This window comes from Rattus norvegicus, chromosome X, assembly GCF_021556685.1.
Source record: "Rattus norvegicus strain SHRSP/BbbUtx chromosome X, alternate assembly SHRSP_T2T, whole genome shotgun sequence".
Lineage (NCBI taxonomy): Eukaryota > Metazoa > Chordata > Mammalia > Rodentia > Muridae > Rattus > Rattus norvegicus.
This window is the reverse complement of record NC_141554.1, coordinates 136,380,251-136,440,638: the sequence shown is the minus strand read 5'-3', so window position 1 is coordinate 136,440,638 and position 60,388 is coordinate 136,380,251. Positions and strand designations below refer to the sequence as shown.

At 41.6% G+C, this 60,388-nt stretch overlaps 2 protein-coding genes and 1 long non-coding RNA gene across 7 annotated transcripts; 2 read left to right on the top strand and 1 right to left on the bottom strand.

Annotated features, from left to right (window-relative positions):
• Positions 1-3,961: 3,961 nt before the first annotated feature.
• Rab33a (RAB33A, member RAS oncogene family) lies at positions 3,962-15,595 on the bottom strand. Of its 2 annotated transcripts, none has more exons than XM_087600198.1 (2): positions 14,946-15,595; positions 3,962-4,544 (listed from the first exon to the last, which is right to left on the bottom strand). In XM_087600198.1, the coding sequence occupies exons 1-2, from the start codon at positions 15,218-15,220 to the stop codon at positions 4,436-4,438; spliced, it is 384 nt and encodes a 127-aa protein (XP_087456324.1). In that variant the 5' UTR covers positions 15,221-15,595; the 3' UTR covers positions 3,962-4,435. The 2 variants fall into 2 exon arrangements, with proteins under 2 accessions (XP_087456324.1, NP_001101727.1); NM_001108257.1 differs by having other exon boundaries at positions 3,963-4,544; positions 14,963-15,375.
• Positions 15,596-20,982: 5,387 nt separating this feature from the next.
• Positions 20,983-60,123, top strand: Aifm1 (apoptosis inducing factor, mitochondria associated 1). 4 transcript variants are annotated; one of them, NM_031356.2, is made up of 16 exons: positions 20,983-21,288; positions 30,452-30,594; positions 36,181-36,280; positions 38,064-38,188; positions 38,314-38,444; positions 40,804-40,894; positions 48,510-48,594; positions 49,189-49,265; positions 50,046-50,154; positions 51,401-51,508; positions 51,841-51,929; positions 52,491-52,631; positions 54,512-54,654; positions 57,184-57,308; positions 59,334-59,530; positions 59,876-60,123. In NM_031356.2, the coding sequence occupies exons 1-16, from the start codon at positions 21,186-21,188 to the stop codon at positions 59,945-59,947; spliced, it is 1,839 nt and encodes a 612-aa protein (NP_112646.1). In that variant the 5' UTR covers positions 20,983-21,185; the 3' UTR covers positions 59,948-60,123. The 4 variants fall into 4 exon arrangements, with proteins under 4 accessions (NP_112646.1, XP_087456990.1, XP_087456992.1 ...); XM_087600864.1 differs by lacking the exon at positions 30,452-30,594 and adding an exon at positions 31,699-31,829 and having other exon boundaries at positions 21,090-21,288; XM_087600866.1 differs by lacking the exon at positions 30,452-30,594 and having other exon boundaries at positions 21,090-21,288.
• LOC147998372 (uncharacterized) lies at positions 22,529-25,751 on the top strand. The gene is made up of 2 exons (XR_015647044.1): positions 22,529-23,878; positions 25,708-25,751. It is a non-coding gene; the product is annotated as an uncharacterized LOC147998372 (long non-coding RNA).
• Positions 60,124-60,388: the final 265 nt, after the last annotated feature.

Sequence of the window (60,388 nt, the reverse complement as noted above, 5' to 3'; positions counted from 1 at the left end):
CACACAACAACATGTGGAAAATACAATATACAAATACCTATCCGAAAATTACATTCCATTTATGTTATCTTCCCTGAATTTTCCAAAATTCCTGAACAAAATATTTCCAATGCTGTTTTATAGATGAAGACACTAGGTTAACATCTTGTCTGGAAGTAAGTTCATCAGGAAATACCGACATTGGCATGATACATATTTTCCTTACCTCATTTTAGTAAAATCAGATCGTTTTCTTCCTACTACTAAAGTTTTTGAGAGGTTGGGGGCAGGGAGGTTGGGTGTTCGGTTTTGTTTGATTTTTTTTTTGTGGTAGTGCTAGAAATGGAACTGAGGACTTCATGCATGCTAGGCTAGTGCTCTACCACTCACCTACACCCCACATGAAGTGGTATTGTGCGCCTGTCATCCTAGTGCTCAAGAGACTGAGGCAGGGGAATTGAGAGTTTCAGCCTAAGCTGTTACATATTGAGCTTCTAGACAGTATGCGCTACAGAGGGACATACTGATTCAAAAAGCCAAAAATAATAGTCTAATAGCTGTCATTAATTCAGTGAGAAACATAAAAGCAGCGAAGTAGAGTTAATCTTAAACAAGTGCCACGTCTAAATAAACCAGACTGGTCAATTGATTATTTCAAGTCAGAAGGACGTGTAACTTCGGAAAAGACCATTTGGCCTGCACTTTCGACATACAGCAAGTTACAATGGTTCTTTCAGGAGGGATGGCCTTCACATACCAAAGCTGGGAAAGGGCCTTGGTCACAAGAGACTGGTCATTAAGGCTACAGTGACCTCGAATAAACATAACCCTTATCTTCCAACAGTGACTACATCCCCACCACGGACCTCTGTAAGGACAACCTTACAATTTACTACCCTAGTTAAGATAACAAATTGTCATGTTATTACTTTATGGATTTATTGTCCTTGACCTAAAAAGTATGAATGCATCATGCTTTGGTCATTTCTTCAGAATCCAATGTTGTGAACATTTCTATGTACATGTAAAACTAATTGAAAAAAATCAATGATCTTGACGAGATCTTGACAAGAACTGATCTTGTCAATCAGTTCTTGTATGAATTGGGTTCATTGATCTTGCCAAGGGACCCCCACACACACAAACTAAGAAGAATAGAACTAACCTCTTTGTCTGATTCCATTCAGTGAGGTCCCTGGAAGATACACAGGACAATATCGGAGATAGCTCCCCTTTATTTGATTTTGGTTTTATATTTTTATTTTTTTATTTTTTTTGGCTTATCAGGACAAGGTTTCTCTGGGTATCCCTGGCTGTCCTGGAACTCACTCTGTAGATCAGGCTGGCCTGGAATTCAGAGCTCTGCTTGCCTCTGCCTCTGCCACCTGAATGCTGGGATTAAATGTGCCGCCCCCACTTAAGTCTCTTGATTTCCATATGGCCTCAAGTTAGCCAGGTTTCTTACCCATGATTCTGCCTAAAGCTTCTTCTAGTCATCTAAGATTAAATGCAAAGTCACAATACTTATTGGGGGAAAGAAATAAGTACCAACCCCAGAATCAGAGCTAGCCCTAAAGTTCATTTCTTGTTCTGGTTCAGCCGTACCATATATGAGCTCCTGGAAAGCCTAGGCTACATAGTGAGATACCGACTCAAAGACAATCAATATGCCTTGTTTCTTTCCCTGGCTTCAGAATCTATCCCCTGCACAGGTGAAGTGCTGCTCTTGTCTCCCTGCTTGTCCACTCCACTACTACACCATGGTGTTCTTAACATAGCAGGTTCACAGGCTTCCCTGGGGAGAGTGAAACCAGAGCGATTTGACAGGGAGTAATCCCAGGACACCTTCAGGCCATTTCCTTTTGTAAGAATATCCTAGCTTCTGTTGTCTAAGTGCCTGAGTTGGGACTAGGATTTATTTGTTCCTGCAGGGTGGGCAAACATAGAACCACTTTGCTGCATTCACTAACTTCACCAGCAGGGGGCGTGTGATAGACATGCAGTCCTCTCCCTAGAGCCAATTTTGTCTCTTGCATCTAGAGTGGCTCTCAGTGTGCAAGTGTTTATACTCAGGATTAGTCTTCCCAAGTCTCTTGAAGCTAAGAGGCTCTTACCTACTAGTTTCAGGCAAAGAGCTCACGGACAATGGGCATGACCAAAATAGTTTCATTTTTGTTGCTTAGAGCCTGAAAGGATCCACTTTACCCAGTTGCGTTCCCTGGAAACCCTGAGTGTCTCCTATTGTTCCCGCAGCTGGCTTCAATGTTGTGGCTCAAGAAAGATAGCGTCTGCTTTTAGAGCTTGTCAGAAAGCTTAGAGAAAGGTACACACAGAGAGGCATGGGAGCACCACAGAATCATCTGTGAACATTTTAAGAATTAGAAATCCTGAACCCCACTTTAGAGCTTCTGGATAGACGGGGTTGGAAATCTGTACTGTAAGTAATTGAGATTCCACAGGAAGCATGAAGCAGCATTTGAGAACCACTAATTCAAGAGAATCCCTAATGAGATATTTCATTGATCCTCACACCGCTGCACAGCCCTTAGGGGCATGGGTAGCCAAAGGATTTGGATTAACCCAAGTGGTTTCACTGCATGAATCATGCTGGGATCCTTGAGAAACTTAAAGGTAGTTCAAGAGTGTAAACTGGCCTTCCCAAAAGGAGCACATACCCTATTTTTATTTAACATAAAAATACATTCATGGACTGAAAAGATTGCTCATTGGGTAAAGATGTTGTTGCCAAGTCTGATGACCTGAGTTCAATTCCTGGAACCCACGTGGTGGAAGGACACAATCAAGTCCTGCAGTCCATCCTGTGACTTCCACACACATACTGTTATGCTTCGTCACACCCTGAACACAATAAATAAATATAATCAAATGAAAAATGATAAATACAGTTATTTTTTCTAGGAGAAGTCGCTGGTGTTGAGTGTACAGTATTCTATATTCTTACAACATAACCTTATACTCACTGCTGTCTAATTATTTTTTATTGGTTTTTCGACCCAAGGTTTCTCGGGGTAACAGCCCTAGCCTGGCCTGGAACTTGCTCTATAAGGTAGCCTAGCCTCGAACTCATAGAGATCTACCCAACTCTGCCTCCTGAGTGCTGGAATTAAGGGTGTTCACACCACTACCCTGCTTAATTGTGTTGTTTATTAAAGATTTATTTTATGTATGTGAGTGTTTTACCTGAATGTGCACAAGAAGCCAGAGGAGATCAGAACTGGGCATGAGTTCCTTGAAACTGGAGTCACAGACCGTCGTGAGCCATGACGTAGATGCTGTGAATTGAAACTGGTCCTCAGCAAGAACAACAAGTGCTTTTAATCATTGCACCATCTCACCAGCCGCCATTGTTGGATTCTTGTTTCTCAGTAATTACATTATTCTGTAATTGGGGCATGGGGCCTTTGGACAGGATGTGTCTTCCTGGAACACATATTCCATGGCATTCTTTGCATAGTATGTATCTGTTAGACTGACAGGGAGCAAACATCTCCTTCTCATGATGAAATGTGTGGGGAATTGAATTTTTGTGAAAGAACTGGGACTGTGACGCAGCCTGTTTTTATTTTAGAAAAGGAAGCAAAACATCAAAGGCTCATACCTCAGAAATGAGGGAAACATTAAATCCATAGCTCCTCTCAAGACTTCAGGGTGGCGCCCATCTTATTAATCTCCAGCACTTGGGAGGCAGAGGCAAGAGGATCTCTGAATTTGGGGCCAGCCACATCTACAAACTGAGTTCCAGGACAGTCAGGATTATGCCAAGAAACCCTGTCTTGGGGGAAAAAAAACAAAGCAAACATGCAAACAGACAAACAAAAGACTTTTGACTGTTTAAAAAAAACCCTCCCCTATGGGTGGGGATGGAGCTCAGGGATAGAGAGCTCTTTATTATCAGATGCAAGGTCCTGGCTTAGACCTTGGAAGAAAGACCTGGAAGAAAGCAAGACTCAAAGCCACGTGATAATCTATACAAATTTTATTTTTGATATTAGTTTGTATGGAAACAAGCAGGTGTGAGCATTATGCAGGCACAGAAAAAAAGGGGAAGAAAAAACTCCAGTGCTCTCGAGTATTTACACCATTTGGTTTCAACAAGGACAGGAAGTTTTACTGTTAGCTTCCTGTGGGAACTCCAGTGTCTGCACCTTTCCTTGCTGCCTCTCAGCATCACGGTACAAGAGGGATTTCTGGGCCTTCAGTCGGCAAGCCAGGCACATGAAGATTGACTCCACATTCTGGCTTTCTTTGGGGTCCTTGGCTGATGTCTCAAATAAGAGCATGTTGTGGGCATCAGCAAATTTCAGGGCTAAGTTGGAGGGTACCTGGATCTGTTCCCTCAAGTCACACTTGTTACCCACAAGCACCTTTGGGACTAGCGGGGGCACAGCATGCCCATTGCATTCCTGGATCCACATTTTTAAGTTGGTGAAGGAGGTCATCTTGGTGACGTCATAGACAAAGACCACTGCATGCACATTGCGGTAATAATGCTCAACCATGCTTTTACGGAAGCGTTCTTGTCCTGCCGTGTCCCACACCTGAACCTGCAACAAAGACCCATATGTAAAGTCAGAAAAGGGAACAAGAGTAGAAGAGAAAAAGCATAGTCTGAGCTGGGCAGTGGTGGCACACCTCTTTAATCCTAGCACGGGGAAGGCAGAGATGGATGAATCTCTGTGAGTTCGAGGCCAGCCTGGTCTACTGAGTTCCAGAACAATCAGGGCTGTTACACACAGAAACCCTGTCTCAAAAAATAAAACAAATACCTATTCTTTAAAGGATTAAAAAATGAGGTTACAAATCCCGATATAACAAGTACTTCTTGACAGATTGACAGTATGGACCCCAGAGAGAAGTTTTATACTTTTCTAAGTGTGTTTGTTTGTTTGTTTGTTTCTGGGTGAAAATACTGAGGTGAAAAGTTTAAAGGATTGTAGTATAAAAATAGTACACAAGAGCTGGAGAGCTGGCTCAGGAGTTAATAGCACTGGTTGAAGAGGTCCCAAGTTTGATTCCTAGAACCTGTAAGGTAACTAACTCACAACTGCCTGTAACTACAGTCCCAAGGGATTGGATGAACTCCTCTGACCTTGACTAGCCCCAGGCATACACAGTGCACTTCACATGTGCAAGCAAAACATTCACACACATAAAATAATGAATCTTTTTAAAATTAATAAAAAATAGTACCCAGATTGGTCAGATTTTCTGGAGGGCAATGTGACAATTTTACCAATAATCTTAAAAATGCTCACAACGCTTAGACCTATAATCCTGCTTTCAGGAATCTAAACAAAAGACATTGGAGAGATGCCCTCAAAGTCTGTGAAAATATCTTCGTCACAGTGTCACTGTTCCTGAAGGCAAACAATGTTCGCTAGAAGAGGAATAGCATGCGCACAGTAATGTTTGCCCCAGTTCACACCTGCGACTACAGCAATTCCTGCAATCCACAAGAGGAAGGCAAAAAGATGGCTGACAGTTCAAGACCAGCCTGGGCTACATGACAAAACTCTGTCTTAAAAGAGCAAAGAGACAAAGTGAGAAAGAGAGAAAACATATAAAAGAACATTTCAGGGTTGGTGTGCTCAATTTTTAACCAGTCCCAAATCTGTTTCATATGATAGAACCTCAATTTCCAAAAACATACAACATAAAAATATTTGTAGAAAAGTTTTAGAATTGTATATATCAGAAAGGTAATGGCTACTTGAAAACAGGACATATTTATTTTCTTTGTTTTCTTTCCTGCCATTGTTTGAGACAGGGTCTTAATGTGTATATACATCAAGCTGGCTTCCAAGTTGCTAGCTATATAGCCCAAGCTAGCCCCAAACTAGTGATCCTCCTGGCTGACCTTTCCGAGGTCTTGGATTATAGGCATGCACCTTCTTTGCATTATGAGAAAAACTGGGTCCAGCTAGCTACAAAGCAAGTTGGAGGCTAGCCTGGGCTATATGACAGCCTGCTTTCCTCCCATCAGAAAAATGAAATTAGTGTTTAAATCCTCACCATTGAGCCTTATTTATTTATTTATTTATTTATTTATTTATCTATTAATATGAATCTCAAATTCACGATTGTCCTGTCTCAGCCCACCTGGTGCTGGAATTACACATTTTAGCCACCATGCCTGTTTTCCAGTTTATTTTTAAATTCACTTCTTTGTTATGTAAAAGATAATTAAATTCGCCCTATTTTTCTTCTGCATCTTGGCTTTTGGGATAAAGGCCAACTTATGAAGAGAGAAATCTGGTATCAGTAGCATATGCAGAGGCATAGTTCCCAGGGGGATTACTCTGAGAGTCAACATATATTCAAGTCCAATTTTGTTTTCTGTTATGTATGCATGTCTGGGGCAACAGACATTCATGATCAGAATGATGATCTCAAGACCCTATAAAATTCTCAGCTAAGAAACAGAATGTTTCTTACTACTGTGACTTTTCACTTGAAGGATATAGTCTTTATGTGGAATTAGCAATCAGTGAGTCTAATCTTTGGAACAGAAATGACTCTTTGCTGACTGAAGATCTTATAAGATCATCATTCTGACCATCAGTTTCAATTGTCCAGGCTCTCCTTCTTCACCCTCTAAGATCTTTTAGTGAAGCTTTCTTTTTATATCTTCTATTTGAATTTTTCTTTGACAGAAGCTCACTTATAGCCTGGCTTGGCCTCAGACCGTCTGTCTCAGCTAAGTGTTGGGCTGCTGCAGGTTGTTACCACCCTCAGCTTCTGTTTGGATTTTCATGGACCCTGGGTCAGGCTCTCCTCTCCCTATCAGTGAACCCCAGTAGTCATTAGGTTTCTGGATGTCTCCACTCCATTGTCCCCCGAGTGCTGCTGTCCCATAGCCACCCTGCCTGCATCCGCCTCTTCCGGAAATTATGGTGGCCCTCTAAGTGCATGTGGTGTCAAATCCAAGTATTTCAGTCTGTCTTAATTTGATCTATTTCAGCCTATGTTGAAGCTACTCGGCCACGTCTTTCTCTGTGCCTTCAGTTCATCCTTCGACAGTGTATCTGGTGGCCTCCACTTCCTCATCCCAATCTCATCCATTCTTGAAGATTCAGCTTGTGCCTCCACCATTGTCCTCAATTTTGGGGATGGGGTGGGGGAAGAGGGCAAAATTTCTGAGACAGGGTCTCTCTATGTAGCCCTGGCTGTCCTGGAACACACTCTGTAAACCAGCTAGCCTTGAACTCAGATTATTAGCCTGCCTCTACCTCCCCAGTGCTGGGATTAAAGGCATATGCCACCATGCCTGCTTCAAACATTTTTTCTTAAATATTTAAAGACTATGTATGTATGTATTTACTTACTTACTTACTTATTTATATTTTATGTGTATGAGTGTTTTGTTTGCATGTATGCCTGTGCACCATGGCACATGCAGTGGCTACAGAGGCCAGAAAAAGAAGGCCAGTTCTCTGGAGCTAGAATCCCAAATGGTTCTCAGTCACCATATAGGTGATGGGAACAAAACCCTGGACCTCTGGAAGAGCAGCCAGTGCTCTTGAATATTGAACCATCTCTTCAGTAACCCCCACGCCCCCGCCGCCCACACACACACACCTGCAAATCTTGTCTAACTTCTGCAATTCTCTTTTCTTAGGAATTGCACTTTGGGTCTACATCATGCCAGAGAATACATATGTGTGCTCTGTGTCCATGAGTGCTGCTGGCCCCTTGCTGACTGAACTTGGCAGTATTTCTCAGCATTGGATTGTACATCATTGAGGCGGTGGTGATCAAAAGCAGTACTGGCCTGAGCCACTAGATCTCCCAGCAGTTGGACAGCTCAGGTATCTGCCAAAGCCATTTCAGAGAAAGCATCTGACTTTCGTTACACACAAAAGCAAAAAATCCTCAAAGGCTTATTTGTTTCTGTAAGAAGAGACAATTTTTTTTTATTCCTTCTACCTCTCTGGTGCTCTGAACAGGAAGAACAAGAGGCAGATGGGGAGAGGGATGGAGGTCAGGGAGAAGAAAACATACCAAGTCCAAGAATATCATTTCCACTTGGCTCCTGGTCTCCACTTCCCACCCCCAGTCTCCAGTAGTCTTAACTCTTGCCTGAGCGAAGCTGAATTCCTAACGGCCCTCAGGCGTGTGGCAGATGCTTTAACACCATGAGCTCAGAATTCTAAAAATACCTCCAGGAACACGGGTGGGAATGTGTGAGGTGTTTGAAGCTGAGTAAGGTTGGCTGTTTGGCTTTTCCTTGGCGTCCTAATTGTGTACGCCACTCAAGTCAGTCGCCAGAACTGTAGGGAGAGCCTCTCTGCTGGAGACCTCCTCTGCCTTTCCAAAGCTACAAAGAAAGCCTTGAAGCTTTCATTCAGAGGCTTGGTAGTTCACGGATAGTTACTTCTCCCTCCCCTGCTCTATAGAAACCACATCCGAAGTTTTGACCCCCCCTCCCCTGCCATGATGAAAGCCTGGAAGCAGGCTACACCCAGCAGAAAATAGAACTAGGCAGTATGGCTTCAATGCCTTTGAAAGGGCCTTACATCAGACAGGCTCACTAGACACATGGAATGGGCTCTCTGTGTCAGGGGATCCAGGTTTCCCAGTCCCCAACATCCTCACAATCCTTTCATCCTTGCTAGGAAGTGAAACGTAGATGCTCCCTCTCCTCTGTCCTTCCTTCCCAGTAGACATGGTAGAAGCTTGTCCCTTAGCTATGCGTGCCCGATCCTCATCACTCTCAGAGGGCCAGTAGGGTACAGTGGCGTCAAACCAACTGCAGTGCAAATCTCTGTCCAAATCTCCTGCTAGTTGTGGGGATTTTGTTCAGCGTCCCCATCTGGAAAATGACAAGAGCAAGCAATTGCGCAGGCATGCTTTGGTGGCGTTCCTTGGTTATGCATGTCACTGCCTAATACAGATTCCAGAACCCCCAGATGCCCACATCATGGAAGCTCAAATGCCCTCTATAAAATGCTGTACTGTTTACATATTGCCTTATACGCCCCTCTTACATATTTTAAATTATCTTAAAATATTTGATACAATGCAAATGATCAAAAATACTTGATTTAACGTATTGCTTATGGAATATGAAAAATTCTATATGTTTAGGGTAGATGCTTATACTCACATATATAATATACATACATACATATACATACATATACACTACATATATGTATATGTTGTGTGTGTGTGTGTGTGTATGTGTGTGTGTGTGTTTTGTTTTAGAGACAAGATCTCATATAGCCCAGACTGGCCTGCCTTGGACTCCTTATGCAGCCAAAGATGACCTTGAATTTCTGATTTTCCTGCTTCCATTTCCTGAGTGGTAGGATTTCAGGATGTTCCACTGGGTCAGGATTATGTGGCAGTGGGATTGAACTCTGGGCCTCATTCTTGCAAGACAAGCACTTTACTAACAGAGCTATATACCCTCAGTCCCTGCTTTTATTTTCTAAATATTTTATTCTCAGTTAGTTGGGTTCCACAAGGACAGAAGGCCAACTGTATGCAGTCTTTCTTCCTCTCAGGCTTGGACACATGAATCTCCATGACATTACACTGAGTCCACATGGACAGCTGGAAAGACAGCATTCTGACTCCTAGTTAGTAGCTGAGTAAATGAATAATCATTTCTTAGCTGAGCCTCACTCTCCTCATCTCTAGAATGGGAACACGGGCTTCTCTGGTGCTAGGATGACCCAATGAGATGATACATGAGAAACAGCTTTTGTAAAATATGTTGTGCTCAATGAATATTAGTTGTTTTTTTTTTTAGTACTGTGTCTCGGGTCTACTGCTTTTCACTCTGGCAAGCTTGGCACTAGAAGCTGAAACAAGGCAAGGGCAGCCAGTGGGGGGGGGGCAGGGAGAAAGATTCATCAACTTGCCATGACTGGGTTGGGATAGGCTCAGATTAGTGGGGGATAGATGAAGGATGCAGGGGGAGAGGGCACAGTGTGGAGAGCTGCTACAGAGTAACTGTACCTTTTTACCATTTTCTGAGACTTGTCTGCCTGAATGAGCTTCAGCAAGCTCTCCGTCCCCTGCACAAGCTCTGAGCTGACCAAAGTATCTTTTCCTCAGGGGACCTAGCTGGCATCATTCTATAAATGGACCATGGATATCCCTTTGTTGGAAGCCAATTTCAGAAGGCTTAAGTGCAAAAAAGAGAAGCATTTACAACCTTTGGTGGATAGGGAAAATTTAAAAGAAATCTTTTTTAGCAATAAACTGGACTGTGCCATGTTTCCATGTTTATCTACACAAACCTGGCACACTTGGCAATAAAAAGGACAGAGACAAAGACAGACAGACACACATACAGAGAGAGAGAGAGAAAGAGAGAGAGAGAGAGAGAGAGAGAGAGAGAGAGAGAGAGAGAGAGAGAGAGAGAGAGATTAGGGAAGGGAAAGGGGAAAGGGGGAAAAGAAAGGAGAAGAAGAGGGAGAGGAAGAGAGGAGAAGGCAGCAAGGAACACACAGCGATGGATAACTAATCATTAAGCTGACAGAAGATGGAAGCCTAGAAGCCCCCACAGATATGATGTCATTCTGACTGCAGGCAGCTTGTAAGGAACACTGAGCTCAGCCTCCTTGCACTTAGTAACATAGCACAGGAAGGTGTTTTCCCCAGTGATCAGCAGAGAGGAAGAACTCTACAGTCTGGCCCATGCCTGCCTATAGACACAGCCAACTGACAGTGGGGGTTCTAGGCCTGTGGGAGGTACCCAAACTAGGCAAAAGGGCTACTTTCTTTTAATTTTACCAAGAATGGTTCAACAATGCCTATCCACCCCCCCCCCACCCTATTCATTGGTTTCTGATGCTTTTAGGCTGAGACAGACACAATATGGTTTAGCTAAACCTGTAGGTTACACATACATAATGCATAATTAAGAGAAACTCCACCCTTCCTTAGTGAGTTGGAAGATGTCTCCATCTTTCCTAGATTGGTCAGGAAAAGCTGCCAGAATTTCTAGGTGGTGTCCCACCATGTTGCTTGCGCAGACAGCCTTCTGGGTGGGTTAAATGGACTTTAGGACTTATCTACTCTTCTAAACCTGGCAGTGTAAAACCCAGAACGAGCACCGGGATTAGGAGACCTGCATTGTACAGTTGATCTTAGATAAGTCGCTTTCTTTCTCTAAGCTCTAGTTCCCTATCTCTAAAATGGGGACTTTGGATTAGAGGGGATTTGCCCCTGAGATCCTTTCTTTTTTTTTTTAAGATTTATTTTATTTATTATATATATAAGTACACTGTAGCTGTCTTCAGATACACCAGAAGAGGGCATCGGATCTCCTTACAGATGGTTGTGAGCCACCATGTGGTTGCTGGGAATTGAACTCATGACCTCTGGAAGAGCAGTCAGGTGCTCTTAACCGCTGAGCCATCTCTCCAGCCCTTGGTTCTTTTTTCTTTTTTTTCTTTCTTTTTTTTCCCCCCGGAGCTGGGGACCGAACCCAGGGCTTTGCGTTTCCTAGGCAAGCGCTCTATCACTGAGCTAAATCCCCAACCCCCCTGAGGTCCTTTCTATCTCTAGACCCCTGTAATTCTTAGACCTACAGTGAGACAGTCATGGTATGAAACTTAGAGTACTCGGTTGAGTGTCCTGAGTACAAGCAACATAGATTTCTTGTTTAAATTCCTTTTCACTTATTTAGTGGCACTGGGGATATAGTCCAAGGCCTCACATATGCTAAACACACACTCTACCACTGGACTTCACCCCAAACCTGAAGGGGATAACTTGAAGGTTCCTTGCTTGATCCTTGGATCCCTGCCTAGGCACAATAAGACTGGCTGCTTAGTAGTGTGTCACTCCCAATCTAGTAGAGTAGATCTTGCCTTCTAAATATAAAGAACATGGACTCTGGATCTCAATTGAAATTCTACCAATGACAAAAGATCTCTGGACAAGATCTCTGGACAAGGTATTTCATCTGTCTCAAACTCAGTCTCCTTATCTGTCAAAGGAGAATAATAAAAATCCCAATTTTACCCTGGCAAGATGGTTTGGCACTTGGCACCCAACCTAATGACCTCACTTTAATTCCTGAAACTCAGAGGGTGGAAAGAAAGAATGCTCTATGGAACACGTGTGCCTACACACACACACACACACACACACACACACACACACACACACACTCCGTAGATTTTAAAAATTAAAAATATTTTAAATTCTTAATTCCTAGAGTTTTTGTATCAAATAAGACATAAAATGCCGGGGTTGGGGATTTAGCTCCGTGGTAGAGCGCTTGCCTAGCAAGCACAAGGCCCTGGGTTCGGTCCCCAGCTCCGAAAAAAAAAGAACCAAAAAAAAAAAAAGACATAAAATGCCTAGCTTGGGCTTTGTTTAATTAATAATTTTTAAATTTAGTTTCGATTAATTTTTATTATTTTTAATTATGTGTAGGTATGTGCACATGAGTGAACCTATCTGTGGAGGCCAGAGGCATCAGATCCAGCTAGAGCTAGAATAACAGAGTCCTCTGAATGAGATTGTCATATGTACCACTCCGGGGACACAAGGGGGCGAGGCTAGGAGAGGTAATAGTACACTAGTCTAGAAATGAGAAAGAATACTGAGCAGTCTCTACCAGTCCCTGCCAGGGTGTCTACTTATAATCTGACCAACTACTATTGCTGGCTGAACTCTGGGGCTACCTCAGCCTATCACACCGCATTTTTCTCTCCCCCAAAGGGCAACTAACATTGGTAATTATCTTTAAACCATTTTTTGGCACTTTTTTTTCTCGCAGGAAAAGCATGAGGCACAATCTACCTCCTTCTTGATCTCCTGCCAACTGCCAGGATCCTCCATCTTCTCACAGACACTCTGGTCTCTCACCTGCCAGCTTTGGCCTTAGGGAAGCGAGGTCATCATGTCCCAGGTCTTACACTCCACTGACGTTGTTTCTTGACAAATTTGTCCTCAGAGGTTCCTCCTTGAACTGTGTTACAAGGCTTTGTCCTCTTGAAAATATCATCTTTCCCCCAAAGCCCATATTAAGCACTTATCTGCATGGGGTGTTGTGCTGATCTCTGTTTCTAGTGAGTCACACTGTCACGGGCTCTGCCCTCTGGGGGAAAAAAGTCTAGGATATTTGGCAGAGACTTGAAAGTCAGTTTGGTTCAGTACAGGGGTTGGGGTAATGGTTTAAAACCCTCCCCAAGGCCGTTGGGTGATGACTCCACCCACTGTTCACCTCCTACCCCTCATTTCTCCTCCTCCTCCCTCTCTCCACCTTCATCTTTCCTTCTCCCATGCACTTCCTTTTCCCACCACTCAAACTTCAGATGGTTTTAACATGCTGCTCCAACTTTTAAGCCCAGGAAACTCTTTAGCTCACTGTAACACTTGAATTTAAATAAATAATAACATTAAACATGAATGATTTTGAAGTTGTTTCAAAATGCATCCTTTGATTTATTTCTACTTTGGTAACGTCTTAGACTTTCCATTGTCTTATAGCCATATATTAAAGAAACTAGACACTGTCGAGGAGAAAGCTCTCACCTGTGCAAACATTCAACATGAAGAGGCTTGACAAAGAAAAGCCAGATACCCGCATTGGCTTTAAAAGGACATCCCTGTTGCCTCAAATTGGGAAGAGCTAAAACAGAAGTTCAAAAGAATATACTATCTCCCAGACCCTGGGGCTCACTTTGTCTCCCACCTGTCTTCTTAGAGCTCGTTTGCTGAAATCATTTTAAAATGCAATCATTTTAATCACCAAGAAATCTTGCACATTTTGGGGGTGTTTCGTCATTCTCTCCAGTTCACCAGACCTGTCCGTGTCACTCAGAGCACAGGACAGGACATGTGGCTCTCTCAGCTGTTTGACCAGCAAGAACTTTACCTTCATCTCTGCCCCCAACCCCCACCAGGGGTCCTGCTCAAGAAAAGGCTAGCTGTGAGTCTAGAGGACTTAGTGTTTAGCAGCCCTGGCGTCTCCTTAGAAGCTTTCTATGACACACAAAGCTGTCCTTGCCATCCTCTGCTTCCTGCTACCCCTTCCCAACACACTGGCATAGCCTGTCTTCCTGACTTTCTACTTTTACTACCCTAAATGAACGTATAAAAATATTTGTATTTGGGGGCTGGGGATTTAGCTCAGTGGTAGAGCGCTTACCTAGGAAGCGCAAGGCCCTGGGTTCGGTCCCCAGCTCCAAAAAAAAAGAACCAAAAAAAAAAATATTTGTATTTGGCCTATTTAGTAAACTATGGAGAGGAAGTCAAGGCACTTCCCCTGACCCTCAGATAAGTTGTTTCCCAATAGGCCTTCTGAAGACAATGCCAGTAGAATGAGTAATCGGCTCACCCAACCCAGGGAAAGCAGCAAGCATCTGGGAGGGACTGCCCCAAAGAACACGTTTTTTTGGAGGTTATGAAGAGCCGGCAGGTGACTATGTCTCAATTTTTAAAAGGGCTCGTGGCTTTGTGACATAACCATCTTCCACTCCACCTCCATCCCAAGTCAGCTCTAATCTCAAGTGTAAACTGCAATTTAAAATAAAGCAGTGTTCTTGCTCCATGAATTCCCACAGGGCTTAGCCAGGATGACTTTTTTTTTTCAGCCTATTGGCACCCAAGAGGTAGAAAAGACCTCAAAATCTATAAAGTGCTTTGAGATCCATCCCAGAAAACTAAGACTAGAGACGTCTCAGGCCTTCCTGTGTTCAGAAATGTCTCTTGCGCTTAGGGTTGAGGACAATTTCAAACCTGCTTCTCCAGGGCAGAGCTGTCAGTCAGGGGGAAAGGGTAAGAATGCAAGCACTCTGGCTTGCCAGAAAATTTGGGTTAGGTGAGGATGGGCCCCCGAAAGAAGCTAAAGGGGTTATGGATGTGCCCAGGGTCTTGAGCTCGGCAGGTGGCGACACAGCCAAAGCTAGTCATTTATTATCACTAGCGATATACCTCAGGCGGAAACCCCCTCCCAGGTTCCTCCCTGCCCGGACCTGACCAGCTGGATCACCTTGATCTTCTCGCCCTCGATTTCCACGGTCTTCTCCCTGAAGTCCACACCGATAGTGGCCTCAGTCTTGTCTGGGAAAGTACCCCCGCAGAAGCGGAAGGTCAGGCAGGTCTTGCCCACGTTGGAGTCCCCAATCACGATGATTTTGAAAATGCGAATCTGCACGTACTGGTCCATCGATGAGTCGAGCTCCAAGGATGCTAAGCCAGCAGCTGAGGCGGGCTGCAGGCTCCCATGGCCCAGGATGGGCTGCGCCATCTCCCCGGGACAGGACCCGGGTCCCAACCCCACTCGCGGGCTCCACACAAAGAAAGCGGCCACGTTAGTGCGCTTAAAGCGAGAGAGCTTTGTGCGTGCGTGCGTGTGTGTGTGTGTGTGTGTGTGTGTGTGTGTGTGTGTGTGTTCGTGTGCGGGTCTGGAAGTGTGTGTCCGCCCGTGTGTGCGTGCGCCGGCAGCGTGTGTGCGCGCGCGCGTGAAGAGGGTGCTCTCACCCCAGGCACCCCTCCTCCTTCCCTAGTGCACCCTCCTGTCAGCTCAAAGGCACAGACACAAAAGCTTGAGAGCGAAGAAATGGAGAATGGGCCAGCCTTGAGAGATCTCCAGCCTGTGTGTGAGCTCTGGGACTGCAGGCTCAGGCTGTGCCCCGCCTTCGCCTAGACCCTCCCCTTCTGGACCCCAGGGACACACTGGAGGGAGAACGCCTAAGCACAACAGGGAAGGGATGAGGAGAGTGGAAGACACCACCTCAGGATAGCCTTCCCTTCTTGTCCCCAGTTCCGTGGTGGATTTCAGGCTTCCCGCCCCTACTTAGAGCTCATAGGGTCGGTGAGCAGTGAGCACAGCTGAGGAGGACAAAGAGCGCATCACAGGAGAGTTTCCAGTCCACTGGAGCACTAAGGGGTAGGGGATCTGGTCTACCGCTTTCACACCTCCACAGCCACTGACAGCTTCACCGCTGTGGTTCCCTGCCTCCCCCCACCAAGTCTTAGGAAAAAGAGGTATCCAGTCTTACTGAGTAAGCAGGTGCACTCTTTGGTGGCCAAGGAATTGGGGAGGGCACTGTCAGGACACTGGTAAAGGCAGTGGCTTTTGGAGGGCCCCCACGCAGCTGAAAGGAGACAGACACGGGGCACGGGCATGAGTGTGTAGGGGGTGTTACTGTTTCTGTCAAAGACTTGCCAGATGTAGGGGGGCGCGTACCAGGCGCCAACCTCCCCTCATCACACCACGAGCACCCACCCTCTGAATGTTCAGGAGGGCCGCTCCCATTGGTTGTCACAGTCGGTTGTGTTTCACTGGCCAATGGGGAAGGCCAGCCGCGGGAGAGGGCCGTACAGAGGCTGGGGTGGGGTGGGGGGGGACTAGTGGGGACAGTTCCAGCAAAGGGGGACTTTGTTTCTGTAGCTAACTATTACAAGCCCAGGTGAGGGGACCTAGGACATGGCATAAACCCCATAATTCCTGATACTCTGAGCCCTTCACAGATCCATACATTGTTTCAGAATGGTAGAGTCTCTAAGGGAATAGAATCCCAAGAAGGGTTCACCCACCCCCTGCAAGTGAATGCAGAACACAGTGGTTGGGTCTAATTTGCCAGAAGCCTAGATTATGCTTGGAAGATGATAAATGAATACAACTTTTTTACGGTATCAGAGGGCAGCTTCCCAAGGCTTACCAACCATCGCACGACTTGGTCAAGACCTATATTCCTTCTCCCAAAAGTGACTTTCAGGTTTAAAATGTGTATGAAATCAACTTAGGTACAATTTGCATACAATAAAGAGTACCCATTTTATGTTTGTTTTAGGATTTTGCTCATCTCCCTCATTTCATAGGCTAAGGTATCACTAACACATACCATTAGCATCAACCTATGAGCTATTGCTAATGTCATCAAAGCCAGGGGAACGAGTAGCACACATGAGCTGCCATTTTGCTTGTGAGGCTGATCTACAGGAAGAGTCAATTTTTATTAAAACCTTTTCCACTAAGAAAAAAATGTAAAAAAAAAAGGAAAAAGAAAAAAGAAAAAAAATGTAAAACTAACTTTTGTTCACCTGAGGTAATTACAGCCTCCATCTGCTAACCTAGGCCTAATTCTGGAAGCTTCTGTAATCTATATAATCTAATCTAGACCCAGAATGGTTTCAGCCTCTGAGACTTACTTAGGAATAAGGTTACCCTTTCTAGCTTTTTCTGAATTTTGGCTGGCTGGTTCAACTCAGCTGTTCTGACCCAAACTCCACTCTAAACTGGCTGGTTCAAACTGACTTCTCTCAGTTTCTGACTGAATTGCTCTGCTTGGCCTCATACTAACCTTAGCATTCTGTTCTAATCTGGCTCCATCTGCCTGCCTCTGTCTCCTGAGTGCTAGCATTAAAGGTGTGTACCACAGTGCCTGGACCTAAACTTTTCTTTACCTGAAACTTGCTCTATACCAGGCCGACCTTTAACTCAGAAATCAGCTTGCCTCTGTCTTCTGGGATTAAAGGTGTGTCTGTGTATCCCAGCCAAATCACACAGATCCAGAAGGTCTTTAGATGGGATCCCTTGCTAAAAGTAGGCATGTTGCTGGATTAAAATTCCTCTACAGGAAAATAAAATAAAATAGTTCAGGATCTGAATGATGTGTGTATATAAGTATTGTAGAATAATGCTCAGACAAGTTCAAGTTTTTAAAAATACAGCCTTCTACTTAATATTATTCTTGAGTTGGAGATGTATTTATAGCCTTTTATTATACATGTAGGTCACCCATTTCTAAAATCCTTGATTATACTAGTGAACATTAAAACCACCCAGAGGGGTTGGGGATTTAGCTCAGTGGTAGAGCAAGCGCAAGGCCCTGGGTTTGGTCCCCAGCTCCGAAAAAAAGAAAAAAAAAAAAACACCCAGAGATGAGTTAGCTAATCCAATACCATCATTATGTATCCCAACAGCCATCATGGTATAGTACTTTTGTTTTCCAATTGACATTGAAACATTTTTAAGATTTATTTTATGTGTATGACTGTTTTGCTTGCACTTGTGTCTGTGTACTATGTGCATGTTTGGTGCCCTCAGGACATCAGTTATGCATAGCTGGCTATGTAGGTGCCAAGAATTAAACTTAGTCATCGACAAGAACAAACGCTCTTAACCAATTGTTAAAATAGAAATCATTACTTGATCATTTCTTGTGAAAAGTCTGATGCCTCTAGTTACCCATAGAAGAGTAACTATAATAATAAGATAGGAGGGCTAGCTCAGTTGATACAATGCCTGCCCCAGAGAGGTAGAAGCAGGAGGATCAGAGGTTAAAAGTCACCCTTGGCTATACAGTGAATTTGAAGCCAGCTTGGCCTATAGGCCTCAAAAAATGAGGGGAAGTAACTTTTTTTTGTTTTTGTTTTAAAGATTTGTTTATTTTATTTTATAAGAGTACACCATAGCCGTTTTCAGACACACCAGAAGAGGGCATCAGATCCCATTACAGATGGTTGTAATCTGGTGAGCATCCCAGATCCCATTACAGATGGCTGTAATCTGTAAAGATGGTGAGCGTCTGCAGGTGCTGGGAATTGAACTCAGGACCTGTGGAAGAGCAGTCAGTGGTCTTAACCACTGAGCATCTCTCCGGCCCCAGGAAGTAATATTAATGTCACATTCTTCATATTCAGTAGAAAGAGGTTGTTGCCAACTTATGGGTAGAATTTGTGCCAATGTATGTATACCTAAAATATATAATATATACACTTAAAATTATTCAGATGCTTCTGGCAAAAAAATAATTGTCACTGGGTCTATCTTTGTAAGTTTGAAATGTTGATTTCTAGGAACATATTTCACAGTGGGTTTTTATCCTAATGAAATGTTTGTTATCACATGCTTTTTGAGTTGTTTTGATGAATATTTTACTAGGGTAAAATCCAATTTTTAATTAAAATGACAAGAAAAATACCTCATTGTACCTACCACAAAAATTATATATGTTTCGCTCTGATTTTTGTTTTAATTATGCATTGTTAAATTATTTTTGTATATTCAGTTGTTTCACAATTGCACATGACTACCTTAATTTTGATAGCATTTTCCAAAGTTTTTTTACTAGCAGACATAACTGACTTCGTATTAAACTGATTCATGTTTATTATTAACCTTTATTATTAACTTGCTGCTATTGTTAAAGAGATTGGATCGCACACTATGTCAGTCCATGCTGACCCCAAATTGTTGGGCTCAAGGGTCCTCTTGCCTTAGTCCTTCAGTATATTGTGAGTTTCTAGAAATAACAAGAAGCAATATCTATTATGCCTTTACAATATAAAATGTATTTATTTTATTCTGGGATTGATATTTTCAATATTCATTCCCCCAAAGCAGATTTAGATGAAAAATGTCACTCAAAGCCAGGAGGTGGTGGCACAGGCCTTTAATCCGAGCACTTAGGAGGCAGAGGCAGGCAGATTTCTGTGAGTTTGAGGCTAGCCTGGTCTACATAGCAAGTTCCAGGACAGCCACAGCTACACAGAGAAACCCTTTCCCCCAAAGGGGTGGAGGGGGGAGTCACTCATAAGGACTAAAAAGATGGCTCAGTGGTTGTTCTTACAGATGACTGAGAGTTAATTCTCAGCACCTACATAGCCAGCTATGCATAACTGATGTCCTGAGGGCACCAAGCATGAACATAGTACACAGACATGAATGTAAGCAGAACAGTCATGCGCATAAAATAAATTTTAAAAATGTTACTCATTAACCGTGTTTTGAGGCTTTGGCAGGAGGAGCTGTCTTTTTGTTTTTGAGACAGGGTCTACGTAGTCCTGGCTGGCTTCCAACTCACAGAAATTCTCCTGTTATCTGTCCCCCCTAGTATTGTGAGTAAAGGCATGTGCCACCACATCCAGCTTGTTTTTGTTATTGGTTTTTCTTTCTCTCCTTCCCTCCTCTCTTTCTTTCTTTCTTTCTTAATCGAGACAGGGTGTTTTGTAGCCCCAGCTTCCCCACAACTCACTAAATAGCTGAGGATGACCTCGAACTCCTGAGCTCCCATCTCCATTCCTTCAGCTAAACAGTGATCACTTTCCATGCTTTTATATCCACAAAAGCCTCTTCTGTAGCACTCTTCAATAACAAGGCACAAGGCCTCTTCACCATGAAGCCTTGCCTGGCTTGATATAAACCAGACTGGCTTCGCATTTACTTGCTATGCTCTTGAGTCTGCCTCTGCCTCCCCAGTGCTGGGAGTACAGGTGTTATGCCATTACACACAGCTTCCGCAAACTCTTAATCTGCAATTCAAATCATTGAAAAGGGCCGATGTGTTCTGCTCACAGGAGAGCAAAATACCTACTTTCTCTCAGTTCTCTATATTTCCTACAACTTTCTAAGTCTTGTTTAGTATTTCTTTGACAGAAGTATTTCTTTGTCAGGCACAAACTTTTTTTTTTGTCAGCTTTCTCTTCTCAAGCACGAAAGACAAAGTAGCGCGAGACTATCCACAGGGCACATGGTGCAGCAAATGAAAGTGATAACGGAGGTATAACACGGGAAGTACACGCCCCACTCCACCCCACCTCCAAAAAAAAGGGGGGGGGGCTGCTCAAGAAAGTGCCAGTTACTTTTAAAAGATGGAAGTTTATTCAGGATTCGGGAAGTCCAGTGCGATTGGTGATTAGGACTTGGGGAAAGACTAGAATTGGATCTCAGAAAGAGATTCAGAAAGGCTTAAATGCCAGATAGATAGTTGCCTAAAGCACACGAAAACAGAAAGTACGGTTCTGGGGTTGGTTTTTGAGAAGTGCAATCAGCTCCCATTACCTACACAGCGGCAGCACCACCCACTGCCTCCGGGCACAAGTCTCTCTTGAACTGGTTTCCTAAGCCGCTCAACCTAATACAGCGTCACTAACTCGTGGAAACTTGCAAATCCGGAGGCGGGGCCGGGGGCTTTGCAGAGCGCGTGGGCAGCTGGACGCATGCGCCAACCTCCTCGCTGTGGGACCAATTGCAATGCGGCGCTGAGTATTACGCCTGCGCAGTAGGGTTCCAGCCTCAGTACCTTTTCCCCGGCTCTAGCGGGCCGGTTTCTCTATCCAATGTCCACTCGGGGCTGGGAGGAGGAGCCTGCGTAATGTGCGTGTGACGGGAGGGGGAGCGGACCCGAGCCCGTGGTGTTTGACCCCTTCGGCGGTGTGTGAAAAGAAAAGGAAGGAGCCGGAGCTTCCTAGGAGCGGTCGCCGAAATGTTCCGGTGTGGAGGCCTGGCGGGTGCTTTCAAGCAGAAACTGGTGCCCTTGGTGCGGTCGGTGTGCGTCCAGAGGCCGAAACAGAGGAACCGGCTTCCAGGTGACTAGCTGACCCGCCCCAGGCAACCCCTTACCTTACTTCAAAGTCCAATGGCCTAGGTCCCATAGGTTCCCATCCCTCGCAGAGCTCCCCAGGTCCTTCAAAAAAACTTTCTTTCACAGTCGCAAGAATTCCAAATTGGCGGGATATGAACCCAAGAGTTTACAAGCTGAGGAATAGGCACACTTATGCCGGCCTGACCTTCAAGAGCTTTGAACCCCAGAAGTCAGCATGAGGCCTTCTCCTGGAAGGCTTTGCCATTTGGGGATAACAGAACGCTTGGCCAAACCATATTGCCCATCTCTGCTACCTTGCCTTTTTAAAGCATTGAGGTCAGATGAGTGTTGTCATTTAGTGGTTGGGACACAGTCACGAGTTTCTCCTGTAAATCAGATTCTCTGCTCTACCTCCCCAAAACTCCGAGTGAGAGCTGTGTATTTATTTGAATGCCCTACGATGTGGAAACTCAACTGTACACTAGACATCAGGAGAATTAGCTCAAAATCGACTTGAGATTACCAGACAGTTCAATTCCTGGTGGTCTTACACGCTTCAACGAATGTTTTTAGAACACACTCTTATTTGTTCTCTGGGATGTTCATTGTCTCATCAAACTTTAGAGCTGGAAGGATCTTGTGGTAAACACCAACCCACTCATTTTATGGATAATAAATTGAGGAACAGAGAGGTGAAATTACTTGCAGAAGGTCACATAATTAGTAGGTAGCGCTAAAGCTACTCTGCAAGTCTCTAGGCCCCTAATCCTATTGTTACACCCCAACCCTGCTTCCTAAAGTTTGACCTGAAACAGTTATGAATGAATTAGCTTCTCTTTCCACTAATTAGCCCATTGTGTTTCCAATATCCATGAGTTTATCTGAGCATGGTTTGAGTCATCTTCTTTTCTACCTATACAGATTTGTGGGAATGAATGACCCCCCTTCTCCAAGGTGTATTTTTAAATCATTTTTTAAATCATTGTCCTAGAGTAATTACATTTATAATATCAGCTGTTACCCATGAGTCTTTAGGGATAAGAAGTGGAAAACAAGGGGTTGGGGATTTAGCTCAGTGGTAGAGCGCTTGCCTAGCAAGCTCAAGAGGCCCTGGGTTCGGTCCCCAGCTCTGAAAAAAAAAAAAAGAAAGAAAAAGAAAAAGAAAAAAAAACTTCTGGAAGAAGTGGAAAACACTTTGATTGTTAGGACCTTTGCAAATGTGTTTGGATAGTTTGTCCCCTTTGGTATGAGTCAAAAATATTTTCTAATGGGTGTTATCTACTGGGTATGGTGACATATGACTTTAATCCTAGGACTCTGGAGGCAGAGGCAGCAGATCTCAATGAGTTCCAGGCCAGTCTGGTCGTGGCTATATAGTTGAGACCCTGTCTCAAAAATGTAAATGTAATTTTAGTTATCTCTTGGAACTAAAGAATTCCTGCTTTAGAAAAAAAAAGCCACCTCTAGGTTTTCTAAAAACCCAGTGAATAGAAATAAAATTCGTGTGAGTTCTGTGCATGGAAATGGTGGTATTGTATGTAAATTATGGAGAAATATTTAAAAATTTAGATAATCTGAAGATACTACCCTTTCTAATATTATGCACTTATTTTGCTCAGTACATAGCTTTTTACCAGAATTCTGGTGGCTAACCAAATGTTCTCATCGAGTTAAATACTCATTTGATTATAATATTAGACCTGTGGCAAAATACTGAAATGCTTTTCCCCCACTGCATGGCTTTGTTTGAAGGACTCTCCTGTAGAAGATACCATGACTTCCTGACATACCCATCCATCTTTTTGCACACACTTCTTTGTCCATGCACTAGAGTATGACATCACCTGCTTTAAAAATGAGTGGGGGTAGGGATACAATTTCCAAAAGAAATTATGATAATTTCATTGTGGGAATTAGTGTTTTATGGCTCATTTGCCAATTGCCTTTAATCTGATTTCATTTTCACATAGCAGCATCTGCTATATATTTTCACAGAGGTGGGCACGAGACAAGGTTTTTGTACCACTTTGCCCTCTTTTATCCCCTCCCCCCAGTGCTTTGCCAGGTTGTTAGTAATCTTTCTTCTTTGCTTTTATTTTTCTTGTTTTAGTAAACCTTGAGCCTGCATTAAAATTAAGTCATCTATAGCTCTTACCATTGTTAGCTTTCTTTCACTATACATTGCTTTTTTTCTTGAAACCTCAATACCTCCTGTTTGTCCTTATTTGGATTTTCTGCCTCTTTCTAGAAAGGATTAAAAGTAACTAAGTCACAACTCTGTGTCTGCATCTATTACTGGGCAGCAGAAGGGGTTGGTAATAGATATTTTGTGTTCTGTAATGTTTTATTTATTCACCAAACATCTTGCTGCCTATTGTGACCAAAATGATCACTTAGCTCCCTGACCTAAAGTTCAAATATTTAACGATTTTTCTTTATTTGGATCATAGCATCTTTTTTTGAGATGCAGTCTATTATGCTGTTCTTATTGTCCTGGAACTCACTGTGTAGACCAGGCTGGCCTATTGGAGGTCTGCCTGGATCTGCCTTCTCACCTTCTCAGTGCTGGGATTAAAGATGTTCACCAATAGCTTGTCCAGAATCTTTGCATCTTTTTTTTTTTTTTGGAGCTGAGGACCGAACCCAGGGCCTTGCAATTGGAATCTTTGCATCTTTAAAGAAGTAACTGAGCTCCTTGTAGCCTAGAATTCTAGAATGTAGATACTGCCAAATGGCACGTTGGTTTTTAATATTTTGAGAAAAGATCTTGCTATGTATTCCAGTTGTTCCACCTCACTGTGTAGCTAAGTATAATCTTGATCTCATGGTCCTTCTTCTGTCTTAGGCTCTAGAGTTCCTAAATGTAGGTCTGAGCCACTGTGCTTGGTGACATCTTTTTAAAACCTAGATGTTTGACGGGACAACTTTTTCTCTAAGCAGTTAATAAGTTGAATTTTTTTCTAATGTTTTGAGGGAGTTGCTGCATATGTTAACATTTTTCTAGATCATGCTTCTGAAAGTTGCCTAGTTAGGTGAATTGAGTAAAGGATAAACCCCACATTTGATCCAGGATCTACAGGAGGCTCTTGTTTTTCTCTTCTACTGATTTAAGAATTAAGACAAACTGAGCAACTTTGGATTTCTTATGATTTGCATCAAGGATATTTTCTCATAGTCAGAATAACAGTAGGTACTTCCCTGTCCTAAGTCCAAGGACTAGGAGTTTGTCCTATCTATTCTTGTGTCCCAAGCATTCTGTACAATTTTTGATACATACTAAGTTTTCAGTGAAAGGTTTATTTTTTGTTCTTTTTTCTTCTTTTTTGTAATCTAAAACTTTTTTCTTTTGTGCTTTTTGTAAGAATGATTCATATAGTATTATATCATTCTTTCTCCTATTAACAATTTTATTTTTTTTATAGTCTAGTCGTTATCCCCCTCTCAGTCTCCCCTCCCACAGTTCCTCCTCCTATTCCTCTTCCCCGCTGCCTCCAAATAGATGCCCTCCCACCAGACCTCCCCACTTCCTGGGGCCTCAAAGTCTCTCAAGGATTAGGTGCTCCCATTGAGGCCAGACTGGGCAGTCCTCTGCTGTCTATGTATTGCGGGCCATGGACCAGCTAGTGTATGCTGCCTGGTTGGTGGCTCAGTGTCTGAGACATCTCATGGGATAGTTATCATTCTTCTAAAATTCCAGCAAGGCTTGATAATTTTTCAAAGGCTGATAAAATTCAATAGCTGTTAAATTCTTTACAGACAGGCATCTACCTACAGTAGGCACCTTAATAGGCTGTGTTTATTCATGTTGAAAAAATTAATTTGATGTTTAGGAATCAAGTTTTAAGAGCATATAGACTTCTTAATGAGTTGGCATTACTAACTGCCTCAGTGTATGAATGTGTTTCTAGAAAGGGCTGGGAGTATAGATAATAGAAAAATGTGAGGCCTCCGAAAATGAGCTTGCTGGCTAAAGTTTTACTCTAGTGATGCTCTGTGGTACTTAAATTTACCAATTTCTTTCTACTAAGCAACATGAAATTAATGAGATCTGGTTAGAAATCTTTTCAAAGAATTTTTCAATGTTTAGTCAATATCAGAGTTGTGGTTCATACCTGTAATCCCAGTAGGAGGAAGATTGTGAAAATTTTGAGGCTAGCCTATGCTACATAATGAGTTCCAACCATGCCCAGTCTATAATATAAAACAATACCTCAAACAAACAAAACAAATAGAAATAAATGTCCAGTCAAAAGTACTGGGGAGGCTGAGGTCGGGGGATTATGAGTTCAACAAGTCAGGACTACATACCAAATTCTCATCTCAAAAAGAAAACAACAACGAAAGTTTGGCCAAGGGGTTGGGGATTTAGCTCAGTGGTAGAGTGCTTGCCTAGCAAGCGCAAGGCCCTGGGTTCGGTCCCCAGCTCCAAAAAAAAAAAAAAAAAGGAAAAAAAAAGTTTGGCCAATATCAATCAAATTAGAAAAATTTGTTTCTCTTTCATTGTTTAGCACTATATTTTAAACCAGGGCCAGGTGCAGTCTATACCTTTAATGCTAGCACTTTGGATATTAAGACAGACAGATTTCTATGCATTCAGAGCCAGCCTAATCTACATATCAAGTTCTGGGCCAGTCAGTACTACATAATGAGACCCTCACTCTTAAAATATTATTTCCTACTGTATAAAAAGTGTTACAGAAGCACAGATTGAGTTCCTGGGAATTGCATTTTAAATACAAAATAATTTCTGTTGCTGCAGAAAATCAAAAACAAGTAGCTGGTACAGTAATGAGAAGTCAAGAGTGAGCTACCTTCTCAGAAGGCAAGTGGAGAGGCATGTTTCAGTTGTGATCAGTGGTTTCCTTGATCCCCTAAAAATTAAAACTACAGGGAGCAAGGGCATGGGGATAGTTTCATAGATTAAAATGGAGGACAATCCATTTTAATGGTTTCAGAGACTGACTCAGCAGAATTACCATGTTGATGCTAGCTAACCTGGACAACATAGAAAGACCCCTGCCTCACTCTGCCTTAAAAAAAAGGAAAGAAAAAGAAACAAGATATACTTAGTGTTTTTATTTTTATAATTGACTATTCTAAAAATTAAACCATTTTATTTCATGACAACAAAGAGTTCTAAGCCAGATAAGAAACAGGAAGAGTAAAGAAAAAATGTATTTCCTTTCCTAGAGAGTGTAGGTTTAAATTCTCTTATTTATATTTCAGAAATTGAAATAGGACTATATCGTATTTGTGTAACCCATTTCCCAGTCTGAAATTTGATCTGCATTGGAAAGAGGCTACTTAGAATACGGTTTTAGACTTATTTCCCTTACCTTTATGAGTGTTTTGCGTGAAGTATATCTTTGCCCTATATGCATGCTTATTGCCTGTGGTGGTCAGAACAGAATGTCTGAACTGGAGTTACAGATGGTTGGAAGCCTCTATGTGGGAGTTGGGAACCAAAGCCAGGTTCTCTGAAAGAGCAGAAAATGTTCTTAACCACTGAACCATCACTTCAGCTCCTAATTACATTTTTGAAGTACCACAGTGTTATTTCTCCTTGAAATATTAATGGGTTCGAGTCTAGATTGCTACCCTTTCCAGTGCCAGGTCTACTTACTATATACTTCAATCTGTTCTGAGTTTTAAGCTACTTATGCTCCCAAGAACTTTAATACGACACTGCAGACCTGTATTAGGCTTGTTGTCAGTCATGTGTGCCCCTGACACTGTGAAAGGAAAGGGAGAGTGTTGTGTTTTCCTTTCTCTGTAACTTTATATAGGATACTACTACCAAAGCCTTTATTTTTAATTAAACACTACAGGAAATTGGTCCTAGGATTTTGCACAAGCTTGGTAAGTGCCCTGTCTTGGAAGTATGCTCTGGCCCCTTTAAAAGAAAAAAAAGGTCTTACTAAATTGATCTGGCTGGTTTTGAACTCACTCTGTATCCCAAGAAGGCCTTGGATTTATGAATTTATCTCAGTCTCTTGAGTAGCTAAGATTTCAAACCTGATCCACAAGGCCTGGCTCTATTTGTTTGTGTGCCTGTTTGTTTTGTTTTGTTTTTGTTAAAGATTTATTTATTTGTTATATATAAGTACACTGTCACTGTCCTCAGACACACCAGAAGAGGGCATCAGATCTCATTACAGATGGTTGTGAGCCACCATGTGGTTGCTGGGAATTGAACTCAGAACCTCTGGAAGAGCAATCGGGTGCTCTACCGCTGAGCCATCTCTCCAGCCCTGTTTTTTTTTTTTAAAGACCTGGTCTCACCATTTAGCTCTCTGTAATGTGGAATTCACTTTGTAGACCAGGTTAGCCTTGAACTCAACAAAGGGCTCCCTGCCTTTGCCTTTCAAGTGATGGGATGAAAGGCATGTGCCACTATGCCCAGCCTCTCTTTGTCTTTTAAAGCCTAGTCAGGGTAAGAACTCATCTATCAGCCTTTAGAGTGGTGATTTTTCCAAGTAGTGTCCTGTTTACAAGATTAGTATCATCATTCATGAGCTTGTTAGAAATAGAGATAAGTAGTACCCTGTGTGGTGCTGGGGCCTGGAGTCCTAGTACTCCTTAGGCTAAGATAGGAGGATTCCCCTGAGCTGCCTAGGACAACTCTGTCTGAAGAAGTGAGAAAAGGCCAGTGAATGGTGTTACCAGTTACAGATACTTGTTACCAAGCTGAAAGTCTTGCATTCAGTGCTTGTAACCCACAATGGAAAGAGATAACTCACTCCTACAAGTTGTGCTCTGAAATCTTTGTATACTTGTACACACATATTCATTCACACAAACTAAATAAAGTAATTTAAAAAACAATTCACAATATGGTATTAACATAAAATGCAAATTATTAGGCCCTAACCAGAACTACCAGGTCAAAACTCCTAGGGGTAGGGCCTGATCAGTGACCACCTAACAAATATGTCAAGGAATTTTGACATATTTTGAAGGGTTTTTTTCAGAGTTTATTTAGATCATGGGGAGGGGGGTTGAGAAGGGAGTAGAGACAGCAAAAGGCAGAGGGGGAAGGAGAGAAGAAGGGAGGGAGAGAGGGGGAGAAGGGTCAGAAAGAGAGGGAAGAGTAGAGAGACCATCAGCTCTGGAACTACTACTCTAAATCAAAGTGTACATGCTGCTGCTACTACTACCACCACCACCACCACCACCACCCCAAGCAAACGTGATCAGATAGCTCCTACACAAGTGAGGTAGATTCTTTTTGTTGTTAATATGTTTTATTTTTTGAGACACAGTCTCACTCTGTATGTAGTCTGTCCTGTCTTTCAGTTAGGATTATCCAGCCTCACCCTCTCAAGTCCTAGAATTGAAATTACAGGCATGACCCCCCCATGCCGAGAATTCATTTATTCATTTATTTTTATAGGTTTTAGGTATTTTTGAGCCATTTTCACACTGTAAACTAGGCTAGTCTCAAATCTGCAACAGTCCTCCTGCCTCAGCCTCCCTAGTTCTAAGATTACAGGGGTGAGCTACCATACACAGCAGTGTTTATATATTTTAAATGGCCAAGAAAACCTTAGTTATAGACAATATTGTAATATTTAATAATTATTTAAAACATAGATTTTAGTGGCTATAAATAAAGTTTTATTGGGACATAGATCTCTATTTATGGTGCTGCTTTTGTACCCAGCAGTATTGACTGTTACAGAGACCAGACTGTTCACAAAGCTGAAAATAAAATCACCACTCTAAATTAGTAGTAAACACCCATATGGAATGATCTGAGAAGGTTCTAAGGACAGGCCTCATCTGAAAATGTCAGCATCCACTGGGAAAAAGGAAATCTGGAAATGTTTCATATTTTCATGTTCATAGTATGTCATGGTTGTATGATTATTTCTTAGCATTAATTAGTTGTACATAAAAATGACTATTATCTTGAAAGAGAAATGATTGGCCAACACTTCATAATTTTTTCATTCTGGAATATATATTAAATTCTGCAATTGTGAGAGGCTAAGTTCATTATGAAATTTTGTTCTGACTTCCTTCTGATATTTAATGTTTCTTTCTTCTAGGACACACTACTTTTCACACAAGACAGAACTGTGTATTCCAGGGTTGTAATTAAACAAGGTTTGAACCTGGTAGATTGTTTCTGAAATGGGCATCCTAAAATCCCAGCTAGCCTTGGTCAATTTTGTGTATTTTTGCCTTCTGTATATGTTGGTTCTGCATCCATGGATTCATCCAACCATTAAACAAAACTATTTTTAAGCCAGACAGCTTTAATCCCATTACTTGGGAGGCCCTGTTTCAAACAAACAAACAAATCTCGGTACTGAACATGTACAAGCTTTATTTTTTTTTATTTATTTTTTTTTATTTTTTATTTTTTCGGAGCTGGGGATTGAACCCAGGGCCTTGCTCTTGCTAGGCAAGCGCTCTACCGCTGAGCTTTTTTTTTTTTTTTCTGGTTGTTTTCACTAAGCAATATAGTAAAGCAGCTATTCACGTTGTATTCATGCTTACAAGTAATTCAGAGACGGTTTGAAGTATATGTGATAACATGCATGGGTTGTATGCAAATTCCACGCCATATTCTATAAGCATATGTGAATTTTAGTTCCTTCTGGGGATTTGGAATCAAAGCCCTACAGATACTGAGGGATGGCTATCTACCAAATAGGTTATCTTGGTGTTTACTGAATTGTAAAGATTTGTTGAACTGCTCTTTTTTTAAACCAACTTCCTGGGAGCTGTGAATGTCCTTATTGAATAACATTTAAATTGTATTCTTGAGAACTCCAACAGCTAAGGTGGGTATGGTAGTTTAGGCTTAGTATGATTACAAGTTCAATATCAGCTTGGGCTGTGAAGCACAAAGAAGTCTGATAGCCAAAGGTCGTACATAAATATCTGTAGTATTTTTTTTTCTTTTTTTCGGAGCTGGGGACCGAACCCAGGGCCTTGCGCTTGCTAGGCAAGTGCTCTACCACTGAGCTAAATCCCCAACCCCAATATCTGTAGTATTTATGTGCACAGTTTTTATTGCATTTTCTTGGTCATAGAACAGTGAACATCATGCAACCTAAGGTATAATTCTTTATTTCTATAATATATTGATATTTAATCATAAACATGTTTTAACTATTCTATTTGTGTATGTGTGTTAACAAATTGTGTTCCTTTAGGCAACTTGTTCCAGCAATGGCGTGTTCCTCTAGAACTCCAGATGGCAAGACAAATGGCTAGCTCTGGTCCATCAGGGGGCAAAATGGATAATTCTGTGTTAGTCCTTATTGTGGGCTTATCAACAATAGGAGCTGGTGCATATGTAAGTAAAACAGCAGCTTGTGTAGAAAAGCTGCCAGACAGCTCCCATTGATCAACTCAGTACTCTGCTTTAAAACTTTTGCAACTAATTCTGCTTTCTCCTGTAGGAAAAGTTCCAAAGGCCTTCTTTAAAGTGTTTATGGGAACCCATGTGGGGATGACTGATGACTCTTGTGTTGACTGATCTTTTACTCGTGTTTTTATTCTTTCCGTGAAAACTGCTGTGTTTCCTAAGGCTTGACTAACTCCAAAAAATTTCACTTGTTCTCTTGATTGTGATCAAGTAACCTGTAAACAAAGTCAAAATTCACTGCAGCTCCTAAGCACAATGTTTGATTTTAGTTTGTCAATTTTTAAAAGGTTTGTTCCTTAGCTTGAGATTGAGAGTTTCAATAAAAAAAATTCTAAGCATTTCTAAAAGGAAAACTAAATTCCTGGATCCTACTGAAAGGCTAAATTATAGAAATGGGCCTAGTATCTCCAATTGTAAAATGGTGGGGAACTTAATTGTTTCATACTGTTAGCACAATTACATCTCCTTCAATGACCTGATCATCCTATCAGGTCACAGAGGATTTATTCTGTGAGTGTTTTTTCTTTTAACTTGGCAGAGTGTACTGTAAGGTTGAGTGAATTTACTTTGATGATGCCTACCAACATCTTGATCAAAGAAAGCTGTTTGCTTTGCACACTGAGAACAAAAAGTTGGATGACACTACAGTCTTAGTTCTTTCTCTGCTGGTAATAGGAAAAGTATTTTTGTTCCTCTGTCAATAGGTTGAGGGGGCATGAAAATCATTTGAAGTTTCCCATATCCTCATACCTTAACCTGACTCCAAAGTGCACAAAAGGAGTAGCCAGCTCCTGCCAGTTGTAAGTTGTAAGATCAGATCAAGATATAGGAAAAAATCTGCTTGATAACAGACTTTGACAACAGAGGCACTCTCTGCCAATCCTGGAGCAGCTTTTAAATTGTCTTCTTTTTCATTTTTTAGTGCAGTGACCAAAAATGCTTCTCTGCATTTGCATTAAATGTTCATTCATTAATACTTAGTACTTTTTCTATTTCTTTTTGTCTCCTTCTTGGCTGTATGTTTACCTACAGTTGTGCAGTGTCATCTCCTAGGATTCCCTTCTAGATCACTAGCGTCTGCAGGTGCTTCTGGGAAAGATGGCAGCAACCTAGTATACTTCTTAATTGTAGGAGCAACAGTGACTGGGGCAGGAATTTATTATGTAAGATGCTTATGCTAAACTATGTTTGGGGATAGGGTGGGTAAGACCATGGTACTAATAATAACTTGGTCCATAGAATACAATAAATATTACAGCATGTGCTTTCTATAGACATTTGTTAAAGGGACATTGTCAGTCACTAGAGTTCTCAAATCTTATTTTTCAAACCACTGAAATTGTACTAGATCAGTCCAAACTCATAAATTTAAAGCCAAATATAAGAACCTTTTTTGAAACTTTTTTCAAATTTGTGCTTATTTTGATGCTGCTGAAGTATATTGTGCTTTAGTGCTGCATGTCTAACAAGACAGTCTCAGGGAATGGTGAATAAGCAAATAAAGGGAACTTGAGCACCATGTACTTTGAATCATTTTAGCTAAAATGTAATTTTTCTGTTTTGTGGCAAGCACTCAACTAAGCTTTTGCTGTGAAAGGCTTTTTATTGAATGTTTCTGAGGAGGTCTCAAAGCCATAGAGATTGGAAGTACTTTCCCAAACCACAGTCTACTTCAAACTAAATCACTTGGCAATGTCCCTTTTGTTACCTCTAATTTGGTCAAACAAGTGGCTGAAGCATTCATGTAGGGTGCTGTCTTGAACACCTCTCATTGGTGATTCCAATTCTCCCTTCTGAGCCTTAACTTTTCCATTTCCTGTTTTTTATATCTCTTCTACCCCATTTATTTAAAATATTTTTAAAGTGTTTACATTAGATATGCTAATAATGATTTAAATCTGTTAAACCTCTGGTTTGTGTTTCTGGCCAGAGTTAGATGGCTCCCACAGAGTTAACCATGCAGATACTCTTGATGCCAAACTACAAGATGGGCCAGCCACTGTTGCTTTCTCCTGTCTTAGAAATACCCGTGAAACACAAATTTCTCTCAAGTCATTCAGTTAAATGCTTCATTGCCCTCTGTGTTTATCCAAACACTGGTTGTAATAAACCTATTATAATGGCACCAGGTTAAATGATAAGCTTTTGTCTACATTTATCAAATTAGTTTGGATACTTGTGTTTCAGGTTTTAAATAGTTGAAAACTTGCTATCAAGTGGCTTCTTTTTTTTTCTGAAATTCATATTAGTCATAGGAGAAACTTAAAATCTGTCCCAATCAGTGAGATTTCTATAGCTGTAAATTACGTAAGTTCAGGGCTGATGAGATGGTCAGCGGATAAAAGTGCTTGTGACCATGCCTGACACCTGACTTCAATCTCTAGGATGATGGAGAGTAAGAAATATGATTCTGTAAAGTTATCCTCTGACCTCCAGGTACACAGTGATACTCACATATGAGTATACACCTGCAAACATACAAACAAATGCAATAAAAATAATGGAGTGCTTATATTTTTTTCAGATTGTCATAGCCAAATACCACAAAATGGTTTTGACTACAGGCATTAATTTTTTTCAGTTCTGAAACTCGGAAAGTCAGACAGGGTTAAGTTTCTCATGAAGGTTTTCTTCATGGTTGTATATAACTCTGTCCTCACATGGAGTCAGGACATATTGACTGTGAATTAGGTAGTGCTGGTGTCTCTTCCTCTTTTTGTAAAAGCTCTATCCAACTTGTCACCATTCCTGTCTCTAGATACTGTCATTTTGGTAGTTAAGGCTTTAGCATATGATTTGAAGAATTCAGTTCTTAACAATATCCCTTCCACAACTTTTTTCATTTGAGGAAACTTTTTAATTTGTCTATAATTAACCCTTCAATAAGTCCTATATTAAATGTTCTTTATTGTCCTATTGGCTTTGAAAAACACTTTTCCCAGGATGTGCAGTGTGAAATGCCGTTGAAGGGGTTGGAGAGATGGCTCAACAGTTAAGACATTGGCTACTCTTCCAGAAGACCCAGATTTAATTCCCAGGACCCACATAACAGCTCAAAACTTTCTATAATTCACACCCTCACACAGACATACATGGAGGCAAAACACCAATGCACATGAAATAAAAAATAAAAAAGACTTGCAGTTTATCTTGCAATCCATTTGTTTAGAAAGGTTGTCTCTACTAGTATTTTTCATAAATTTGTAGTATTTCTTAGCCAGAATGTATTTGCCCCTAATTGGAAATCTGGGTAAACTAGGAATACAGAAACCATTTGGGAAATAGTATCTGTTACTTAGTGTGTATGTAAACTACCTTTCATTTTAGAACATTGAGCTGATGTATGTCTACATCTAACCCTGAATTTAGTCCATTCCCACTAAACCATCTGCACACCACTCTACATGTGTAAAAGCATCAGGAGATCAGGAGGTATAGAATGGCTTAGAGCATTGAGATGACCCTCTATGTGTGAGCATAGCCCTGGCCTGTTTCCTCTTCACTCCTCTTGGTAAGATTAAACCATCTGGTTTAATAACCTCTCAAGGTTTAGGTCCCCCATGTCACCTAATGAGCTGCTCTGTAAAGTGGTCACAAAAAGTCTTTTTTTTTCTTTATTAATTTATTTTTGTATGGTATTAGGGATCAAAACCAGGGAGGGCCTTGTGTCAAACGTTCTACCACTGAGCCACATCCCCAACCTCATAGGAATATTCTAAGAGTGTATTTTATGATACTTGTTCTAGTTGTCCTTATTTCTATAATTAATCTGAGATTTCATTTGATATATGATCACTTAAATTTTTATCTTGTGGACCACTTGAGATACAAAAATACCAAAAAATTGTGATTAGGAGACATCCTTAGGCACGGTTAGAGCCCTTGCCTAGCACATGAAGCCCTAGGTTTGGTCTCCTGAAGTGCATCATTCAGACAGACACTGTGATGAGTGCCTGTATCCCAGAATGTGAGGGATGGAGACAGTTCATGATGATTGATCCTCAACTACATGAGGCCCTAGCAAAAGAATCATTCTTGTCTATTGATTCTTATGTTTTAATTAATTAATTAATCCTGCTTGGCTGTAGTGGCGCAAGCCTTTAATCCCAGCACTTGGTAGGCAGAGGCAGTTCGAGACCACCCTGGTCTACAGAGGGAGCTCCAGGGCATCCATGGCTTCACAAAGAAACCCAGTCTAAAATTCATAGAGACCAGCATATCTCTCCTTGCCAGATGTTGGAATTAAAGACATATACTGCCATGCACAGCCCATTTTTATTATTTAATTAACTTATTGGGGGGGGGGGATTCGAGACAGGGTCTCTCTCTATAGCCTTGGCTTTCCTGGAACTCACTCTTATAGACCAGAAACGTCTCTGTCTTTGCCCCTGCATCCCACGTGTTGAGACTAAAGACAGGTACCACCACTACCAGACCCCATTTTTAAATGAATGAATGAATGAATGAATGAATGAATGAATGAATTTACTTTTGAGATTAAGGTCTCACTATTTAGTCTCACTAGCCTAGAACTCCTTATGTAGACTGGGCTAGCCTCCAACTCACAGAAATCCGCATGCCTCTGCCACCCAAGTGCTGGGATTAAAGATGTTGTCACTTTTTTGAAAGTTCTAATTAGGGCTAGGGAATATAGCTCAGTGGCCTGATATGCGTAAGGCCATAGGTAGTCTCTAGCTTCTAAATACATTAAAACTAAGTTAAAAGTCACTAATAAATCCTTCTGCTATGTATTATAAAGATGAAAAGCAGAAACTAGTCATAATACTAAAATATCCTTTCTCAATTTGAAAGTATAGGGGAAAGAGTATGCTTGAAATAAAACACTTTAGTGAAAATGATGTTTGACCCTTACTAATTATTAATTTGTAGTGTTTCTGAGTCAGATTTCCACCCCCTTAGTTTAGAAAATGTAAAACTATTATTGAAAAGGTGACTTACATTTGAAAGATAGTATACACCTAACCACATATCATCCGTGGCAAACTCTTAAACATCTACCATGAAGATGTATTTCCCAGTTTCTACCTAGGCCCATATAGAATGATTTTACAACTAGCACCCAGCATAGTCCAAAAGCCCCTTTTGTGTTTTAGCCATTTTTATACTTACTAAAGTTACATTTCCTTTAATTCTACTTTCTGAATTCAGTATCAGGAGAGTTTCTTACTGAGAGTCTCAGAAAACCTGATACATTTTGATCTATTTTCAAGTATTCTTTCCTTATCAGATATGTATAAACTGGATAGTTTTATTTCTTGACAAAAGAACTTTGGCTGGAGTTAAAGTTTAGTGGCAGAGCGCTTGATTAGTATGCATGAAGCTCTGGGTTTCATCCCTAGTACTGAAAAGTCAAATTCGCCTTAGTAGTGTTTGCATAAAGGAGCTAACTAGCTCAATGTAGACAAAAGCTTCTCATTTAATTGAAATGATGTTAGCCTATGTTATGATATAGGTGTATCATGAAATAAACTTTCTCCATGTTTGGGTCTACAGGCCTACAAGACTATTAAAGAAGACCAAAAAAGATATAATGAAAGAATAATGGGATTAGGACTGTCACCAGAAGAGAAACAGAGAAGAGCCATTGCCTCTGGTAAGGACTCCCCTATGTCTCTTCTGTGTGACTTGAGATTAAATAAGGGAAAGTGATTAAGGTTGAGGTGCTATGATTTGCTAATATCCTGTTGAAGTGTAACAATGTGAGATTGTAAGCTTCTAGAAACTATGGTTTTACCCCATAGCAGAGAGCAGTTTCCTAAAGTATTTGATTGGCATTTTAACCTTGAGAGTAAAATTAATTATTGTGGGTACCTATCCTTTTTTTAATTGTTTTATTTACATTCCAAATGTTACCCCCACTTCTTGGTCCCCCCTCCAAGAGTTCTTTACCCCATACCCTCTCCCCTTTGCCTCTGAGAGGGTGATCTTCCCCCCCCCAAACTCCCCCCGTCAATCCTCCTTCTGTGGGGGCATCAGTCTCTACAGGATTAGGCACATCCTTTCCCTCTGAAGCCAGCCAAGGCAGTCCTCTGCTACATGAGTGCCAGGGGCCTGAGATCAGCCTATGTATGCTTTTTGGTTGGTGGCACAGTCCCTGGGAGCTTCCAGGGGTCCAGGTTAGTTGACACCGTTGTTCTTCCTATGGGGTTGCCATCCACTTCAGTCCTTCCCCTAACTCTTTCATTGGGGTCCCTGTGCTCAGAACAATGCTCACCTGTGAGTATCTGCATCTGTCTCAGTCAGCTGCTGGTAGAGCCTCTCAGAGGACAGCCATGCTAGGCTCCTGCCTGAAAGTACAACATAGCATCAGTAATAGTGCTGGTGCGTGGTGCCTGCCCATGGGATGAATCCTAACCTGGGCCTGGCACTTGGTGGCCTTCCCTTCAGTCTCTGCTCCATTTTTGTCTTTGCATTTCTTTTAGACAGGAACCATTCTGGGTCAAGAATTTTGAAGGTAGGTTGATGTATATTTGGTGATTACTGGGAAAGATAGGAAAGCCATTTTTCCAATGACTAAACCTTTTCAATCACATTAATTCCCTTGAATCTTTGGAGTTTTGAGTTGTTATAGATGTGTTTTCCTGTAGCACAAAGCTCTAGCCTTCTATTTGATTCAGTTGGATTTTCAAAGAGGAATACTTTAATCCTTTAATTAGGCCTATAATCTGGGTAGGCGGTTTGTATTGCTTTTCGCAATAATGCCTCCTTCTTCATGAACATTGTATAATAATCCCCAATTGACCTCCTAGGTGTTTCCCCTTTATTGCTAACAAAAGTTGCAACTGAACTTAGTATTTTCCTGGTGGTCAGTAGAAAACTAAGAAGGGCAGAGGCCTTTTAATATATGTTTTCTAATGTATTTGAGAAATAAATGGCCAGGTATAATGGTGTATGTTTTTCATATGGGACAATGAAGCCAGCCTGAGCTACATAGTGAGACCCTATCTTTAGAAGGGGGAGAGGAAGGAAAAGACTAATATTTAATTTAAGGTAGGCTTAGAACCAGTATAGACCTAATGAGCGAAAGACATTGCAGTTCATTCATCCTCTTAAAATGTTTTTGCTACTGGTAAAATGAAAGGAATACTTGCTTTTTCTCCCTTCCACTGTAATGTTATGAAGATTGGGTTTTTTTTTCTTGTCCTTTTTTTCTTTCTCATTTTTGGCTGTCAAACCCAGACTCTTAGACATGATAGGCAAACTTTCTACCACTGAGTTATAGCTTAAACTCAATAACTTTTTGATTAGTATAGGTATGTTGTTTTACTTTTTGTCAAGGAGTAAGATGAATGCCAAGTGATTTTTTTTTTGAAATTGTGCCGAGGAATCATCAGAGCCTTTTAGAAGACGTCGTCTGTTTGTTCCATCTTTTACAGCTGCAGAAGGAGGCTCAGTTCCTCCAATCAGGGTACCAAGTCACGTCCCTTTCCTGCTGATTGGTGGAGGTACTGCTGCCTTTGCAGCAGCTAGATCCATCCGGGCTCGGGATCCTGGGGCCAGGGTAAGGTGCATGTTATGTTGCTTGGCACAGAGGGGTATAGTGTACAAGCATTTAGCCAGTGTGAATGCTTTGATGTTTTCCTTTTAAATTACTCAACTCTGATAAGTATCATTTTGTGTCTACAGGTCCTCATCGTATCTGAAGACCCTGAACTACCATACATGCGACCTCCTCTTTCAAAAGAATTGTGGTTTTCAGATGACCCAAATGTCACAAAGACACTGCAGTTCAGACAGTGGAATGGAAAAGAGAGAAGGTGTGTTTCCTTACATAAAATGGGCCTGACCGTCATTTTCAGCTTAGCATGGGAAGCACGTTAGGATTTTGTCACTGACCATGGATGATAAATTGAAAGGCTATATGTGGGAGTTTGCTATTGTGAATACTTGATCAGGCTTAGAGGCAACAGACCACAAAGAACCTTCTATCTTCTGTTCCCTAAACTACCAACAGTCAGCAATTTAATGCTAGGACCTTTAGGTTAAATTTCTCCATTGGAGATGAGCTTAGTTGGTGTTGTCAGTTCTTTATAAATGCCTAGGCATATCACATAAAAGCAAGTGAAGCTAATTTTTGGCACCCTTACTTATTTTGGGGCTTCTATATGTATATGTGTTCATATGCATACATGTCTTTATATATGTAGAAGCCAGAGGTTAACTTTCAGTGTCATTCATTAAGTGCCAGCTACCTTTTTTTTTTTTTTTTTTTTTGAGACTGGGACACAGCTAAATAGGTTAGGCTGGCTACCCAATGAGCAACAAGGATTTCCCTGTCCTTGCTTCCACAGTGTTTAGATTAAAGGTGCATGTCACCATGCCTGCTTCTTTATGCGGGTTCTGGAGCTAGGACTTGGTCCTTACAGCAAGCACCAACTGAGCTGTCTCCCTAGGTCATTAATGGCACTTTGTTTGACACTCTGGCCAGCATTCCCAATTGTGAGAGTAGAGTGGGAAGACAATAATGAAGAGCCTCACTATCAGAATGTATGCACAAATGACACTTGGACTAGCTGGGCACAATGGTGCATGCCTGAAGCCCCAGCATTGAGAGGATAAGGCAAGACAGTCAGTTCAAGAGGAACCTCTGAGTAACAGGAGTAACAGCTTCTGTCTCAAAGATACAAAACAAACAAACAAAATACCCCAAGTCTTGGAGCTACAGGCCCAGAAGCTTCTTTCTTCTAAATGACTCCTTAGGTCTCTCAATTCCAGTACTGTTCTTGGGGCTCCAGTATTTTTTTTTAAGATTTATTTATTTTAGTTATATGAGTACACTATAGCTGTTTTTTTTTTCAGACACACCAGAAGAGGGCATCAGATCTCATTACAGATGGCTGTGAGCCACCATGTGGTTGCTGGGATTTGAACTCAGGACCTCTGGAAGAGCAGTTAGTGCTCTTAACCACTGAGCCATCTCTCCAGCTCCCAGTATTTTTCAATTTGGCATTGAACTAAAATCTTACAAACCTGGACCAGAAAAATGAGTTGGCACTATAGAGCACTTTTTGCTTTTACAGAGAACCCATGTTTGATTTCCAGCAGTCACGTGGTGGTTTTGCAACCATCTGTAACTCCAGTTCTACGGGATAGGACACCCTTTTCTGACCCTTGCAAGCACAGACAGGTGTGCAGGGAAAAACATCCTCAAACATAAATAAATCTAAAAAAATTAAAACACCAAGATGTGTTTGCCTCCTTCATCTTTACTATTATGTTCCATTTCCAAACAGAATGCATGCTTTCAATTGCGTTGTCTCTGCTTAATATATTGTAATTAGGGCTGGAGAGATGGCTCAGTGGTTAAGAGCACTGACTGCTGTTCCAGAGGTCCTGAGTTCAATTCCCAGCAGCCACATGGTTGTTCACAACCATCTGTAATGAGATCTGATACCCTCTTCAGGGTGCATGAAGACAGCTATAGTGTACTTATATATAATAAATAAATCTTAAAAATATATATAATAATTATTTACTTAGTTTTTAAAATTCGTGTTCTCACAGTACTGTCCTGACTAGCCCCAAACTACTGGGTTCAAGCAATATTCTTTGTTCTTCCTGAGTAGTTGAAAGTCTAGATACATGCCGGCATACCACCTTAATTGTTTCAGAAAGAATTATCTAGGAGCAAGACCTTGCTCCATTGACCAGCAGCACCATTCTGAAAAATTAATGGGGGTCAATATGTGAATCCCAGCTCCTTGAATGCCCCTTTTCTTAGTTTGAAATGGTTCTATATCTAGAGCTTAGCTTCATGCTTCTACATTATTGATTACTATTTGAGGCAACATCATTTTTTTGGATGTAAGGGCCATCCTGTATAGCACACATCATTCTTTCAACTGTCAGATACAATAGCACCCCGTTTTAGGTTGTAATCCAAAATGTCTCCAGAAATTGCCAAATGTCTTATGGGACTAAAGTACCCAACTGAGAGCCATCGATCTATAGTACTTCTAAATAAGCAAGTCACCACCAAACTCTAGTGGCTAGAGACTCACTCTGAAAAAAATGTGCCTGAATGTATTTTTCTTTGTGGACATTATTTTACTAAAGCTATAGTGGGAATCTATAGCAGTTCCAGATGCTTATAATTTTCTCCTCTTTCCCATACAGCATCTATTTCCAGCCACCTTCTTTCTATGTCTCTGCTCAGGACCTGCCTCATATTGAGAATGGTGGTGTGGCTGTCCTCACCGGGAAGAAGGTGAGCTCGTAGGCTGCTTTCTCTTTGGAGCTCACTGTAGTTACCAATCAGGAAGTACAGTGGTGTGCTTTTCCATTTCAGTCCATGTTTCCTCTCCCACTGTAGGTCAAGGAAAAGCCAAAGCATTTGGGATTGATAACTGTTTAGTGTGTCTGTCTAGGGAAAGCCCATAGCCAAGCCTAGAGTATGAAGTTGCCTAAGCTTTGCCAGGCAAAGTCCCATTGTCAGATACTAGGATTCTACACGCTCTTGCCTCTTTATGCTTCTGCATTTTCCTCCTCCCTGTTGTTTTGTTTTACCTTTCTCCACTATTGTTGATGACAAGAGTTTAGACCAGATTTGCAGCATAATACAACACTTCAGTCATAACGCAGCATGGGAAATACTGTCAGACTTTACCAAGGTGGTTGCCTGAGTAAGGAGAGCAGTTGTTGGAGGATGCTTGTGGGGTCCCAGGAGGCCTTGTTGTGTTGTGTTATTTGTTGTGTTGTTCTTTATTAATGGGAAACAGTAGACTGTTTGTAAACTAATGTCAGTGTTTTAGTAGAGGGGGTGGTGTAAAGGGGTGAAGAGCATGACTGGAAGATTCTCCTGTGACCACTTCTTCCATAATAGAGCCGCAGAACGTGGTTAAGCTGGTAGTGAGACATCATGTTAAATGTCCCTGATGAGAAACACAAGAGCCCTGTTCCCTAAGGGAGAACAGCAATAAGCGGGAGCACAGACAGACAATCACATTTCGGAAGTGTGGAGGAGATGTGTGTGCTGGAGCTAGTAGGAGGAAGAGTGGGCAGTGCAGAAATGAATGCAAGGAAGGCTTCCTGGAGAAAACCTTACTAAAATATGCTTTTTAGATTTTTCTATGAGTATTTGCCTGTATGTATCTGTGTGTGTGTGTGTGTGTGTGTGTGTGTGTGTGTGTGTGTGTGTGTGTAATCTCCACACCATGTGCCTGGTGTCCTCGAAAGTCAGAAGAGGAATCTTGAATCCCCAGGAGCTAGAATTATAAATGGTTATGGGCCATCATGTGGGTTCTAGGAACTGAACTGAGGTCCTCGGGAAGAGCAAAATTGTGCGTTTCTTGGTGAGTATGTGCGAGTATGTGTGAATATAATATGTATGGATGTAGTGTAAGGAGGAGGGTGTCAGGTGTTCTGCCCTATTACTCTGCCTGATATATTCCTTTTGAACAGGGTCTCTTACTGAACTTGAGGCTAGGCTGGTGGCCAGCAAGCTACAGTTATCCTCCTGTCTCTGTCTCTTCTCAATTCCAGGTTTACAGATTTATACACTGCTATGTCTGGTTTCTTACATGGGTTTCAAGGGTTGTAGCTCATGTCCTCATGTCCATACAGCGAGTGCTCTTACCTATTAAGCCATCTGCCTAGCACTAGAGCAGAAAATACTAAAGAATGAAGAGGCATGGACTACATAGAAGCAAAGAACATTCAGGAGACTAACATTTGAGGGAAGAAGTAACATCATAAACAAGTGCCCAGCAGTACAGAAAAGCATACTTAGTCTAAGGAAAACAAGCAGCTAGCTACCAATAAAGCAGAAACCCTGATGAGAGGACTGGGGATGTAGCTTAGGGCAGAATAGTTATCTAGCATGGATAAGGTGTAAAAAAATGATAGATTAGAAAATAATATAAGAAGATTTTTCTCTATTTGGTTGTCGGAGGTTTTTTTTTTTTTTTTTTTTGGTGAGGGGTGGTTTGCAACAGGGTCTCTCTGTAGACCTGACTGTCCTGAAACCCACTATGTAGACTAGGCTGACTTTGAACTGGTAGAGATCTACTTGCCTCTGCTTCGAAGTACTGGCAAGAAAGGTGTATGTATAAGAAGAATTTTTTTTTTTAAGTATTCAAGTTAGGAAGTAGCAAGAGGCAAAACTTGAGAACTTTCTAATAGGGATTGGTTATGGAATGTTTTTGCCATGTAGGAGAGCTTGAACTCTATGTACACTGGAGAGCTGGTAATACTTGAACAAAGATATAAAATACTTGAAATGATCTTTAGATAATTAGTTGACTATGACGTAATGGATTTCAGGGGAATACAAGTAGAGATGGAGGCACCAGAGAAAGGGCTCAGCAGTTAAGAATACTGGCTGCTCTCCTAACAGAACTAAGTTCAATTCAAGGCATCCACATAGTGTCTCACAACAATCCAGGCTTATATATATGGCACACATACATGCATGCAGACAGAACACCCATCCATATAACGTTTAAAAAAAGTTTTATGAGGCAGGGTTTCTCTGTGTAGACTTGGCCATACTAGAAATCGCTTTGTAGACCAAGCTGCTGGCCTTGAACTCAGAGATCTAGCTGCCTTAGCCTTCTGAGTACTGAGAGTAAAGGTGTGGACCACCACTGCCTCGCTATAAAGTAAATTTTAAAAGTAGAGATAGACTATTTCAAAAACTATTGTAATAATTCAGACAAAACATGATAGTTCACATTAGAATCGAATGGTAGTGATCTTGAACATGAGGACTCTAAGGGGTAACATATAGTACATATTTTAACCTTGTTTTTATTGATTGATTGATTTTATGTCAGTACACTGTAGCTGTCTTCAGACACACCAGAAGAGGGCATCAGATCTCTTTACAGATGGTTGTGAGCCACCATGTGGTTGCTGGGAATTGAACTCAGGACCTCTGGAAGAACAGCCAGTGCTCCCAACCACTGAGCCATCTCTCCACTACCCCCTTCCTCCTTTGTAAAGATGAGTTCTTATGTAGCACAGGCTGGTGTTGAACTCATTATGTTGCCAAGGATGACTTTGAATTCTGGTCCTCCTGCCTGCATGTCCCAATCCTTCACCTCCTAGGTGTGGAAGTTTATAGACATGCACCACCACACCTGCTTTATTTAGTATTGGAGCTCAGATCCAGGGCTTTATGCATACTAAGCAAGCACTCTGTGCACTGAGCAATATCCCCAGCCCAGTGGCTCTGAACTCCTGTTTACTGGAGACTGAAGCAAGGGCTCCTGCCTGCTAGTCAGACACTCTACTAGGTGAACTATATTCCCAGCCTTCCTGCTAGAATCTCATAAGCAAAGTTTTAAAAATGCTTTATGTTCAGTATGTCTTACAGTTCTTTTGTCCTTACAGTAATCTTATGACATATAAATTCCATTTCATAGAGAAAATTTTTAATAAAGAAATTTTAAGTAACTCTCCTAAACTTAGTACAACTAATAAATGAGAAACAGAACCCAGGCTTATCTGACTAGAGAGGAAGAACCCAGAAATTCTAATTAGAGCCCAAGTTCCTAATAATGTATTACTTTTTGTGTAGCAGCGCTTTAGATGCCCACCATGGAGGCAAATATTGATCAGAGGGCCATGCTTGAAGAATGCTTAGAAGGCAAACATCCCGGGGTTGGGGATTTAGCTCAGTGGTAGAACGCTTGTAGAGCGCTTGCCTAGCAAGCGCAAGGCCCTGGGTTCGGTCCTCAGCTCCGAAAGAAAGAAAAAAAAAAAAAAAGAAGGCAAACATCCCTAAGGCTTGAAGTTGGATTAAAGGTGGAAGATGGAGAACAGAGAGACGTAGTATCTAATTGTGTGTCAGAGTACCACCACTGGCCCCCAGCTCAGAGAAACATTTGAAGAGGAAACTCTGGTAAGGGTGATAGGGAAAGATAAAATCTATTTGGACAGGATGGTGGAGGCCTTAATTGCAGCACCTGGGTTGCAGAGGTAGGTAGATGTCTACACCGAGAGTTCTAGCCCAGCTAAGGCTACGTAATGAGACCGTCTCAAACAACAGAAAATAACTTAGAAGTATAAGGAAACCTAGGATGAGAGTCAAGGTTTTAGGTACGTGGGAGAAGCAGAGCATGACCCACACTTTTACGGTTGCTGAGGAACTTGGTAAGGAAAGAACTATAAGGTGTCCCCTTTTGGTGGTTTAGATAACATTGCAAAGTTAAACTACCTTTTTTTTTAATGTGTATATTCATATTGACATCATGTGTGCATGTGCACAGAGAGACCAGAGGTTGATGTATGAAACCTCTCTCTGCCCTGTTTACTATGCCAGAGTTTCTTGTTGAACATAGGGCTTACTAGTTCTGTTAGCTGGTTCACCCTGGAAATCCCATCTCCACTTTGCTAGCACTGAGATTACAAGTAGGTGGCTACAACTATAATGTTTTTATGTGGATATCACAGGTCCAAATTCTGTTCCTCGTGCTTTTGCATAGCAAGTGCTTTACTCACTGAGCTCTCTCCATAGCTCCTACACTATTCTTTCAGTAAATTCAATGATTTAGAGGGGTAAGGTGATTGAGGACCTGAGTTCAATACCCAGAACCCATGTACAACAAATCCAGAAGTGGTGGGACATGTTTGTAATCCCAGTGCTGGGAAAGCAGAGACAGGTGGATCCCTAGGGCTTGCTGACCAGCTATCTTAGCCTATTTGATGAATTCTAGGCTATTCTCCTATATAAGACCTTGTCTCAAAAAAAAAGGTTGACAGTAAGGTCTTGAGAAACAATACCCAAGTGTGTCTTTTGTCTTCTACATGAATGAGCTCATGTACCCATGTACACATGAAAACACACATACAAGTTTAAAGGAAATTTGATCATGGTAGGTCACACTCTTAATTCCAGTACTTTGGAAATTGAGTCAGGAGGAACTGCTACACTTTTGAGGCCAGTCTGGGATACAGTATAGTCCATTGTAGACCTATCTGGGCAAAAGAGTGTGACCCCATCTCTTAAAAACTTAATGGCTAGAGGTGTAGCTTAGTGGTGGGGAGTTTACATGGCATGTACAAGGATCTGGGTTCAATTTCAATACAGTAAAAGTAAGTAATAAAGTAATGGTTGGTGTGTGGGTATTTTTTGAAAATCTTAAATTCAAAGTTTAAATAAGCAAAGATAGCAATTTGACAAAAGTTTGAGGAGGACATAGAATCAAAAGTTGATCTTACTGGATATAATGGACTGAGATCTAAGGCCACAAGAGAGGGTAAAGGAATGCATATACCAGGGGGAAATTCTGAAAGAGACTAAAATGGAGAGACACAAAGGAATAGAAAGACCTCCTTATTCAATACTTGGAAAAAAGGAAGTAAAGGTATGGATCAGTTTGTGAGCATACATATGAGTGTGGTGTATATGTGTGTGCAGTGTATATGGAGGTACCACTGCATGTGTATGAACATGTGGGGTTCAGATATTGACATCGAGTGTCTTAGCTATTTCTCTCCATATTATCTTTGGAGACCGGGTCTCTCGCTGAAGCTGGAGCTCACTAACTCAGTAGATTGGCTAGTGACCATCTGGGGTATGCCTGTCTCTATCTTCCCAGCACTGGGGTTACAGATGAATTACATGCATCATGCTTGGGTTACAGGCACATCTAATGGCCACACTTGATTTCACAATAAGACAAGATGTAAGGTGGTTATCAAGGGAAAAAGATTGTCAGATTGTACTGAAGAGAGAGCTTACCAAGGACAAAGCAAAGACGGCTAAAGGAATTAGTCATTCATCTATGATGTTGCCTCTAGAAAGCTTTGTCCAAGTCAACCTGACTCCAATGCCCCCACCCCATGTTTCTAGTGCCACCTGACCTGCCCCTTGTCTATCAGATTTGTCACTCCTTACTATCATTGATGTTTGTTAAATTGCTGCTTTTGTCTTAATATACTCTAAAGGCAGAGAAAATAATGTCTTTCTCATCACTGTGTCTCCTGCACTTAGAACTACCTCTAAGCAGGATAGATGTTTAACAGGTATTTCTTAATGGGATGGTCTCACAGCTAGTAAGGAATAGGGCAGATAATGCAAACTAATCTCTCAGACTCAAGCTCTTAACCCTACTGAACACAGGGGGATTAAGAGTATTGACAAAAGAGCCATTTGAATGGTCTACCATTGGTCCAAATTATTTGGAATGGAACTGCCAACCAAATAATCAGAAAATTGGAAGTACAAAAGACAGTGAGGCTGGGCTGAGGTTGTAGCTTCATGGTACAGTGCTTGCCTAAACATACACAAAGCCCCAGGCACATTCTCCACACTGCAGCAAACAAACAGAACAAAAACTGAGAAGTAACAATGGGAATTAAGAGCGCCTTGAAGCTAGGCTTGTGTACATGTATAGTGGTGTGTGCCTTAATCCCAGTACTCAAGAGGCAGAAGCAGGTGGGTTTCTGTGAGTTGGAGGCAAGTGTGGTATACATAGCAAGTTCCAGGCAAGACAAGCTACATAATGAGACACTATTGCAAATAAACCAACACACACACAGAGACAAACAGACAACCAAACAACCAGTGAGCCTGAGAGAACATTGCGGTAAAATATTTGAGGTGGAAATAGAAGTTTAGGAGATAACCAGAGTCTGGCTATGGCACAGAGGAAAATAGGAGGCAAATTCCAAGGTCCGTGATATAAGGAGCAGTGGCAGGAAGTAGTTTCCTGAGAGTGATTTAAAAGGATGTAGGTAGATGTCAGTCAGAGGAGGAGGAATGTACAATACTCTAGAACACCTTCCTCTTCCTGGACTTGTCATATCTCTAAGTGTAACATCCCAAGGGATAGCTGAGTTTCAGTGAAGACTGGAAGTTGGAGAAAGATTCTGCAGAGATGTTCAGAATGTAGTAGAGTTGTTAGCAAAGAAATAAGGATTATAAATGGCAAGGCAGAAAAGATGTTTTCCATTGTCATTTCAGTAAATCAGAATGGAAGTTTGGGGACCCAACTGATGGCTAATGGTTGCTTGAAAAAACTGGGTCCCAAAAACTATGGTCCCAGTAATTACTTAGGCAGAGCAGTGGTAGCACCCACCTTTAACCCCAACACTCAGGAGACAGAGGCAGGTAGATCCTTGTGAGTTCAAGGCCAGCCTGTCTATAGAGTGAGTTCCAGGACAGCCAGGGACACACAAAGAGAAACCCTGTCTTAACCTCCCCTCCCCTCCCAAAACCCCAATAATTACTTAGAAACAATGTCTTTCTTTTTTTTTATTTATTTTTTAAGATTTTATTTTATTGTATGAGTACACTGTGCCTTCAGACACACCAGAAGAGGGCATCAGATCTCATTACAGATGGTTATGAGCCACCATGTGGTTGCTGGGATTTGAACTCAGGACCTCAGGAAGAGCAGTCGGTGCTCTTAACCACTGAGCCATCTCTCCAGTCCCCTAGAAACAATTTCTTAAGGATGGTGTTGGTCAAAAACTAATTCTTCTCATTGAGATGACAAGGTAGGTTTGGAGGCTTTCTTTTTAATTTGGTGAGCATGAAATGTTCTACAATTAGATAGTGTTAATAGCCTAAAAACCAATAAATTGTATACTTTTTTTAAAGGTTTATTTTTATTTATATGAATACACTGTCACTGTCTTCAGACACACCAGAAGAGGGCATTGGATCCCATTACAGGTGGCCCATAACACATGAGCCACCATGTGGTTGCTGGGAATTGAACTCAGGACCTCTGGAAGAGCAGTCAGTGCTCTTAACCACTGAACCATCTCTCCAGCCCCCAAATTGTACACTTTTAAATGGTGAATATTCTATCACAGTAGTTTTCCTAGCTTGCTCATCTCTACCTCTTGTGTGTATGTATGCAACTATACAGGTAGTCCACCTGGATGTAAGAGGCAACATGGTGAAACTTAATGATGGCTCTCAGATTACCTTTGAAAAGTGCTTGATTGCAACGGGTGAGTAGTTCTGGAGGTGGTTTTCTTCCCCACTATGGTAGCTTATTCAAGCTTTAGAGTCTACCCTTCTCTTGAAAACATACTGCAATTTATCCTTAAGAAAACTGATGTCCAGAATCTCTAATGTAGATATCTGGTTAATTTCACTGTATGATGTTTTATTTATTTGCAATTTTTATAATAAAGTTTATTAAAAGAAGAAATGGCTGTTATCTTAGTGAGTTTCTGGCCACCCTGATATACATAGTAATAACCTATCTCAGAAAACTGACACAGAAAGACAAACACACACCGTGGTAAAAGGAAGTAAACTTCTTTTCTGGCTTGGCTAGTCATTGAGGTAAGGTCCCCTAAAAGGAGACTCAGCTCTCTTTAAAGGAAATTGATAAGAAGCCTGCTGTGAGGCAAACTATCTTATCTGCTAGTCACTCCATGGTGGTATTAGCAGTAGCAGCAGCCACTAACACCACCACAACGGCTGTGACACCAAGCATACTTAGCCACAGTCAAAGCAGAGAACCCTACCTTCAGGGGTTATTTGGGCTAGCTCTCCTGCTTGTTGGGCTAAAGGACTTTCTTTCCTATTATTTCCAGGAGGCACTCCAAGAAGTCTGTCTGCTATCGATAGGGCTGGAGCAGAGGTGAAGAGTAGAACAACACTTTTCAGAAAGGTAATTTCTTTAGTGGGCTTGTGTGTGCGTCGTTTTGAAGAGGTAGCATGCTTTTATGGCCCCCAAGTGCTCCCTCCAATAATGAGATCCAAGTTCTGTTTATAGCTCTTCTCAGGTTTGTTCTCTGGCTTTGGAGCAAGTCACTTCTTGTACTTCCAATCCTTCACTCAAGGGTTCTATGCTTCTAGGAGGAAACTACATTGGGTTTGCATTGCTTGATATAGTTCTGGTTGCCCTTCCACAGTTGTTTTCTCTCGTATTTGATCCACCAGAACTCCTTGTGCAAAAAGTTGAGTACACAAGGACAAAAGAAAGGAGATTGTTTGCTTCTTCTCCCTATGCCTTGCTGGAATTTTCTATCTACACTTAGAGATACTGGACGAAGTTTGTATTTTCTTTTATAGTTCTTGATTGTTGTGCTGAATAATTCTTTGCGTGGGAGGCTGTCTTTTGATATGTAGGCTGTTGGCAGCATCACTGACTGCTCTACTAGAGGCTAGGAGCATCTTGTCCTGGCAGCCAAAATGTGTCTGGATACTGCCACATACTCACCTTGGACTGGGGAGAAAAACTGATGTCAGTTGAGAACCACTGCTGCTAGAAGAAATGTTACATTCGAGAAAGATATTCACATTAATAACATAGAGGGTATAATTGAGCCACTTTGTACAAAATATTATGTGCAAATATCTTTTGCAGTAAATTTAGAGGAAAATATTTTCTTGGGTTGTCTTGTGCCCTTTTGGGAAATCAGTGGACTAAACTGGTATGATCCTGCAGATTGGAGATTTTAGAGCCTTGGAGAAGATCTCCCGGGAAGTCAAGTCAATTACAGTTATTGGTGGAGGCTTCCTTGGGAGCGAACTGGCCTGTGCTCTTGGCAGAAAGTGTGAGTACTGAGAACTGTCCTCAGCTTTCTTTCTCTAGCCATATATCTCACAGCTTGGCGAACTGTCACAAATTCCAGACATATATTTGCCAGGAGGAGTTCGAGTGTGATCAGTGTTTATAAAATGAGTCCAGGCATGTTTAAACATGCTTATAATTCCAGACATCAGGAAGTAGAAACAGGAAGATTTTGAGTTAGATTTTAGACTGGCTTGCATAGTGAGTTCAAGGCTAGTTTGGAATTACAAAGCAAACCTTCTGTCACCCCACTTCTCCCCCAAAAAGAATTTTATACAATAAAAAGTTAAGTACTAAGATGAGGACAAGGCTTTTGATCTACTTAGTGTCTATTGTTGTGATAAAGACCATGGCCAAAATCAAGTTAGGGTGAGGAAGGTTTATTTGATTTATATTTCTATATCACTGTTTATCACCAAGGGAAGTCAGGCAGGAGCCTGGAGGCAGGAGCTTTCTTACAGAACCCAGGACCACCTATCCAAAGATGGTACATCCCACAGTGTACTAGGCCCACTCACACCAATCATGAATCAAAACATGTCCTACACACTTGCCTACATACCATTTAACGGAGGCATTTTCTCAATTGAGGTTCCTCTTCCCACATAACTCCAGCTTTCGTCAAGTTGACAAAAAACAAAAGCAATAAGAACAGTCCCTCAGTGACCAGAAAATTGTCGTGTAAAATACTTTACAGTAGGGCTTTCTCTCTTCCTCTACCTTCTCTGCAAGACTTTTTAGAAAACAAGTATTTAAAGAAGTGGATTAGTAAGGTGAAAGGTCCGTGGAAACGAAAGAACTATGTAGAATATGATGGTTCCCAGATAAACAGATCTGTGGTTCTGGTTTGAATCTTTCATGGCCACTGTGTTAAGTTATATTTATTTGTTTCTTTGGTGGAGTGGGGGTGGGGTTGTGTGAATGCACATGCTAAACTCTGGGTGTCTTCCTTGGAGAATGCTGCATATTCAGAGCTTGAGAAGCCCTTATGTGAGCCTCAGGTGACCACATGAGTAGATGTGCAATGAATTCACAGTTGGTACCTTAATCCAAGAACAGGAGTTCTGGCACCTCAGTGCCTTGAAGTAAACTCAACCATTAAGGTTGTCTTGCCCTAGTGCCCCACAGGAAGGAGTTGTGGCCTCAGGATTGACTGTCCTTTGCCTTCCCTCCTATCTTCCTGGGACTGGCTTTTGCCTTCTTCTATAACTAGTTCTTCTCCTTCCCAGCTCAAGCCTCAGGCATAGAAGTGATTCAGCTCTTCCCTGAGAAAGGAAATATGGGGAAGATCCTTCCTGAATACCTCAGCAACTGGACCATGGAAAAAGTCAAACGAGGTAGAAACACTGTCTATAGGTACTCTTTCTTTGGAGAGTAACTAAAAGCAAAGTTAGCTCTTCCCTTGACATAATTCCTGACACCTGGCAGAGAAAATGTTTCACCGTTACTCAGTCAGACAAGGTCACTGGCATTCAGAATCTGAAGCCCACATTCCCAGCCATGCTAAAAATGGACTGTGTATGTAGGTTCTTGTGGTTGGTTCCTCAAAGCTGCATGCATCTGAGGATAGCTGATGTTTACCACACAGGAGGCCTCCTGCCAGCTTCCTTATTCTTCACAGAGGTCCCAGGCTTATGAGTTCAGTTTTGGGTCTCATTTTCCCTTACAGAGGGAGTGAAAGTGATGCCCAATGCAATTGTACAATCAGTTGGAGTCAGCGGTGGCAAGTTACTCATTAAGCTAAAGGACGGAAGGAAGGTAAGGAGGAAGAGACAGAATGCCAGAAGGCCTTCCAGTCCTTCCTTTCCATTTCCTTATTCTCATTTCTTTACTTGACTCACTGATTTGTTTTCTTAGCAGCCACCATTAACATCTGCCAATTCTCAGAATTAACATCCCTCTATCAAAATAGAGTGATGAGAACTAGAGTGGACACAATGTGAACTGTTTTCCTTAGCTTATTCCCAAATGTGTTAGTCTTTAGTCCTTCCTAGGGTAGCAGATTTCTGTTCAGGTGATATGGAATATGCATGGGGCTTGGGAGTTCTTATAAAAGGAGAGCTTAAAGTCTCTTTACTGGAAGTAAGTTAACCTATGATTAGTTTTGAAGCTCTAATACTATTTTCTTTATTTTTATTTTTTTTCTACAAAAGCATTCTACCACTGAGCTACACCCCAGACCCTTGATAGAGAAAGCCCAAGTTTGGCTCCTGAGGACATTAACTTTTTGAAAGTCTGGTTTTTAATGTGATACAACAGTGGGATGTGAAGGAGCATCAGTAAAAGCTGCTAATCAACTGGGTCGCTTTTTCCTTTCAGGTAGAAACTGACCACATAGTAACAGCTGTGGGCCTAGAACCCAATGTCGAGTTGGCCAAGACTGGTGGGCTGGAAATAGATTCCGATTTTGGTGGCTTCCGGGTAAATGCAGAGCTCCAAGCACGTTCTAACATCTGGGTGGTAAGTGTGCTGCAGCATAACCTGGTGCCATTCATTGCTCCTAGCCTGTAGGTGAGTCTGGCCAAGTGCTAAAGCTCAGTAGCAAAGAAGAAAAGTAAGCAAGCGAGTAAACCCGGTTCAGCAATAGCTTAGCCAAATAGAGTCAAAGTGTTCGATGGCCAAGGACAGACACTAGAAACTCGTGAAGTGCTTGTTTTAGAAGAGCACCTATGGCCCCATCTGCAGGCTCTGGAGGAGTGAGAAGCTTTATGAACTGAACTCTTAACAATTCTATAGTTCCAGCTCTGAGACATACCATCCTGTTCCCATAGCTCAAAGTCCAGAGAATGTAGGGTGAAGCACTTTCCCAATGTGCTCCCTAGAAAGGAACGTCATTCTGTTTTCAGTTTTCTTGAGTACTATTTTCAGCTATTTTTAAAACCTATTAGGACAAAACCAAGATATTCATATGTAGAAACTATGAGGTAACTTCCTCTTTGCTAGAACACTGCAATGTATTGTTTGCTTATGGATTCTGTAACTAAGGCCATAGGTGCTGGGAAAGGATATTTTCCTCCTCCAATGTCTGGGATTTTTTTTTGCCTATTGTACTATGTATTCATTGTAGAAAACACAGAGAAAGAGGAAAGAGGGTCAGTCACCTGTAGCAACCAGAATGTTTTAGTTTGTTTCCTTCCCTTTGTTTTCTTGAACATAAGGGTTTTTCACTCCTCGTTTTATGTGGTTGAGGTGAGCCTATTATATATAAACATTTGTATTCTGCTATTTTCCCTTAACATTATAAAAGTGTTTTCAGACTTGTTGCTTCAGACTCTGTAAACAGTTTAATGATTACATAATATCTCATTAAATGGACTTGATAGTTTACTTTGCCGTTGTTCACTTACTGGATTTTTAGGTTGCTTTGAGGGAGTCTGAATAGCTATAAAAAATGAACAAGAGTTGAAGAGCTCAAATACCACATCCTGCATGAAGCTGGCCCTGTTCACCCCTAGCTGAGGGTTCTCTGAAGCACTTAGCTTGTTGAACCTATACCTCTTTTAGGGCAAGGTACTTGTTTACATTGCCTTGTTGTTAAGAACAATGCTATATCTTTCCTGTACCAGGTTCTACACTCCCTGTGGGAAAGGCTCATGCCGCTTTTATCTCACCAACCCATGTACAAGAACCCAGCTTTTGTAAATAATAAACACTCCATAACCACATAGTGACCGACTACTAAATAGTGGAAAAAACTTCTCTTAGTAAAGATTTCTAGGCAATAGGTAGTCACATCTGAAAACTGCTTTCCACATAGAGAAAAAGAGTATTGTGGGGTGAATGTGGTGATGAAGACTTGTGATCCCCGCACTGGGGAGGCTGACACAAGAGAATTAGTGGTTTGAGGCCAGCCTGGGCTGTAGAGAGAGAGACCCTGTCTCCAAAATAATGAAAAGAGTAGTCTTCAATACTCCATTACTAAGCAACCCATCTGCTATAACCAAATGGGGAGAAATAGGCATACATGAAGGAAAGAAGATTTAAGATAGTTTGTTTTCTTCAAAAATAGTGTCTCAGGATGAAGAGATGGCTCAGTGGTTAAGAGCACTGACTGCCCTTCCAGAGGTCCTGAGTTCAATTCCCAGCAACCACATGGTGTCTCACGACCATCTGTAATGAGACCTGATGCCCTCTTCTGGTGTGTCTGAAGACAGCTACAGTGTACTGACATACATAAAATAAATAAATCTTTCTTTTAAAAAATAGAATCTTGTTAGAAATGATTCTAACTTGTAGATGGGAAACATTAACATTGCAAGGTCCTTTGGGGCCCAAAGTTTATATTCTGCCTTTAACTCGTTTTTTTTTTAATGCATTGTTTCCATATTTTGTTTCTGAAGGCAGGAGATGCTGCATGCTTCTATGATATAAAGTTGGGTCGAAGGAGAGTAGAACATCATGATCACGCTGTTGTGAGTGGAAGACTGGCTGGAGAAAATATGACTGGAGCTGCTAAGCCATACTGGCATCAGTCAATGTTCTGGTAATAGTTTTGTCCCTTGGTGACATAACTGGTTAGAACTCTGTATTAATGAGCTCAAAATACAGAGGTCTATTTTTTTTTTTAATTTGGTTGGTGATTTGGTTTCCTTGTAGTCCATTTACCTTTCTACAGAAGGGAAAAATTCCACCTCATGTCCATACCTTCTGCCCCTAAGGGGTTATATTGAATAAAAGTACCCTGTTTACATGCGTAAAATGTATAGCAATTGCACCAGTGCTTTTGGAAAACTAAGACTTTGGATGATAGAAGTTAGTACAGAAATACAGCCTTAAGAACAGGCAGCAGTGTATTCTAATTATTATTTACTAGTATCCCCAGTGGTCCCAACATGCTTAGAGAAAAAGCCCATTCATGTAACCTTTAAAATCAGCAATTTGCCAGGAATGGTGGCATATGCCTTTAATTTCAGCGCTTGGGAAACAGAGGCAGGCAGATTTCTGTAAGTTCAAGGCCAGCCTGATTTAGCCATTTCAGGCTAGCTAGGCCTATATAGTAAGGCCCTATTACAGCAATTTTTTAAAAAAATCACACGCATATAGGACAGTTGTTTGAATTTTAAAACATTATGAGTGGGCCATGATCCAATACACCCTTCTGGCCTCCACGGGTGGCAGGCATGGGTGTGATAGAAAACCCATTGGCAAAACACCAGATACATAAAAAGACAAAAGCAAAAACACCAAAAAACAATACAAAAACAAACCCCAACCCCCCAAAACGCAAAACTCATACTGTCTCTAAAAGGAAAAAGGGAGAGAGTGTGGTTTATTGATTAGTTGATTAGTAGTAATTAGTACTAAACCTTCTCAAGTCCTCAGGGCTAACCCTATTTAGTACTCTTTGATCTTGATTTTTAATTAAAAGATAAGCTGGAACTCTGCCTAACTATAATCCTACCTACTGAGTAGGGAGCTGGAGCAGGAGAACCTCAAGTTTGAGTTTAGTGTGGAACCATCTAGTCGGATTGTGTCTCATATTAAAGGAACAGGAGCATAGTTTAGTGGTAGAACAGTTAGCATGGATAGTTTCCTGGGCCCAGTGTCCAGCACTCTAAAACTATGGAAATATGGGGTACAGAAATAAAAGCCTCAAGGTTTCAGAAGACTTGTGGATGTTGGAGATATTCACAGCTAATAGAAATACTTTATAGGGGGTTGGGGATTTAGCTCAGTGGTAGAGCGCTTGCCTAGCAAGCTCAAGGCCCTGGGTTCCGTACTCAGCTCCAAAAAAAAAAAAAAAAAGAAAAGAAATACTTTATAGGACAGTCACACATGGTTTTATATGGGAACCACCAAAATGTAACAGGTTTGTTGGTCAGTGCACACAACACACTTAGGAAAAAATGAGTCTGTAATTATATAGTTATCCAGGCTTAGGTATAGATTCTAAGGGTCTGTTATTGATTCTTCCCTGAACATACTAAATTGAATGAGCTATTGTAGCAAAGAAGATAAAACATATACTAGCGGAAGCAGTATCTTAGATTATACCCCAAAGCATAATGATGTGCCTGTTGCTAGAATAGTCTGCATAGTGCATGGCATATTAAGAAAGATGTATATAAAGGGAGTCACAATGAGGTGGCTCAGCGAGTAAAAATCCATTTGTTGCTCTTAGGATCTACATGGTAAAGAGACCCCACTCCCACAAATTGTCTCCTGACCTCCACCTGGACCATACACATGCATATATCCATGAATACACGCATAAGAAGGAAAGGAGGAAGAAAGAAAGTCACTCCATGTGAAAACAATGGAGTAGAACTCTGTTAATAATAAAATAATCATTAGATTCCAAATTTCCTCAAATAGGACACATTTTAAAGTTCCAAAATGTCAGTTTTAATGTGAGTTAAAGAAAAGCAGGGAGGGGGCTGGGGATTTAGCTCAGTGGTAGAGCGCTTACCTAGGAAGCGCAAGGCCCTGGGTTCGGTCCCCAGCTCCAAAAAAAAGAACCAAAAAAAAAAAAAAAAGAAAAGAAAAGAAAAAAAAAAGAAAAGCAGAGAGTATCAAAAGTAGGAAACCTGGGCCAAACGGTGGTGCATGTCTACAGTCGCAGCACTCAGGAGACACAGGCAGACAGACCTGTATGAGTTCAAGGCTAACCTTGTCTACAGAGCTAGTTCCAAGACATCCAGGGCTACACAATAAGAGCTTGTCTTGAAAATAAACAAACAAAAAAGTTGGGAACGTATACCACACCATATGTGTTATGGATAAAAATCATAAAATTAGGGGGTTGGGGATTTAGCTCAGTGGTAGAGCACTTGAAGCGCAAGGCCCTGGGTTTGGTCCCCAGCTCCGAAAAAAAGAAAAAAAATCACAAAATTCAGGAAATTTAAGTCATTGTTATATAGGTGTGATGTGTATAGCAGCTTCTTGAGGGGAAACAATGTTATTTGAAATAATCCTGCTATGTCATGCATGTTCTAGGATGTCCTGGTAACAGTAAATCTGTTTGCCATTCCCTGCGGTCCTTTGACAAAATGTCTTCTCTTTGCTCCCATAGGAGTGATTTGGGTCCTGATGTTGGCTATGAAGCTATTGGTCTGGTGGATAGTAGTTTGCCCACAGTTGGTGTTTTTGCAAAAGCAACTGCACAAGACAACCCAAAATCTGCCACAGAGCAGTCAGGTAAGGAAGCCCGACTACCTCTCTAGGAAGAATGTTGAGAAGCAGTGGGCCTGAGTTCTCCTGAACAAGGTGATTCTGTATGGGCCAGAGGATGCTGCCATTCCAAAGCCTCATTATTTTTTTTTTCTCTTTTCTTTTTTTTTTCGGAGCTGGGGACCGAACCCAGGGCCTTGCGCTTGCTAGGCAAGCGCTCTACCACTGAGCTAAATCCCCAACCCCGCAAAGCCTCATTATTGTGCTTTTTAAAAAAGTAAGCAAACCCAGACTTTCCACACTTTGCTGCTCCAAGATCCTGGTGAAAGCAGAGACTCCCATTATAGGTATCCATCCTAGACAGTGGGCAGCATACTGCTCAGTGACTCTAGTTTGTCTCTTGGGGATGAAAGAATCTAAGTAATGAAGCAAACCTAAATTTTTCTTCTTAAAATTTCCTGCTCCATAATAATCTCAAGAACCAGGTGAGCGTCTCAGCTTAGGGCCTGCTGCCTTCTCCGTACCCTGGGAAGTAAAGAATTGGGCTAAGGAGTTCTTGTTTTGTTTTTTTTTTTCTTTTTTTCTCTTTCTTTTTTTTGGAACTGGGGACCGAACCCAGGGCCTCTACCACTGAGCTAAATCCCCAACCCCGGGCTAAGTTTTTAAGCTGACTGTAATTGCAGTTGTCAGGTGTGCTTCAGATAGGAGGCAGCACTCTTGGAGTGGGCTTTCCTCCTACACGCATCTCTTTCATTAGCTCCTTGGCCTCATTCCATGACCTTGGCTTAAGTAATTTAACCATCTTTTTTGCTGGATATGTTTCATGGACAAGTCACTTTTTAAGAAGGAGAAAACGGCATTATCTGTAAGTTCAAGGTCAGCCTGATCTACTTGAGACCCTGCCTTAGAAAAGAAGAAAACCCTGAATTCCATGGTTTATTTAATTACAAACAATTTTTATTATTTAAATAGCTGTGTGTGGCTAGTGGTTACTATTCTGAATCATTGTCCTAGTTTGCTTTCTATTTCTGTGATAAGAGACCATGCCATTTGGACGGACAGTTTATTCAGCCTAAATGTCCTGGTCACAATTTACCACTTAGTGGAGCCCCACAGGAACTAAAGCAGAGACCGTGGAGTAAAGATGCTTGTGGGCTTAATTCCCCAAGGCTTAGTTAGCCGATGATAACAAGGAAGAACCAATAGCCAGGGGTGGAATCCTCAGTACCTGCTTGTGGGCTGGGCCCACCCACCTCAATCATTAATCAGGAAAATGGCCAATCTGATGGAGTCAGATATTCTCAGATGACTCTACCTTATATCAAACACACACACACACACACACACACACACACACACACACACACACACACACACACACACACACACACACACACACACAGAGGCGGGGAGGAGTGGGGAGGGAGGAGGACCCAAACCAGTACAATCATGCTTATGAGAAAATGGGTTCAAACTTACTTTATAGTTTGGAAAGATCCAGATACCTGGAAATGTCTACAGCATAAAATGTAAGTGAAGTAGTAAAGTAAGAAAGTATAAAGTGAAGTTCAGCACTGCCCAGGACATAGCAAAAAAGAAATTCCCTTGGCTCTGATAATCAAACATGGCAAGAAAATACCCTGAGAAATATTGAAAAGGGAAAAAAACATATGTAGAAGTAGCTTGAAGCCAATTTCAAAAGAAACTGTCTAGGCTGGGTAAATATCTCAGTTGAGAACAGTGCTGACATTGCAAATATGAGGAGCTGGGTTCAATCCCCAAGATGGATGGAGTGGTACATGATTGTAATTCCAGCCCTGGGGACAGGTTTGCTGGGACTTGCTGGCCAGCCAGCCTCGCCTGTTTAGGGAGTTCCAGGCCACTGAGAAAGACCCTCTCTCAAAAACTAAAGCAATCCTGAGGTGACGCCAAGGTTGTTATATGCACATACACGTGTACTTATACACATGCATACAAAGACACTCCCCTTCTAGAATTTTTCAAGCTCAAAATGATTCAACTTTGGTTTTATATTTGTGGAATTGGCCACAGGAACTGGTATCCGTTCGGAGAGTGAGACAGAGTCTGAAGCTTCTGAAATCACAATCCCTCCCAGTGACCCTGCAGTCCCACAGGTCCCTGTTGAAGGGGAGGACTACGGCAAAGGTGTCATCTTCTACCTCAGGGACAAAGTTGTGGTGGGGATTGTGCTATGGAACGTCTTTAACCGAATGCCGATTGCAAGGAAGGTGGGTACCTGTCTGCGCCCTTAGAGGAGGTGAGGGAGGGGGTTGTTCATTCCTGGGACTTCACCAGGTGCCTGAGGTGCATTGTCCGCCAAGGTCACATTGTACTTAAGCAAAACAAAGGCATAGCCTTGCCTCAGAAACATTTTTTTTTACTTGAAACTTGGCTGGGCAGCCTGAGGGTTGTCAAGCTGCTCATTTGGGGTTAGTAGAAGGCTCTTCCCACAATCCCTCCCAATGTGTAACTGGAGACTAGCCCAGTTTGCGGGTCAGGCAGCCCCATTGTGTGGGCCAGGACAAGGGTGCACATGGAATGAGTTAAGAACCTATTGTTACTCTATCCCTCAGATCATTAAAGACGGTGAGCAACATGAAGACCTCAATGAAGTAGCCAAACTCTTCAACATTCATGAAGATTGAATCCCTATCATGGAATACACAAGCACTTTTCCATCCCTGACAGGGAATGGGTGGATAAAAGAACATTTTTTATTCAGCATACTTTTTCTTTATGTAGGAGCAGGAATCGAACAAGCCTCTGTGAATATTTTCATCTGTATAAATGCACATCACAAATTAAAATCTGATTCTTTTCAGTGTGGTTGTTTTATTTTAAAGGGGATAAGTAGATGAAAGGGGAAGTGTATGCGTATGAGCAAGCTGACATGTATCAAACAATCTACACTAAACTACAGTCAGCTCTCTAATCTTGGCCCGCATACCTCTCAGCCCACAACATGGATTTTATTTTATATGTATGGGTCTTTTGCGTATACATATATCTGTACAACTTGTGTGCCTTGTGCCTCTGGAAGTCAGAAATGGGTGGTAGATCCCCTTGGACTGGAGTTACATCCTGTT

What these genes read in the sequence shown, in the direction of transcription:
- Rab33a (NM_001108257.1), bottom strand. Translation starts at nt 15,220, where the DNA reads ATGGCGCAGCCCATCCTGGGCCATGGGAGCCTGCAGCCCGCCTCAGCT. An exon ending in TCGAGGGCGAGAAGATCAAG is followed by an intron (nt 4,545 to 14,962) that starts GTGATCCAGCTG and finishes TCTTTGTTGCAG; the next exon opens with GTTCAGGTGTGGGACACGGC.
- Aifm1 (NM_031356.2), top strand. Translation starts at nt 21,186, where the DNA reads ATGTTCCGGTGTGGAGGCCTGGCGGGTGCTTTCAAGCAGAAACTGGTG. An exon ending in AGCTAAAGGACGGAAGGAAG is followed by an intron (nt 51,930 to 52,490) that starts GTAAGGAGGAAG and finishes TTTTCCTTTCAG; the next exon opens with GTAGAAACTGACCACATAGT. An exon ending in CACGTTCTAACATCTGGGTG is followed by an intron (nt 52,632 to 54,511) that starts GTAAGTGTGCTG and finishes TTGTTTCTGAAG; the next exon opens with GCAGGAGATGCTGCATGCTT.